Source organism: Festucalex cinctus, chromosome 3, assembly GCF_051991245.1.
Source record: "Festucalex cinctus isolate MCC-2025b chromosome 3, RoL_Fcin_1.0, whole genome shotgun sequence".
Classification (NCBI taxonomy): domain Eukaryota; kingdom Metazoa; phylum Chordata; class Actinopteri; order Syngnathiformes; family Syngnathidae; genus Festucalex; species Festucalex cinctus.
In genome coordinates, this window is record NC_135413.1 from 15,407,625 (window position 1) to 15,479,713 (window position 72,089).

Sequence of the window (72,089 nt, forward strand, 5' to 3'; positions counted from 1 at the left end):
ACAGGGACTTCATGCACCAACATGACAACGAAGCACCTCTCACCTGACGTGTCACAACTGGCTGCAAAACTCACTCACACTACAAAAAAAAAAAAAAAAGTGAAACAAACAGAGGATGTTTTTATTCTTTTCATGTTTTGTCTCTTTACGTGATGATTAATTTCCTCTGCATTTGCACCTGCACGTTATCATGCTTCCGTTTTGTGTCTCAGGGGCTGAAGTTTAGTCTACGTAGGAGGAGTGAGGGCCGCAAAGTGCTGATGCTAACTTCAAGGCTGCCACAACACACCACAAAACACTCCTCCTGGATTCATTATGAACACTCAGAAGAAACTGTTGTTCTTTCCAACAAGCGGTGACACGTTCTGTTTTGATGACTGTTGCTATTCAGGGGCATCCCAACGGGCTCTGTTACTATTTACAACAAATTGACGTCAGTTTGCTCGAATACATAACTTTTTTGATGTTAAAAATAATAATTAATGATTGGTATGCTCTAGATCGGAGATTTCCAAACCTTTTTCCATTGAGGGTGACATGCAGTAAAATAAAAGGAAGAGGGAGGCTACTTCACCAATTGTTTTGAGGAAACCAATAATATTACTAATGAATTCAATATAGTAAGTCAACATCTGCTATGAATTAAGTGAAAGAAAAAAAAACTCATTTTAGTGTTATCATTGCTAAAGTAAAAAGTTTTACTATTCATGTGACCTTTTCTTCTTCTCATTATTATTATTATTATTATTATTATTATTATTATTATTATTATTATTATTATTATTATTATTTAAACAATGTACCTGTAGGCCTACTGTAAAAATCATGTGAATATTACTTAAATAAATAAATAAATAAATAAATAAATACCAAATCAAGGTTTCAATGTTTTTTTGTAGTTGTTTAACAGTACTACCTAGGCCAGGGGTGGGCAATTCCAGTCCTCGAGGGCAAGAGTCCTGCAGGTTTTAGAGGCTTCCCTCCTTATTATATACGGGTGCGTGTTATATATATTTATATATATATATATATATATATATATATATATATATATATATATATATATATATATATATATATATATATATATATATATATATATATATATATATGTGTGTGTGTGTGTGTGTGTGTGTGTGTGTGTGTGTGTGTATAGACTGTTTTGCGGTTTGACAGCTGTCAAGCCAGCATTGTAATATTGATGTCTTGTCATTGAAGACTCAAATGCACCTCACTTTGTTCTATATTTATAGTAAGTAGTATATACTTCATGTCTCCTTTAACAAACACACGTGCATGGAATCCAACTGAGTCACCACCGGGTCCTCCTTTGGCAAGCAGCGGTTTCCACTGGAGCTCGCTGTGCAGCCCACGCTGAGTCGCTGAGCCCGGGCATGCCTTCACCACAAAGTTTCCTCAAAAAGGATACGCCTGCGCCAGGTGCGCACACCTTCAGGCATTACCAAAAGTCCCTCAAACAAATTGGAGAGGGAGGATCAACAGATGAGCGATACCACTTGTCGAATGAAAAAAATAAGAAGACGATTAAATGAGAGCTGGAGCTCGTCGAGGGGGTCTGGCTGGTTTGGAGTGGAGACTTGATGACCGCCAGATGCTTACAGCCTCTTTTTTTAAACAAACTCAAGGAGACGGGCGATGCACAGCAAACATGAGTCATGTGATGAAGTCAGTTATTGGGTCGAGTCATGTGAGGATAATAACACAGCAAAAGCAGAATGGCGTCATGTTGACTCAGTTATTACTTTGTATGTGGATCACTTTTTGAACTTCAACAAAACAAAGAATATTCTGCTTTTGTCTGGTCAAATAATAAAGCACTACCAACCTTTTTGTGTTATATGATTTGCTTGCCCCCCCCCCCCCTTTTTTTTTTTTATCTATTACAGTGTGCTTAAGAAGGAAAGGGCTTCTGACACGTTTGGGTGTGACTTTTAGTCGTCTGATAACCAGCAACACAACCTTACCTCATGAATCTACTACTCATGATCAGGAAAATGATTTGGCTAAACGTGTAGGAGTAGAGAAAGACTTGTTCATCTATCTCTAACAACAACATATAGTGAGAGGTAAAACAATTACAGTAAATTATTTTCTATTACGGTATAAAAAAAGAAAGAAAGAAAATGAGTGGGTAATGGGTAAATGGATGGAAGATAGAGTTGAGAATTTGCTATGATACGCTAACTTCTTTGCATCTATCAATGTATGTTTAAACAAATAAAGCAACAATGTTATGAATTGTCCCTAACTTATAAATTGTTACAACATGAGTTCTTGCCACACAGGTGACTGTTCCACCGGCAATTTGCTGATCTGGAGTGTTCTTCTGCCAAGTCACATAACCCCGGGTTTACACCGGTTGCGGTTGCGGTGCGGCTGCGGTGCGGTGCGTCTTGACTGCGTGCTCCGGACGCGTCAATTTTTTGGCCAATCCACACCGGCTCCGCACAGCTGCGGTCCGGCAGCTCCGTCGCCGACCACATCCCGCCGTGTCTCGCGTGACCGCGCGCGATCATGTGGCATTAAAAACAACGACAAACACACAGAAAGTCTGTGCTCAACAGAGAAGCAGAAAGAGAGGTGGACTTTTTTTATTTTGTGGCTTTCTACCTCCAATATAAACCTCTCCTCGTCCATGTTCGCTGGTGTCTAAACCGTGAATGAGCACCTCGCACGTTAACTCCAGGCCCGTCTACGCCCACATCACGTTTTGCTAGCATGCTTGCGAAATAGGAGCTGGCGAGTGTTTTATCTTGAAAGGTAACCGGAAATTTATTTTGAAACTGCGTCGGTCTTCCTGTCCCGCTCGATGTGTTTTGTGCTAGTTTGCCATTTGCCGGAGGCCTACCGCTGGGGCGTCAGGCAAAAATGGAAAATAGGTCTATCCTAACCCCGGGTTTTCACCGGATGCGGTTGCGGTGCGGTTGCGGTGCGGTCCGGCGACGCAAGCAATTAGATTCCATTCATTCCAATGGTGCAGTTTACACCGCTTGCGGGTGCGTTGCGTGTCGACTGCATCTCAGCTGCGGCGTGCCGCAGGCCTTCCGCAAGGATAGACCTATTTTCTATTTTTGCCGGACGCCGCAGCGGTAGGCCTCCGGCAAATGGCAAGCTAGCACAAAACACATCGAGCGGGACAGGAAGACCGACGCAGTTTCAAAATAAATTTCCGGTTACCTTTCAGAATAAAACATTCGCCAGCTCCTATTTCGCAAGCTTTTCAGCAAAACGTGACGTGGGCGTCGCCGGGCCATGTGCTCATTCACGGTTTAGACGCCAGCGAACATGGACGAGGAGAGGTTTATATTGGAGGTGGAAAACCACAAAATAATATATGACACGGCACATCCTTTTTATAAGGACAACCAAAAAAAGGATGCTGCATGGAATCTCATAGCAGAAGAAGAAGAAAAGGTTAAATCAAAAGAAGTCCACCTCTCTTTCTGCTTCTCTGTTGAGCACAGACTTTCTGTATGTTTGTCGTTGTGAAATGCCACATGATCGCGCGCGCGCGGTCCCGCGAGACACGTTGGGAAGTGGGCGGCGACGGAGCTGCCGGACCGCAGCTGTGCGGAGCCGGTGTGGATTGACAAAAAAATGGACCCGTCCAGAGCACGCAGTCAAGACGCACCGCACCGCAACCGCACCGCAACCGCATCCGGTGAAAACCCGGGGTAAGGCTCCTCAATTTTTATTTTATTTTTTTTATTTTTTTATTTTATTTTTTATTTTATTTTTAAACTCGTAGGATGATAGTGTTGATAAAAGTATTGATTTACTCCACCCACTTAAGGTCATATAATATTCGATATATAACAAATGTTTGTCATGTGCTGAAGGTTGGATCCCAAAGTGCAGACACAAATAAAGTTTTAACTATTTATTCACATCTAGAGGCGTAAACAAAGAGAAAAACAAACAAACTTGACTAGACGAGAAACAAATAGAGTTGCACAGAGGGACAGAAAGCAATAATCCGGCAAACACACACACTTCTAAGACCGCTACTACAGACAGTGAATCGATCTGATTGGTTGTGACTAAGCAAAGGATTAAAGATTGACAACACAAAGCTCCTGACATCACATAACATCACATAGCCTAAAACCAGTTGAAACTAGGTGCTGTTACATCAATTCAAAACAGACACTTGACCTCACGGTCATGAACTCAAACATAACCCTGGCGTAATCCAGAGTATCCCAGACATGACAATGTAACTTTCAGACATTATATGTGTGGCATATTAATATGACTTCTACCACCTTCAGTCAAGTTCACATATTCAAATTTGACCTTTTGCTTGAACAACTCACCTCAAAGAGTTGAACATACAAACATATGTTAACAATTGAAAACACGCATTGATGTGTGTACGTATTGCACACTTAAATTACAATAACGTGTCTGAAAGATTTTTTTACAATGTAGAGTGCAGAAGGTACAATAATCTTTTCTGGTAGTCGTTCATACGATCAGGGCTGGACAGGCCATCTGGCATACAGGGCATATGCCCGGTGGGCTGGCCTCTTTTGGGGACGATGCAGTGCTTTTTAATTATTATTTTTCTTACATTTTACCCTGAGAGATTGCCATAATTTAGAGGGAGCAGTCAGATAGCAAACTGAAACATCATCAATAAACATGAGTGGCAGAACTAAGTCAAAGTGTCAGGGCCAAATTTTTTGTTTGTTTGTTTGCTTTTGTGCCAGTCCAGCATGAATACGATAGAAAGTGTTTCAAAAAGTGTGAATACTGAAATACTGATGATATTTCTCAATAATGTTTTTTATTATCCAAATGTCATTATAATCAGGCATACATTTATAAGCTTTTCCACCAACAAGCCCAGGAACTTTGAGTTCTGGGTAAAGGGAGTTCTTGGTTGTAAAAGTTCAGCAAGTAATTTAGAATTGTGTTTCCACAGCGCCTTAGAGTTATCGGTAATTAATTCAAATGATTTTGATTGAGCCCAGCTAATGTAAAAACAACTCCCCCAAATTTGACCAATCAGCTGTGGCCATTGCAGCCCGCCCCCTCAAAGTTCCTGCCTGGCTCAGCAAGACCCTGCTGCTGAGATAGTACTTGGATGCCCCCTGGGGAATTTAATTACCCTGTAATTGTTGTTGGTGGAAAAACGCGAGAATTGAATTTTACCAAGGTAAACTGAAAAGTTCTCCAAAAGTTCAGGCGGTGGAAAAACGCCTAATATAATTGTCTTAAATTCTAGTGTTTTCAGCATTGATAGGCTGCACAAAGACATGATCGCACGGGTTTATCGTGTGTGGCTTCCATTTGGTCTTGAAATCATCTCAACAAGGTGTTTTTTCTGTAATTTTAGGATTCTCTTTTGACTGGTCAGAATGGAACATCATAGTACAATTCAGCAAAGAAATAGCAAGACTGAAAACTCCCCCAGAGAAAAAAAAAGAGGTTCTAGCTAAAGTTGTGTTCTTTTGACAGAACTAGCTGACATGTTTGGACAAATCCCCACAGTAGGATGAGAGTAGAGTTGTTAATTAACGTGTTGGGTGTGTGCGGTGCTTTGGTCCACCTTTAGAACTTCCTCTGGCCTCTGAGCCTCGAGCTCTCCGCCCACACAGACTGCACGCATACGCACAGCCTTGAATCAACCCACTGACAACTGCTGATGCATTCCCAAACCAACTGACGTCAAGTGGGAGGGCCCCAGGCCGGGGCCGGACTATAAAGGTGCTCCTCCACGACGTGGTTCATTCACAAATACCCAGCGTGGATTACTCAAGAGGCTCCTTCCTCGGGCTGCTCAAACCCAAGTTGACTTTTTTTTTTTTTTTTTATTCAGAACATTTTCCAAAAAATGAAAATGTCCGCGGCCGAGATCTCCCAGGTGCTCAAAGAGGGCGAGCTGGAGAAGAGAAGCGACAACCTTCTCCAATTCTGGAAGAGGAAGACGTGCGTCCTGACCCCCGACAGCCTCAACATGTACGCCGACACGCAAAAGCGCACCCGGGGCAAAGAGCTCAAATTGCAGAGCATCAAGAAGGTGGACTGCGTGGAGCGCACCGGCAAGTTCGTCTACTTCACCATCGTCACCACGGACGACAAGGAGATCGACTTCCGCTGCCCCGGCGAGGACAACTGCTGGAATGCGGTCATCACCATGGCCCTCATCGACTACCAGAACCGCAAGGCCATCCAGGACTTTAAGACGCGGCAGGACAACGAGAGCGCGTCTCCGGGCCAGCAGGAACGGCGCATGGCGAGGGCTCCCTGAGACCCCCCCACCAAAAGCCGCTCTCTCCTTTTCCTAATATGGTGAGTTCACGTGTTCGAAATAGTTCCCCAAACTCCAATAAAAGGCGCTTCAAATTCAAAACTGTCAATGAACAAAATACAACTATACTGAGACATTAAAGTCAAATACAAGATGAAACAAAAAGTAGATAAACTACAATAGAACTCTTCTTCCTCACAAAAAAAACAAAAACAAATATATAGGACATCCGTCACTATTAAACAAAACAAAAATTTGATTGAAGTAGTGTTTCTCAACTCTGCTCTTCTTGTTTCCCCTCAGGATGTGTACGTGTGTGGCCCACACAAGAAATAATCATTCAAGGACCAACCAAAAGGGAACGATGACGTCATCCGGTCCAGAAATGAAGGATTGCGGACTGAGCTGTCACAACGACTCTCGCATGTCTAGCAGAGATTTTCCAAACTCCACTCACATGGACTGACAAGTGAAGTTTGCTCTCATTGGAGGGGGGAAAAAACCAAACAAGAGATCTGTAAAAGAATGTTAATTTATTTGTTTCCAGGATATGGTGTATACTGGTAAACTGCACTTATTGTTTAAATTATTTGCTCGTTTCAAAGCGTGTTATGTGTTTATGTATTTATTGCAATAAATATGTGCATCTTTTTGGCATAATATGAAAACATTGTTTGTTATTGTTTATTTGAAAAAAAATGCTTCATATACCTTTTTAGTAGCGGTTGAGGCATTTTAGTGCAGATCTGGATAAAGGTGTAAATTCCTTTTTCTGCTACACACTACAGTATTTTTCATTTTTTAGATATATTTCTCATTGTTAAAAAAATAAATAAATCTGTACCAGTGGTAGGAAATAACAGAGTGCAATCACTTTGTGACTGGTATCTGTAATTTACTTGAGTATTTATTTTTAGGGTATTTTTTATTTTATTTTTATTTTTAAACTTTCTACATTTGAAGGCAGACACTGTATTTTCTACTGCTAAGTTAGAAAATAGGCTTATTTTAAACCTCAATATGATGGCCTAGTTAGTTTTTTTTTTTTTCTCTCTCTCTCTGTTGTTGTTGCCAAGTTATCAATATGGGGACTGTGCACAATTGAAAAAAACAAAGAAAGAAAGAAAACGAGAACATTATGTGCATTTAAGACTTGGTACATTTCTTCTTTTACTTAATTAAGAACAGGTGTTGTATTAGCATTTCTACTTTTACCGATCAATTAGTGTGAGTAATTTTGACACCTCGAACCAGACATAACATTGTGAATAAAGTCTCTAAGTGGCAAAACTGGATTCACATGTGTGAGGTGAATTTATGAACATTGAATTTCAACAAATGGAGTAGTCTCAGACTTCAAGTGAGCTCCAATTTCTATATTAGTTTCATTCTCCAGAGGTTTTTTTTTTTTTTCCCCCAGCCGACATGCAGTTTGAGGCTCTGCCCATATCTTATGACTTCAGAGGCAGTAACTGTATATACTTGACTGTGGGAACGTTCTCAGCAGTTACATTTCTCAGTAAATGCCAGACATGCTTCGTCAAAAGAGAAGGGTGGACCGGAAAGTCCCTTTCCGTTCCAGAGTCAGGTGGAATGTGGGACTTTATTGTCAGCGGGAGCCTTTCAAGCTTAGGTCATAGCTGATAAGCAGAGCCCTTCGGAACACACCTTAACTACTTCTAAGGTGTGGCGCATGGGCGTGTGATCTGGCACATTTATGGTGTTTCACAATGCGCCTCGCGTGATCCCAAATGTGTCGGGTGGTTTACCGTCAGTTGTTAGAGAATGTGTTGAATGATAAATATTTTTTCCTGTAACACTTCCTTGTTGGACTGATGTAATAATGAATGTAATTAGTAAACACTTGAGATTTCATCTCAGTTTCTTTATGAAGTAAAACACGTGAATTTAAATATACAAAAATGAATTATCAACACAACTGTTCTTGTTATAAACTAAAGCAAAAGTTGACTATGTTTACATGTGGTCAGTAACCCTTTCATAACCCAAATATTCAGGTTTTGTAAAGCCATGTAAACACCCGCCAAAACCCCACTCTGCTCACATTCAGGTTTGTAAAAATCAGAATAAAATAAGACACCTGGATTACTCATTTTCTTACCCAATACTTGGTTATATTAATACATATCTGGATACCGCAAGAAATCTTGGTCTTTTGAGTACAGTCAGGAACTACTACAGGAACAGTCTTATAGAGGTTGTAATCTGTTTCATGTTTGAACAGCATTAAAATAAAATATTAAGGCTTAATGTTCCGTTCATATAACATTCTTCCATGCTCAAGGTGTGAATCCTAACCCGAAGTCAGACGTTTTGTTGAATATTTTTCCATTAAAAATGGAAGTTTAAAAATCGATTCACACACACACACACAAAATATTTAAAAAAAAAAAACAAACATAAAAAGGCAATGATGATAAGACGTTGAATCGGTAAGACTACCGAATGAACAATTCTGAGCTCTTTAAAAATAAATAAATAAATAAATAAAAAAAAAACAAAAAACGATTCAGCCGCCTATTCAATCGATTCGAGAATCGCGCGATGTAGTATCGCGATATATTGCCGAATCTATTTTTTAACACCCCTAATATATATATATATATATATATATATATATATATATATATATATATATATATATATATATATATATATATATATATCTCTCGTATCATGTTCTTAAAAAGAGTGAGGCCAAGTAAATAGAGTAGAGTAGCGTGTCGGTAGAGCACACATGCGCCGAGGTCAGAGGTGAAAGAAGGTTAAAGCAGTAGGGAAGTGCATGTTGAGGTCGCAGTCCTTTATTCAGCTTTGAAGTGGGATCACGCAACAATGAAGGCGGATGGGCCTCCCTTCTAAAAATATGGTCTAACAAATTTCCACCACTTTAATCTCATGCACATCATGTGGCGGTGCCTAAGCCAACGGGCCCATGAGCTCATGTGGGCTGAAGTATTTGTTACTGTGGGAGAGCAGCTCATTCTTCTTTGTGAGCGCACAACGTTTAGCGCTACTCTGGGAGAACATTCCTGACTCAGCAGCAGGTCAGGAGTTGTAATTGTAATATGTGTAATGAACCCTGGACCCACGCGCGAGCAGACACACAGAACGTGTCTTCCGCTCGTAAGTGGTAACTATGCAAACATCCTCTCATGGAACACATCCCCATGTCGTACTTGCCGCATCACAGTGGCTGCATTGTTTCATACTGATGGAAAAGATAAGCACACTAAGACATGCAGGATACCTCATTCATAAATATTCTGTTTTCTAACATAATTTCGAGTCCTTCTGATCTGTCTCACATAATATATATATGTACATTTTTGTCGTATACCTGTATTTTTTTGAAAATACAAATAGGCCTACAGTGCCATTTAGACAAAAAGAGCCACCTCGACGAGCAGACTCCCATCACGGCATCATCACAAGAATTTGATTTCCACAAGTGTCATTTAACTGCAGCTAGCATTATCTCCATGAAAGCAAGTCACGAGCCATGGAAACATGTCTGCATCTGTAATCTCATTGCTAATACGGCTTCAATTTAAACATGCTTAAAAATGAGCGTAAAATATGCTAATTGCGTGAAACAGTACAAAGAGGTGATGGATCAGGTTCGTAGAGTCCCTGCATTTCAGTGTAATTTTTGTTTGTTTATTTGTTTTTGAAAAGAAAATAATTTTCTTGGAGATGTCTGGAAAAAAATTTCAATAAACTTTTTGAAATTAGCCTCTCAGTTATTTAATTTATGTCAACCTATATCTTTTATAGAAGAATTATTAGCTTTAACATGGAACCAGAAATTAAAAAATAAACTAATTTAAAGGATCATTGTGGAGTTGGTCACTTTTTTACTCGCAACTGCCACCTTTGGCCTGGAGTGTAACTGCAGCCTCTGTGTTAAGCTAGCACATGACGCCACTCTGCCCGTCCCCCACCAATGAAATTGTGGCGTGTTCGCCCCGATTTTCGAGGAGTATGTTACTGCAAGGCCTCCCATGCTGTCCAACTTTTCACAAATGTTCTTGTAGTGTTGACAGATACGCCATAGCTCTAACGTGGGTGTCACTCTGCTTACAGGAAGCCAACAAACAGACGGTCGCCCCCTCACTTCCTGTAAGAACATGAAAGATGACGCCAACAGGATGAAACACCGGCGACGTCATGTGTAAATATAAAAGCTCTCAAACCCAAACATCGCAGACCACCAGGATGTTTCCTCACCACCGACCTTCCAGAACTGTTTCATTCAAGAAGCGTTCACCGGCTTGTTTTACTGGAAACAACCTTCTTTGGTATTTTACAGCATGATACATCACTCAGGTGATCACATACCTGTGCCTATACGTCAGTCAGACAAACGCCCTGAAGCTATGGCTCAGGCAAGCGACGGTTTGATGAAGGGAAGATTTCAAATGAGGCGTAATGGAATGTTGGACAAAAGCATGTTTTGTTTTGTTTTTTAAATAATTCACTGTAATTCATCTCCTTCACTCAATTTAGCGTCATAGGATTCCCATATAAATATGTCCCAAAAGACTCTATTCTTTGCGTGTTATCATGACAACAATGTTTGTTTACGTTTTTAACAGACATTCATTTTTGCTTAGTGACTCACAGTCCACTCATCCACGTCACCGCCTATTCTCTGGCCCAGTGAGTAAAGTGAAGTTTGTGATACAAAGCCCTTCGGGCACCAAGACACAATAGACATACTTGAGATAACACTATAGGGATTAATTGTGTGACAACCCTGGTTGGGAATCACAAGATAGAAACTAAAATACCCTCAAATAATGACTACACATTATGCGTTTGTATTTTCCCTGAAATTGGCAATGTGCTTGTTGCTACTAAGGAAATGCTGGAAATAAACATCTTCGACAGAAACAAGCATTTACATGTCAAAGTATGGCAATATTGTCCTAAATATAGTTAGCAAGCCTGTTTTTCAAAGGGAATCTTGTGAATGTAGCACACACGCATACACACACATCCAGTGTTGGTCTAAGGGCAGCCTGCTGGGGATCATGTTGCCGGGCCTCAGCTGTCCACAGAGAAGCTTCAGGCTGAGACAGGAGACGTTGTCAGGAATGTCTGCAAGGCAGCGAGGAGGTGGACGTCTGAGGATGAGAACATGGAGGCGTCACAAAGATTTACACCAGATGGAAACTTCAGAGGAGGTCTTTAGTCCGACCGGATTTGAAATTGGAGTTAATACTTCGATATGTACTAAGCTACACATCAAAACTAAACACAACAAACTCCAGTAATTTGAGTATTGCTTAGACTCTTGCTAATCACATCATTACATATACAATAAAAATGTATTTAATTCATTAATTAATTTAGTGTTTTTTTTTTTACATTAATATACTCCTTATTACAACTATAAGTGCAATTTCTTTAAAAAAAAAAAAAAAAAAAAAAAAGTTTTAAAAGTGCCATTGGCTGGAATGCAGCCGACTCCCCTGCCAATCGAAGCGGCTCCCCTCACTCCTATTAAAATGAGCATAGTTGAAGTGACACAGTGCATGACACCGCAGAAGCAGAAATTGACTCGCTGGGGTCCGTGCATGAGACTGGCGCACTGCGTTTTTACAGGTAAACTGCAAGATCTGCGCTTATGGATGATACAGTTGGCCACGGCCCTCAACCGTGCATCGTTGTGTGTCATGCTTTGGGTTGGGTTTGGGTTGATTTTGTTACTTTTGTCATGGCTTAGGTTCAATTTTGATTTAGTTTGATTTTGTCCTCTGTTTCTTTAAGTTCAATTATGATTTGTGTTTTGCGTTGTTGTCCTTGTGTGCCCCCCTAGTTTTGTCAAGCATTGTCATGTCCACCTGTGTTTGCCTGCCCTTCCTCATGTGTCAACCAATCAGCATCCTCTGCCACGTGTCTTGTCCTGCTGTGTCAAATTGTCAATTAGTGTATTTGTGTATTTAGTAGCTTGTCTCCCTTATGTCCGCGTCGATTCATTGTTGTTTTCTCCCCGTTGTGCTGCCAGTTTTTTGCCTTGTTGTTTCCCCAATGTCTTGTTTTGCTTCCCTTTTGGATTTCACCTTTGTTTTGGTTTAATTAAATTCCCTTCTTACGTCACCTCTGCCTCCTCACCCCACTTCTCTGCATTTGGGTGCACAACCACACCTAAAACTTGACAGTGTGTGGTTATGTGGGTTTTCATTCCTAAAACAGATACAGAATGGTGCGATGATTAAAGACTAAATAAGCGAAGTGCGCATTAAGTTTGTGCATGCGCAAGGGAAAGAAACGAGGCTACCAACTACCCTATCAATTTGATTAGATTAGAGTGGTGACAATCTTTGCGTAACTGTACACTTTAAAGCTTTCAAGTCAACTTCCCCAATGTCAGTAAACCACATGCTATGCATGTTAATAAAAACAGCAACTTTTCTTTCAGAGCCGATTCCATTGGATCTAATTCATTTTCAATGACTGTTTGGTAGTTTCGCCTACCCACAATGTACCACGTCGCTACCCATAATGCACCTTGAATTTGAGATGCGCACTTCGCTTACAGTCCATAGGTGTGAGTGTGAATGGTTAATTGGTCACCGTTATATTGACTGGAGACCAGTTATTGGATGGATGGATGGATGGATGGATGGATGGATGGATGGATGGATGGATGGATGGATGGACAACCCATAACCCATCATTCACACTTCTGAGTTACCATAACATGGTGAAGTGGTTCATCTGCCTGTTGCTTCTCTCCAGCCAAGTAATAATACTAATAATAATTAGGGGTGTTAAAAAAAATCGATTCGGCGATATATTACGATACTACATCGCGCGATTCTCGAATCAATTCAATAATCGGTAGAATCGATTTTTTTTTTTTTAATTTTAGGATTCACACCTTGAGCATGGAAGAAAGTTATATGAACGGAACATTAAGCCTTAATATTTTATTTTAATGCTGTTCAAACATGAAACAGATTACAACCTCTATAAGACTGAAATTTCAGATAAATAAATAATACATTTTCATATAAATCTTACACTCTACAAGCTTACTGATTAGTATTTTCTAAATTTGAATGGAAAAAAATCGCAACAATCGACTTATAAATTCGTATCGGGATTAATCGTGATACGAATCGAATCGTCAGGTACTAGGCAATTCACACCCCTAATAATAATAATAATAATAATAATAATAATAATAATAATAATAATAATAATAATAATAATAAGTTGGTAGAGTTAACAGGGTACCATTTTGTTAGTACTCTAAATTGTGTGAATAGGTGCAAGTTTTTACGTGAGTCGATTCATTGACTGGGAACCAGTCCAGCGGACGATGATGATGATGAAAATGGACAATTGAACCAAAAATGAGAGCAAAACATGAGCATCCACCAGCATTGAGTTCAAGCATATCTTAAAAGAGGCGAGGGAGTTCCACAGAGTGACTGACTGATAGGAGTGCTGTTGGTTCTGAACGTTCGGAGCGGTTCACACAGTCAAAAGAGGCTCCAGAGAGACATTTGTCTTGCTTGCACCTGCCTGAGTGGGCGTGTAAACAAAAGACCAAGAACAGATGACAAAAACATGATATCTCCCTGTCTGAATGTCAAATAGGAGACACTCTTCCCAACTTCCTATTTAGTTTTTTCAACCATACGTCTTTTTGGACATTCCCTTCATTAAGTGTCCTGTTTCAGACATTTTTGAATTCAAGCCACAAGATGTACGGTAAGTATATGAATAAATGAATGAGTGAGTAATCTAAGAGTTGAGAGAATAAGGACAGGGCGAGTGAGCGCAAGGTGACTAATACTCATCAAGGTGTAGCTCAAAGCTCCAACATTGTGTAACCGACATGAAAGTGAAGGTGAAACAAATGCGTGTAATATAGCGCAATAACGCCCCCGCGTAAGGGTCATTATCAAAACCAGGGGAAATGAGTTCTCGGTGAGTTCCGCACCAGAGGAAAGCAAGTGAAAGAGAAAGCAAGAAGAATGAGTAAATTAAAGTCATGAGGGGGAAATCCACTACAGAGAAGAGAAGATTGCAAGGGGAAGAATCTGAAGTTAAAATGGTGCAGCAAATAGTCAAGCACAAACATACTGCACCCTCAGAAGGAATCTGTTCAATGTTTTCTTCTCGGAAATGGATTTACGTGAGCAAACAAAGACACTCATTATCAAACACTGCCTGCATTCCTACTTAAGTTGATTATTTGGTATTTTGAAGCAGGTAGCTTTTCACAGTTGGGAAAACAGTCAAGGGTCTGTATCAGGCGAAAAAGAAGCATTTTCTACTTCATGCAAACAAGTCATTTTGATTCAATTATAGGGATATTCGATACCACGTTTTCCTAGACCGATAACAGTACAAGTACTCAACTCTTGAGTGGTCACGATACCAATAACACTAGTACTTTTGACACAAAACAATAGCAGACCATTTTCAAGAAAGACCTATATTTTCCTTGAAATAGAATTAAATTATTGGCCGGATTGTAGAACGGTCACAAGAGGGCAGTATCGTTCGCTGTCACAAGTATAGATACCTTGAAATTAGGCGGTTATCAGCCCAATACGATATCTAAATGTGATACTCGCCCATCGCAATTACATTATAGCCAATTAAAGCTGAATCTCTACACATCAATCACATTGTTCTTTGTCCAAATATTTCTGGACAAAAAATTTAAAGCTTGATTCCCATGAATTACTTTTTAGCAAATCTTTACTCATGATTACTTCTTAGTTTCAAGTTATTTGATTGACCACTGCTGTATTCAACCATTAAATGAGGGCTGCCAAGTCAACAATTTTGCCTTAGTTTGTCGGAATGAAATCACAGTTGTAATTACTTAGTAAGACTTGCAATGCAACTCTAGCCATAAAATTCATCTTAGCGTTTCGGGATGATTTCCTAATTGTCCCACGTTGGTACAGCACTGAATGAATTGTGCAAGCACACCATCTTGACAGTATTATCCAAAACTTCCAATTTGAGACTTCTGATTTAGAGATCGACAGATAATCGGTCGGGCCGATAATCGGGGCCGATATTTGACATATTGGTACATATCGGTATCGGTCTGTTTTATTAATCTGACGGCCGATATGAGCGATCCATTTAAAACTCCGTCTTTTCGCTTCGAATGCAGCCCAGAGCGTCTCTGTCTGTTATGGAGTCCAACTCCAGCAATGTAACGCCCATAGCAGCATTTGATTGGTTAGCCGTGCAAGAGCCAGAACCAATCAGTAGTGTATGCCTGTATCACAGTAGCCGGTCACACACGCACCCACGTACACAACGCGACAGACACATGCTTCGAAGGTAAGTTAAAAGAGAAGAGACTCCGCCGATCGTTTCACCATGATAAGCTAAACACATTGAATTATGTTGTGTATTAAATGCACTATATGAATGGAGCTGCATTGCCTTGCATTGAATCCCCGCTAGCTAACAGTGGTGTGTTCAGCTTAGCATGTAGGCTAACACCCAGTAGCTAATTCGCTACTTGAACTACTCGGGGAGGGAATCACACACATTTTCACTTAATTAAGTAAATAATGTTTGTTAGAAAGGTTCCAAATATTAACAGTTGTCATTATTATATTGTCTAGTTCCATGTTAAGAGTAGAGTAACGTCATTATATTTACCTCTCGTGACGCACACATTGCATTCTGGGTCACGTCCATTACTTGTTGCATAGCGGTTATTATGCAGTGAGATGCCACAGTGACACTAAATAGCGTTTAGTTACTTTATATTGTGTTTATTTGTCGCACTGGTTTGCCATTGTGTGCCTTAAGCTTCGACGTCGATTTGATTGACAGCTCGTTGTGCACCTCGTTAAAGTCCGCTCCGTAACAAATTAAGTGTCTCAAACACCGTTTAACTACACGAACGTGTCCTCTTCCGTATGTTTGGCATTAGTAGAGAAGTGCACTAAAGTATAGTGTGCTTATTTGCTCGTTTTGTCTCTCTTTTCACGTCATGTCTGCCGTCATTTGGGACATTATCCTCTCAATGGATGCCACTAATATGTAACATCTACGGCCGTACACGGCTGCAATTAATGTTCAGTGATGTAATTTCGTTACGTGCATCATACTTTGAATAATGAGCTCATGTTTGGTGTGTTGTATAACTTTCTCGTGTGTTAGTAACTATTCATGTGGACAGCTAAGATAGTGCTTGTTAATGTGAATTAGCAATGTTGCAGCCCAGTTATTACTTAGACAAGTACATCTGTGCCATTAAGTGATACAGTACAGTACAGTAGTGAGAGAATAGTGTGCCCATATACACACACGTGTCTATAAGTGTAAAACACATTAAACAGCAGAAACTGGCAGCGGTCCACCGCAACAATGTCTGTTTAACCAAGTTATTCTTACTATTATTATAACCAAGTTATTTTACTCAACCCTTTTTCTGCGTTGATTGGGGCATCCTAAGTGGCAGTAAACTACATGATGAAGTGTCTTTTGACAGTTCTCTTGTAGAGAGGAGTAGCATGATATTGCTGTTCTCGATTTAAGATCCTCAGCTTATCAAAACTGTCTATATGGTAACAATAACAATAATCATAATAAGGTCTACAAGAACTGTATGGTGTTCAGGGATGAATAGTTTTTCTCATGGAATTTTTTTATTTATTTTTGCTGTAGTAATAAGTAATGCCACAGCTGATGCACATTTTGAATGACAGGGTTCCTCCTATTACTTCAAAATATAAAAATATAACATTTATAGAATAAAACTACAAGTATCCCAAATGCTATAAAAGGTAATGTCACATTGGCCCCCACATTTAACTCCCCCCGCCACCAACGTCTTATTGCAGATAGAAGGATGTAAGATGAAAAGTGTAGTGTGAGAATCCATTGTAAAGAACGGTTAGGGTTTGCATTATTCAAAAATTTGGTGCCAACATTTTAACTTTTACTGCAAATGAATATCGGCTTCAAATATCGGTTATCTGCCTCCTTGACTACCGATAATCGGAATCGGTATCGGCCCTGAAAAAAGCATATCGGTCGATCTCTATTCTGATTTTAGTGGGGGGAAAAAAATAAAATAAAATGTCTCACTTAATATGCATCTCTATGACATCTTGGTCTACTTTTCCTTGGGATACATACTGATAATTGGGCAAAATTTGAGAATTCTTTTCAAAGGCAGGAAAGTCAGATTCACAAATGTTTGTAAGATGATCCTGACCAATTATCACGTGCTATATGGGGTCTTTTAAAAATTATTTTCCAATCTGCTTCAGAAGGCCTGGGACAACAATTGTAAATGTTAAGCCTGTTACTACAACCACTTCCTAGTAAGTAGCCAAGCAAAGAAGTAGCTGCCCCACTATTTGCCTTTTTTTTTTTTTTTTCTCAAAAGTAAAAGGTCAGGATTCCAAAAAGTCTTTTCTCACACAAGCCATTGCCGTCGTACCAGATCCATGACATTGTTAGGCTACTTGGCTCCAGTCACGGTTCACCTCGGCATTGCGGCTTCAACCTGACTGCCAAATGTGTCCATCAATTACACCTGATTGTTCATGTAACCAAGGTGTGTGGCAGACAATATTTAAACAGGGTGTAGGCTTCACTTTATGTCTGCGTATTTTCACAATCACCCAAGAAGCAGCACGTCTGGTTAATGAATAGCTCGGATTGAATTATTCATTGAAGTGATTATAAATAGTTTGTGGGTGTAGTTACATCTGATCAGACTACTAATATAGTATTTGATGCCAGAGGTCAAACCTGGCACTACTTGACCCTATTGAAGCCCCACCACACTTTATAAATCTTACTAGAGGAAGGAAACAGGAAGCCTTGCAAAAGGAGGAAGTGTTTTTTTTGTTTTTTGTTTTTTTCATGGCTTAAGGGTCTTTCCCAAGACGAACAATGCTTTCCTCAGTTCAAATGCAACCCGAGTCATGACTGAGCAAAGTGGCAAACTTTTGGCAAATATTCAACCTTGTCTTGTGTGCAGAATTAATCTAATTAACCCTTTGATGCACAACATATTCACACCCCTTCTCATGCACAACTTGGTCGGGTCACTTTTGACCCATGTTGTGCATCAAAGGGTTAAACAGTATTGCCCTCACAACACATTTTATTAAGTTCAGCCATGAAATGTAATGGGTTAAAAAAATAAAAATTTAGTTGGTATAAATGATACTCTGGGTGTATAGAATAGCATAATGTGTAACTTACAGCACTATTGTGTATTTAACATTTTACACGCTACATATTAGGCAAAATATTTAAAGTCTATTAATTAAACAAAGGATATTTATAAAACTGAATTGATAATTACAGTGCATTTTGTTGTTGTTGTTGTTGTTGCCTATCTCATTTCTATTGACTTCAGCGATCCAAAAAGGTCAATCTTTATCATTTGTGTGGAACATATACTGGGATTGGTTGGCAACCAGTCCAGGGTGTCCCCCCTACTGCCCAGAGCCAGCTGAGATAGGCGCCAGCAGCCCCCGCGACCCTTGTGAGGAATAAGCGGTCAAGAAAATGGATGGATGGAACATATAGTTTTTAATGGTATTTCAAAAGAGAGAATAATTGAATATTTGTATACCGTGTGGCAATTTGGGGGAACCATGTACAATCCATGTCAAAAACAGAGCACAGGCCAAGAACTTTACATTAATTTTTTATTTTTTTTAATCAAATTTTCCCACATATGCAATTGAAATTATGTGAGGATATTCTGAAGCACTGCTTACTTGGGAATGCAATTTTGGCCCTTGTGTTCCAGACGGGAAGTCCCGATGATGTCATCTCCCAGGGATGTCATCTTTAACGCGCAAAACTACATGCAGACACACGGCAGGATGTCAAAAACATACAGCTGTCCTCAGCCAATGGCTAAAACATGAGCGCAAACGTCTAGTTTGTATCCCCACGAGGTTCAGTACATGTCCACAGCCGTTGAAGTGAAGAGCTGCATGACTTGTGGGAACCAGATTTCAAGGTGTACTTTTACACTGCAGTGAGGGAAGCGTGACGAGACAAGACTTCAGGCTTTAATATATTTTTGACTACTTTTGAAAATGCAATTTAGTGGGGTTTTCTATGAATAATATGCATCCCCAGCCTGTCTACAATCCAACCCATTTGTCCAGCTACATTTGTCGTGTGGAGGTTGTTTGCTTACAAGAGGTCAGATATGAAAAAGCAGACGGTGGTTGGATACTGAAGCGGTTGTGTATTGTTTTGCCAAAATACAATATGCGGTGGTTATTTTGCCGTGACTGGCAACTTGCCACCTAGTTGGCGTGACTTTGTGATGCTAACTGGCTTCTAAGTGGTCTTGACGAGACGCCGTTGCGACCGTGCAGTAGCCTAAATGTGCACATTTGTGTTATCCATAACCGTTTGTAAATCTCTACAAGCATTCATGGCAAATCAGAGACATACACGGACGGCAGAGTAATGCTCGCAGGAGTTGCTGGTTATGGCAAATTAACCACTGCCTAAACAATTGCAAGCTAACTCTACAACATATTCTCTGTAGTAACGTTATGGTACTTTTTTTTTATTACGGTAAAACGTTATGCTACTTTTCTACATATTAAAATAGTTCTCAAATGTGTAAAAGACATGTCTGTCTAGCTCAAATTGGTACGGTTGTACTAGACTGCTTGTGCTTGGCTGAGTCGTTTCCATTCACACCATTAGCCTGGCTACCTGAGTCGAAATCACAGCCCCTTCGAGTGAGAAACTTATGGCCTCGGCGCAGCGATTTACATAAATGTGACACGCCCTGAAAACAGTCTGTTTTGAACGGTTTTTTTTTTTTTTTTTTTTTTTTTAATATTGATTTAGAGAGAGCAAAAATGTTAGAGCCAAAGTCAATTTTGACGAATGCATGTCACAAACATGTCTTTAACACATTTGAGAACTAGTTTAGTATGTGGAAAAGTGGCATATAATGGGATTTGATATAATTTCTCAATTGAATCCAAAGGTAGAAAGAAAAAGGTGCCATCTGCTGGATCTGGCAAGGTACTGCTTCCCTTCCAAAGCCCAAAGTGGCCACAGGTCAGACGTCCTTTCACACAATGCAACACACATGAAGACAGAGGAGCTTTTCACAGAAATCTGAAACACAATCCGCTTTCTTCATTCAACGACTGGCGAGTGTCTGCTTTCCGGGCCTCCGGGGCAGGGGTTTTGGCCGAGGTGAGGGGAGAGATGTTTTCGAGGGGGGAGATGTGGATTGTTGGCTAATGAGTCACTGGAGCCTCCTTCAAAGCCTGCTGCGCAACCTCAACAACCCTCAGCCTCTCGCACCCGAGCAGGGAGGTCCGCAGGAATCTGGGCCTGCCTGGACGGAAGAGCTGAGTGGGCAGTCCACATAGGAGTGAGGCGCAAAGAGGTCAAGTTCTTGCTGCAAAGGACACGAACGTTGTGATAAAGGCCTCGATTGTAGAAAATTTAGAGGATGCTTGTCAAGTAGTGCTTGTCTATGCATTGTGCGCAATGCAGTTTATTATCTTTCCGCATGGAGCTGGATTATAAACTACAACAACAAAATAGATACAGTTTCATGAACTTCCCTTGATATTAATATACTAGACCAGAGCAGGAATGGTTCATCAATACTACTCGGGGGCCACATGGGACCACACACTACCGAACCAGATGTATGACAAAAATGTTATTTTACTGTAAATATGGTAAAAAATGTGCATATGTGCAAAATACATGTTCTTATTAAATTTCATTTTTGTCATATATTTTTTAATGCATTTTTTAAATATCCACAAATATTTTTATCAAGTGCAAAGGGCTTTCTAGCATAAAAAATACCATTCAAGATTCAAGAATGGCACAAATCTGCTGAAGAGGAAACCAACATTTGCAACACCAACAAGTGCACAAACGTAGATTATTTTTTTTTTCCCCACAAAAGTCAACTCACTCAAAATGTTATTTTGGAAGGTACTATGTTTGTCCATATACCATTTCAAATTCGCAAAAAAAAAAATTACAAGGCTTACTCACATTGTAGCAGCCTAGAGGGTAGTATACAACCTCGTGTAAGCACAACTTACCCCGGGTTTACACCGGTTGCGGTTGCGGTGCGGCTGCGGTGCGGTGCGTCTTGACTGCGTGCTCCGGACGGGTCAATTTTTTGGCCAATCCACACCGGCTCCGCACAGCTGCGGTCCGGCAGCTCCGCCTCCGACCACTTCCCGCCGTGTCTCGTGTGGCCGCGCGGTCATGTGGCATTAAAAACAACGACAAACACACAGAAAGTCTGTGCTCAACAGAGAAGCAGAAAGAGAGGTGGACTTTTTTTATTTTGTGGCTTTCTACCTCCAATATAAACCTCTCCTCGTCCATGTTCGCTGGTGTCTAAACCGTGAATGAGCACCTCGCACGTTAACTCCAGGCCCGTCTAAGCCCACATCACGTTTTGCTAGCATGCTTGCGAAATAGGAGCTGGCGAGTGTTTTATCTTGAAAATTAACCGGAAATTTATTTCGAAACTGCGTCGGTCTTCCTGTCCCGCTCGATGTGTTTTGTGCTACCTTGCCATTTGCCGGAGTCCTACCGCTGCGGCGTCCGGCAAAAATAGAAAATAGGTCTATCCTTGCGGAAGGGCTGCGGCACGCCGCAGCTGAGACGCAGTCGACACACAACGCACCCGCAAGCGGTGTAAACTGCACCACTCGAATGAATGGATTCTAATTGCTTGCGTCGCCGGAACGCACCGCAACCGCACCGCAACCGCACCGCAACCGCAACCAGTGTAAACCCGGGGTTAGACAATTGCTTGCCATCTAGTGGTAAATGGTGATACTACAACTACAGTCAAGCTCTGCATATTCACGGATCAGCACCCACAGATTCTTCTCCTTTTTTTTTTTTTTTTTTCGTTTCAGTATTTTTTTTCATATTTGAGATTCTGTGAAAATATTTTGGGCAGCACGGTGATCGAGTGGTTAGCACGTCCGCTTCCCAGTTCTGAGGTCTCCGGTTCGAGTCCAGGCTCGGACCTTCCTGGGTGGAGTTTGCATATTCTCCCCGTGCCTGCCTGGGTCTTCTCCGGGTACTCCGGTCTCCTCCCACATTCCAAAGACATGCATGGCAGGTTAATTGGGCGCTCCAAAATTGTCCCTAGGTGTGCTTGTGAGTGTGGATGTTTTTTGTCTCTGTGTGCCCTGCGATTGGCTGGCAACCAATCCAGGGTGTCCCCCGCCTACTGCCCAGAGCCAGCTGAGATAGGCGCCAGCACCCCCCGTGACCCTTGTGGGCAATAAGCGGTCAAGAAAATGGATGGATGGATGAAAATATCTTAAAGCATATCGTGTAAGAGTAGAGTAAATTATTTAATAATGGTGACAGTTTGAGCCTGGAACACGGGATATTTATGTTCTATTAATATTACAGTGGTACCTTGACTAATATCAAACATTTTTTCCCCATTAAAATGAATTGAAATGATATTAATCCATTCCAAAGAGCCAATTTATGCAAGATGCCTTTAATAAAGATAAAAATATAGCACTATTGTAAAAAGAACATCCATCCATCTATCTTTCAATTCAGTTTCCAATTAAACCCTATCAACAAACAGCTGCATGTCACATCACTGTGTGTTGATGCCAATAATGACCCTGTTAGCGTGTGCGACACGTGTAGGATTTCAAACACGCATACACCAGCTGAGACACTCGTTTCGTTACAGCTCTCAGCCTCTCACTATTTGCTGTACTGTACCCAGCTGCAGCGGCAGCAGCAGCTGCAACTGTTTACCGCCATTTAAGAGGGGACAGGAAGAAAGAGGACGAACGGCATCGTCGCACTCACACCACAACTTCGCCTTGCTGAGATGACAGAACGAGCTCTGGCGTGAACAGGAAGTGGGTAACCGCATCTAACAGGCCGCAAGTAAACAGGGTGAGGCAGCAAGATCAAACAAGTAGCACTCAAGCAGATGGCTTATCTAGCTTGAGTTACCATGTGACCACATGAGACCGCATACACAGGTCAAAGGTCACTTAGGCCATTGCACAGCCTATAAACACAATGCCCTTTGGATTTGTACTTAAAAACAAAAAAGCGTAGACGGTGGTGGGAAGTAACGAATTATGATTTATTTGCAATGACACAATATATAAAACTTTAAATCTAAAATACACAGATGAGATCACCTACAGCAAAGCCGAGTCCAGTGATTTCTTCTTTCTTGCCGGTGTGCCAATTTATCAAATTGGGTATTTTATATGCATTTGCATATTATTACATTTATAACACTTGGGGAACATAATTTTGTGTGGAGGCCTGGAAGCTGTTTTTAACAAATTTTTGAGTATGGAATTCAAAAACGATCTCAGTTCTTCTCTATCACATCAATTTTTTTAAGTATAAGATTACTGTTTTCTTTAAAAAATAAATGTGTAGGTGTGTATGAATGTACGTAAATAAAACACTAATAGGTAATAGTGATGAGTTCTGAAAACTGGCACAAAAAAAAAAAAAAAAAAATCCAAAAACCTAGCTTTCTGTTTACAGATATTGATAGTACTAACCTATTGGTAGCTGCAAACCTCTATCACTGTCTCAATTTTGATTGCACAAACAAGTTGCCACAAAGCTGTAGATGAGTCCAATCATAATCAAAATTCTTACTACAGTCTTGCTACAGATAATCAATTGAAATTTTCTTATCTGGAGGGTAAGCTGTGGAGAAAAACCTTGAAAAAAAATGACTGCAATTTTGGAATCAGCATGCCAATTTTAGTTTCAATTCGCATTTTAAAAAAAATGAAAAAAAGAGAAAAAGAGAGAAAAAAAATCCACCCCCCAACTAAATCTCATTGTAATTGACAGTAAAAATGTATTTTTACTTTTGTACATTTCAGAGTTTGTCATTTTTTAATTTTGCATAAGTGTAGAAGTTAAATCATTATCTTTCAAGAGAATCTTATATGTATTTATTTATTTATTTATGGTATTTCATACTGTAAGGGTGCGTCTTTTTTTTGTCACTTTTTTGTCACTTACTTTTCTATAACTATAATTGGAGCTATTTACAGAGAAACTAATCTATTTGTTGGTCATAAATCTGCTGCAGGCCAGTGTTTGTTTTGTAAAAGTTTGGCACAAGACAGCGAGTGGTCAAGTAGCTCACAATACAGTATGTTGATTTGGCAGGTATGTACGCAACTTGCTGCCATGACAACAAATGCAGTGACTTTATAAGTACAGCAGAGCTAAGAGAGATATTTTTTGTTTGCGTAACAGCTGGGTGGAAGACATTTATCAACATCAGTGCTTTAAGTGATCTTTATCACATCCTCTCACCACTTGAAGCTCCTCAGCCTCTGTCAACACAGGACCTCCACCACCACCGCCGTCGCCACGCATCCATTTTCTTAATAACCACACCAACCTCCCACAACTGACAAGAAGAGGCACCGCTCTATTCCCAAACAAATCAGTGCCCAACCCTAAAGGGAAACAAGTAAATGTCAATGATTCATCTTTCCGTTCAAGACAGACGAAGCTTTGGTGAGTCAACTTTGAACTTTGAAACTAAAAGGGGTGGCTGTCTTGGGCTCTGCGAGGATAGAACAATAAAAATGAATGAAGAAAGCGCAGTAGACTACTGATCATTTTAAATGATCCCGTTTTATACTAAGGTCAAACAAATATTCAAATTTGGAACTATTCATTAGCCTATTGCTAAATACATTGCAATACCACAGCAATTAACTTGTGTAAATATCACCCATCCATTTTCTTTAGGGTTTGTCTTTATTAGGCTCTCAGTTTATCTGGAGGCTGTGGAACCTATCCCAGCTGACTCATATTTTATTATACCAGAAATAGAGAGGTGGGATAGACCCTGGATTGGTCACTCAGCAGCCAAGGGTAGATACAGAAAAACAAACACCATTCATTCATACCCACATTCACCATTTTACACATAGGCTATGGGTGATTTTGAGCCTTCATTGAACCTACATGCATGTTTCCGGAATGTGGTAGGATCCAGAGAATATCTAAACTCCACACAGGACAAAGCTAAACACTAGGGATGTAACAATACAGGCAATATCGTGATATTAGAACTTCAACAATATCGTTGTCGTAATGTTCACAATATTTAAAAGCCAGGTTGATTTCAATTTGTGCAGTTCTAGCACCCTCTGGTGGCTAGTTTTTTAGTTTTTTTGTTTTTTAGTGCAGTTTAATTTTTATTAGGGATGTTTTGGCCCTTCTATGATTAACTCAATATGTGCTTGCATTAGCGAGTAAATGCCTCAATATGAACTGTTATTAGAGATTGTAGTTAGTTTATATGTATTGCTGTTATGTACAAAAGCGCAATATTGTCTTTTTTTATTTTTATTTTACAATATTGTGACTTTTTTTTTTGTATTGCCAACATCCCCTCAATATCGTGATAATTATCGTATCGTGACCTTCATATCGTATCGTGATGTTTGGATATCGTTACATCCCTACTAAATACGAGTCCAAAAATTTTTCAATTCTGGGACTAAACGCCACTGCCATTGCCAGTCAAACAACAATTTGTGTTTGTTTGTCTAAGCATTATGTGATTGTTAACTGGTTGCTTTCTATTCCAGGGAGGACGACAAGTCGACAACAGACTCATGATGGGCAAATGCTATTCTCTTATTGGTTGAGAACTAGCTTTCATTTAGATTTAAATGGGAAAACGAGCAGGGGAGACAGTAACACTTCTTTTCTTTTCTTTTTTTTGTGCTAATTAACAGCTAGCTGTTATTAGCATTTAGCTTCAGAGCTAGCGCTAATGCAATACATCAAATCACAATAGACATAATACACTATACAAAAAATATTTGTGATGAAAATTTTAACTTTCGTATCTGGAAAATCATTTGTTTGTTTGTTTGTTTGTTTGTTTGTTTGGCTCATATTTTTTCAACTCAGAGACATGAGACTTCACCAGTGAGTTCCATTTATGTGTTTATGGACTGTATAGATGACATCACCGCAACTAATTTCTGATTGGTCAAACTCAAGAGTTTTACAAGTTACAACTATCCCTTTGTTATAAGTTAGGAGCACATGTACCACACCTATACAAAGAACCACTGAAAATGGTAAGTGTAGTTTTTGGATGATCACATTTTAAAACAACATACAAGACAAAATGCCGCCCATTCCCCCTTTTTCTATAGCATACCACTTTATTAAGCTGAAGCTGGGCACATATAGACAAACACCAATCAAACAAACAATCACACACAATTTAGAGTATGGTACTCAACTAGCTAACATGCATGTTTTGGCATGTGAGAGAAAGCAGAGGTGGAACATGCAAACGTTACACAGGAGTGTTTGAGTCACAATTCAAACCCGGCACTCAACTGCCAGGCAGAAGTTAGTCGGCAACATATTTGTGGTAAGGATAAATGGTGTACAGACATGAGTTCAGTCAAGGTATGTTTTGAATAGTTCATAACCATTACAGGAGGCGTGTGCCCTCTTCAAGCTACCATCAAAGATTCTTTCGTCTACATGTAAAACAGGCTGCAGGAAAGTCTCCAGTCTCCCCTCCCTCTCATCCTGCTCCACTTCAGTGGAAGACAAGTCCCAACAAGTCCCAACAAGTCCTCTGTCTCGACAAAAAAGGTGAGCTGGCTTTTTTTCGGAATGGGCCTCCACAGGCTGGGTGTGAGCAAACCTGAGTCCAAAACAAATGCTGGAGCACAGCTCTGGGTAGGCTTGGTCACAGACAGACAGACCCGCATATTCCAAGGAGTGTAAAACAAAAGAGTTCTTGGCCCTAATAAAGCTCTTCCAGCACACAACAGTGAAAGAAAATAAATTGTTACACCTCTTGTATGGTATAATTGTGCTATTTTGCACACGGTTACATGGACCTACAGAGTTGTACTTTCAGTGAAACTGTATATGTAATACTTACATTTGGTAGTGGTCCAATAATTGTGTTGAGCAACATAGCATGTGCAGTACTTTATCTGATGTGTTTTTGTTGTATGTTCATATGCATGCGTCTCTGGCACAAATGATGAGAGGCACATTGCTTTGTTAAGTTCACATTCCATCTCCAAAGATGTCTTATATCCTCTCCTTTATTTGTTCTGACAGTTTGAAATGTACATTATGGCCACCTGTTATTTAAGGGGGAACAGCATAGAACACATTTTTACGGTGCGCTCATCAAACTAAAGCTCAAGAAGAAAAATATGTAATGGAAACTATTATTGCAAACCTTTTTTTCAGCATTAAAGACCCTCCATGTGATAGAAGATTTTATATTGTGTTTTATTCATAAGTAATAACCTGTTGACAATCACATCTGTTGAGTATCTGTCATGTAAGTAACTAACCATTACCTAACCTGAAGACACTGGAATGAATCCAGGTCAGGTAGTTACGGTATTTATTGTGTTTGTAATTGCATGATTCTCTAGCGCCGTCGCAAACAAACACGCATGGGAGAGGCAAGATATTTTAGGAACCATTAAAATACATCAAATCACAGACAATTAAAAAGGGAGGTCACTGGCACGTCAATTTTGAACAAGCACACATTCAACCCTCTTGCTATGTTGCAGATCAGATAGACCCGATTCAAACTTTCAAATTTAAAATATATGAAAAATGCCAAAACAAATAAAACAATGTCTTCTGCTAGCCTTACATTTGGTTTATTTAATGAATTCGTTTTGCAAACACCAAAATATACTAACACCAGCAGCAACAGGGCAAAAAGGGTCGTGTGAATTTTGCAATTTCTTTCTTAGCAATTACACATTACATCCCGCCACCCAAACCTAAAGCCAGGAAGAGAATGACCAAAGTGAGTGCAACTGGTATCTTCATTTAGTTATCTGCAAGGGACGGAAACCGGAGACAGCAAACTCCCACGAGTTGATACGCTCCACACACATAATACAGATGCAATAAAAACACCAAATGTATGTTTAAGTCATTTGACCACAGTCCACAGATATGAAAAAAATGCATATCAGGTTTATACTACTGATCCTAGAATCCCCATTCATGGACAGTATTAGCCAACGTCAATTTTTTCAATTTATTTGTTATGCAGACTTTGAATGGAAAAAGTAGCATCACCTAGTGGACAAATATAGGAAAGCCATTTCCATGAATTGAAGTGATTTTTTTTTTAAAATTATTATTAAGGGTTTTTCACCCACTCAGCTCAGGTTTCACTCCCAGCCCAGTAGAAAGGTCATCTTGGGCTAGGTATGAATTTAGAACAGGTATTTTTCATAGTTGAAATGCAGTCCCACAACTCCCCAAGAGAACTGCAGAGACGTTTTCCTCTGTCGTTTGACAAAACCATGAATAAGAGCATTTTGCGTCGATGAGCTCGTCTTTTGATGTCACACAGAGGAAAAAGCCCAGTAGAGTATTTTGAAACCTGCTTGGATGACAAAATCAAAAGCTTAACGTTCACAAATGCATAATGCATTGTGGGTAATTCTAATTATAATCAACAAATGAGCTATGACCAAATAAAAATATCAGTTAAACGTGGACTATCATACTTTTGAGGCACAGCATTTCAGTCAAACATGAATCAAGAAAAAAAAGGCAGTATCAGGGTTAAAAGTTTTTACTGTAGTGCTACAGTGTGCAACAAGTGTGAATGGAACAAATTGGGCATCGTGTGTTTTGAAGAGTTTTTGTTCAATGTAACAAAAATAAGTGGCATATACAATCCCAGAAAAGGGCGATTGAGTATAAAAACGGGAAAATAAAGAAAAGAACTTAAAAAGTACACAAAATCATTCAGAGTCGACTTTCATCGCTAAAATTTGCTCCCCTTGGGTACATCAGTTCTGGCACTGGACTGAAATGTTAGAAAATGTGTAAAAAAAAAAAAAAAAAAACACACACACAAAGTCAAAGTCACAGACATGGCTTTGCTTTTAGCATAACTCAATGGCTTTCTCACACACAAATACATACATGAGGACAGCACACAACTCTGGGAGCAAGATTGTCATCCCTGGTCTCGATGCTCTAAGAATGCTTTAGTTACTAACGGGGTAACGTCACACAATAAATACATTCTGAAATCTTTTTTGTATCGCAGTGATTAAAAGCACTGCAGACAAATATGTACATACCTTCGAAAAGAACATACAACAAATCGTGTTTTACATTTTCAAAATCATTTGAACATTGTGGACCAAGATGAACAACAAATGGCCATTTAACAAATGGGGAAGAAAATAACTACATTTGTCGGTAGCCAATTTACCATCGTTAGGAACTTGACATTAACTGTCAATCCACTTGAATTTGTTTTAGGCTATTTACATTTGTGTGTTGGCATGCTGCTAAAATAACCTGTTACAACTAGTTAACACAGACGCAACAGATCAAATCATAAAAATGTTGGTGATAATCTTTCGAAGTGATTGAAATGGTAACAAACAACAAAATGTCAAACTACAGAACTCTCAATATGTTATCTAATAGGCATACGTATTTTTTTCCATTGGCCAAAGTCATTTTGTTTTATGCTAACTCCATAAGCTGCATCCAGAGCTAGCCAAACGCAGTGTGACACAATCGTCCTTTCCGTTATGCCACAGCAGGCACACAAATATAAAGACACTTTGTATGGCTCTCACTCTTGACCCACATTTGCCTTCCTTCCTACAGTATGTGTCACTAGAAACACATACACACACTGCTCCCTGTAAACAAGAACTCTTTGTCCTTTCGGATTATAAATACTGTTTTGGTAAAATTATTCTCATTACAAGACGAGACAAGAGTGGATGAGTGAGCAAGTACAGTAAATACAAAACGCAGAATTGCACTGCTGGAAGATGTTCCTTCTTTCAATTGTATGTGACGTGTTTTTCCTACTTTTTTTTTTTTTTTGGCATCAGCGGTTAAGGCCCAAAATCTGGAGTGGAAGTTATAGGAAACATTGGCGTAGTGATCGACCTGCGCATATAGGGCCTAAAGTACATACAAACAACGCGCACAACACATTTACAGATAGACAGTATTGCAGGGCAAGTAGATAAAGACACTAAGGGGTGGTGGTCTGTGTTGATGTTCTGAGAAATTAATTCTTCATTGTACAACTCATCTTTTTTTATTGAAAGACCCTCTGTCATCCCTCGTTTTCCTGTCCAAAGTGCGTGGGTGCCGGTGCTCTTTCAGCTTGGCTACACTGGGGGAGGAGTCATTTCTCTCTGAAGACGTTTGACAGGTGTTGGTTGTGTTTATTGCTATAATGTTCATGCTAAGCCTGTCCCTAGAAAATAAAAAGAATGGGACTGAGTCCCTCACACAACACTCATCTGAGTTCTAGGCCCCTCCGGCTGATTAGTTTGTGCTTGTGGGAGGGGTCCAATGTCAGGTGGGTGCTGGATGGGGACCCGAGGATCTCAGGCGTAGACGTAGCGGAGGAGGAGATGTGAGAGGAGCACCAAACAGACGATCACGCAGTGCCGAGCCATCCAAGACACGCTGTCATCTGCTGCCCTCTGCTGAATCAGCTGGCGACTCAGAGCGCACAGGTTCCTACAACGACAGCCAAGGTGTGCTTTGAATGCCAACAAATTGGCAACTGCTTGTGTTGAGTATTTTGTTCAACGTTCCCCCAAGTCATTCACCACAATAAAGACAAGATTTTCCAACTGCAAACCGTTATACTAAAAGTTAGCTTAGCTTCTTCTATTTCTTTTTTTCTACTACTAACTTTCTTCATTTTTTTTAATTATTGTTAGTAGCCTGGATGCTATGTGGCACCACACTGACACATCGTGCAGACATCTGGCTTAAAAAGAGGAGAGGAGACTGAGTGGTCTTATCATCAGTGATTAGGGATGGGCGAGTACCGATACCAGGTATCGGTATCGGGCCGATACCAGCCTTTTTTCAAGTACTCGAGTACTCGTGATGCAGACGAGCACAAGCGACCGATGGCAGAGGGGGAAGACGTTAAGTGAGTCCTCCTTGCCTGTAACTGGCGCTAGCTTGCAGCAGTTTTTCACCAAAACTTCACCGGTTTGGAAATACTTAAAAATTGTGAATCTTAAACTAAAAGAGCATTTTTGTGTTTTATTTTGAGCGTTAAGACTATTGAAGAGTGACTGTGCTGTTTTTTTTTTTTTTTTTTTTTGTCAAAATTAAAGGAAATATATTTGTTTAAAAATATCTTTTAGTGATTTTTTTAATTTGTCAAAATGTACTACTGGTATCGGCAGTTGGTATCGGTATCGGTATCGGTGAATACTGAGGGTCTGAGTATCGGTCTGAAAAAAAGTGGTATCGAACATCCCTATTAGTGATAGACCAATATATTTATTTTCCCTAAGACCGATATCGATTATTAGTAGTGAAGGAGACAGATAACCAATATTCCAAGCAAATATTCATTTGCAGCAAAAGAGAAAATAGAGTCAAAATTGAGAGAGAGAGCAAGAGAGAGAGAGAGAAACTTTTTCTTTTAGTTTTAAACATAAAGAATTGACAGCTTTGTTTAAAAATTATAACAAAAAATGCAGGGAGCTTCCAGGGTCATCAGCATGTGTTAAGATAAATTAAAAACTAAGCAAATAAATACAGTAGTTCCCTAAAGTTTTCCACTGTAAATAAAGTTTCCTAAAATTTCAACAGATTTTTTTCAACAGAAAAGCTGGTATCTCACCGAGCGACAAATGCTTGCGAACGTAGCTATTAGCTAATTTGGAGTTTTCGTCAGGGTTTGTAAAAGGCTTCAAAAGATTTTCGCAGACGGTGGAAAAATTGTCTGAATATGTTCGAAATGTCGTTATGACAAGTAAAAACTGTCTGTGAATATCTTACAGATCCTGATGAAAACCGTACGTTCACAAGTATTCACCGCTCAGTAAGATACCAGCTTGAATCGGCCTTCAAGATATTTGTCAAAATGCCAAATATCGCAACAATAATCAGCCCGGCCGATAATTGGTCTATTTCTACTGGTTGATATGTTAAAATCATTAAGTGTGTACCCTGCCCTAGCAAAATCACTGTTGTGCGTCGCATCACCTCTGAATGTCTTGCTGTGTCTTCTGTATGGAAGTGAGGGAGGTCTGGAGGAGGGCCATGTCCTTGCTGCACCGTGCACAGTGGTTTGAGAACTCTGAAAACATGACGGTTACAAAATGATTAGGTTTAGGTACCGGTAGATACCCTACTGATGACAAAATCTTACAACACATCAAACAAAAAGAAAAGCTAATTTCTACTTCGATGAACATAGACAGGGCTGACTTCAACACTCAACTTGTCAGTGGGTGACATTGGTGAAAAAATGTATAATTAATTTACTTAACGATGAAGTAAAGAACATGAATTCAATTTACAATTGGTTCAGACCAACTGTAAATCTGTTGTTTAAATACATATGACAATGTCAGGAAAGTCCTAAAACGTCAACACACCCTCGTTATCAGAAGACTCGTGTGTTGGTTCTGGGGTGCTGCTGCTGCTCTCCGTGTTCTGGCTGCAACTGGACGGCTGACTGCTGGCTTTCCTGTGTGTCCCATTCACTTTAGCCTGCAAAAAAAAAAAAAAAAAAAAAAAGAGTTTTTTTTTTTTGGTTAGTTAAATGTAGTTACCCAAGTTACTTAATTTGAATAATTCAGCCAGTTGATGACTATGACTCCACTGTCTCATGTAGTACAAGTCAGTTTAACGTCCGGATATTTGAGTTGATATTCAAAAGCTCTAAAATTATGTTTACTTATCAAATCTGAACTGTTACAAAGGCGGGTGACTAACCTTGTGTTGCCTGGGCCAGCTGTCGCTGTAAGAGAGTCCATTGTGCCGTCTTTGCGTTTTCTCCAGCGTTTGAATCACTCCATCTCTCTCAAACTGAACTAGACAGCGCTCGGGCTCCCACGGCTCGGCTCTACAGCGAACACGATCGGACAGGTCATTTGTCACTACATATGTTCAACTAAAAATGCAGAGAGAGGACTGTGCTCGCTTTAAAATGTGTTCGTACTCCACATGCTTGTAGGTCCACTCTGAGGTCACTGGGTCCTGACAGAAAAGTCGCGGGGTCCAGGGTTTGTCTCCTCTCTCCCTGGACTCTTTGCGCTGTGCTTCTTCCAGCACAAACTTCTCCTGTGTGGCTTGCACCTGGTCACGCTCTCTGATTGCTTTGGTCACATGCTGCCACAACCTATAAGTGAGGAAACTCTCATCTCAACTCAACTCAACTCAACTCTATTGCTGACATTTTTCTTATCTAGCAAAAATGAGGTAATATAAAGAAGTAGTAACAATACATTTAAACTAGATTGCCAAGATCTTCATCAACACAATTGTGAGGAAAATGCCATTTCATTCTTCCGAGCTCCACGTTTACCTTTCAGACTCAAACTCTCCCTGCTGCTCAAAGTGGACCACATGTCTCTTGAGACGACTGCTACGGACATCTGGGGTTGGGTTCCACAACGTTGCCTGCTGCCCGGAGCGCTTCTCATGAATAAAAACCTCACTGTCCTGATTACAAAAAATATCAAATAATGTGTCATGAAAGGCAGGAAATGAATAAACAACAACGGAAAAAAAACCAAGATGAGCACCTCTTTGTTTTACTTTATCTTTATAGTCAGGGATGGGCAAGATTGCCTCCCATCTTAAGGTAATTTAAAAAAAAAAAAACAATATTTCACATGAAACCCTATTTTTCACTGAATGCTATTTTTCTTTCTTTTTTTTAGCTTTGTTTATGTGAAGACACTGATCAACAATAATTTAATACTGGGAGTTTAATTTCCCTGCTGTGCTAATTTTACAAGCCTCCAGACTACTTATGTGATCCTTCGGGGCAGCCTTTGTATTGACAAAATAACGATCAAGTATTGTTGTTGTTGTTATTAATCATCATCATCATTATTATTATTATTATTATTATTATTATTATTATTATTATTATATACCTTAAAAAATAAACAATTAACAAAAGTCAAATTACACAAATAAAAATAGCGAGCATATAGAGAAAACTAATGAGCTATTTGGACACTTCTGAAACTGCCCTGGAAAATATTGCTAGCTACTATTTAACTTTTTTTTTTTTTTTTTTCCCGCCAACTATTGTTATATTTCAAAATCTTCAAAACAATGCACAATTCTCATACCAAAGGATTAACCCCCCCACAATAAAATAGGAAAGAGAAAGGTTTTTGTACCCAATGGCCATCAACAGTGGCAGCAAGCTCATCCCCCACAAAGATCTTGCCACTGATTTGATTCACAGAGCAGGGACCTCCCAGGAAAGGCTGCAGTGAATAAAAGCAACATGGTTTTTTTGCCTTGAATGCAAGCTAATTTACCAGCAAATGCTGTCAGTTTACCTTTAACTTGAACTCCAGCTCAGTGAAACATTTGTTTTTCTCACACTCGATGGTAACTTTTCCACCCAGCTCTAGTGTCATTGTGCCATACAGGATACCTTTGGAGGACATGGACATGCATGTTAGAACTTCATCTAACAATGTGCAAAATGAAAACTTTTAAGCAATATCTGAATTTTTACAAGCAGTGTGTCATATTTTTCCCCAACTTATAACGCTCTAAATATTATATAAATAAGTGAAATAGCTAAGTGGACAGTTACCTTTGCAATGAGCATAAGGCATTGTGATGACATACTCCTCATCTCTGCTCAGAAAAAGCAGTCTCGCTTTGCCATCCAGAATAGCAGACAGAGAGTTACCTACACAACAGAAAAGTGGAGTAGAATTTAATTAGTGTTCAACATTGCCGCCGAAACTTCCTTTTATGAAAAATTTGGTCATTCCAAAATGTAAAATAGGTTCAATAATATTCCTGAATAGTTAATAAGTAAGACGACAATGTATTAAACAGTATCATCATGGGAAAAAATGTAAATAAAATCATGTAATCTTTGTGCTGTCAAACGATTATTTTATTTAAACTAATTGCACAGTTTTCCATAATTATTCGTGATTAATCACAATTTACTACTTTTTTCTTCAAAGCTTGTCACAGATATTACTTGAGTTATGTAGAATCTCGCAATTAGCGAATGTGTGAATGTGAGGCATTGAAAAGCCTTTTGGGCAACAAATGGGGTATAAAAAGCAGTCCAGTATTAATATAAAATCATTAAATAGAAAATATATTTAGAATCAAAGACTGTCTAATACATTTCTTTGATCCTTGTGCCACAAACAGCATACTTCATAAGGATGACATTTGAGGCCCCATGGAGGGAATGTGATCAGGTATTTTACTCTGACATGATATATCAAAGACGCACAACTAATATGCTATTTGATTTTGCCTTTGTAAAGTGCACAAATTACTTGATATTTGTTCAACAAGTGTGAAGCAAAACTGAAAGTAAAACTTTGACCATCTTCATGCTAAGTTTGGCTGCAGGTTATAGGCCAAAACAGGAATTAATTAACCGAGTTAATGTTTTAACGCTTTAAAGAATCATACAGTACAATGTTTTATTTTTTAACCATTCATAAAGAATCAAGTTATCAAAATACAAGAGGGAACATATGACTATCAAGCATTTAAATGGAAAAGAACACTGAAGTATAATAAATACCATAGAATTTGGACTTTGCCAAGATGCTTCCACTGATGGAAAAGCCATCCTTCCTATTGCAGACATAAAAGGCAGAAATGGGCGGATGATGCGAAATCTGGAAAAAGAAACATCGTGACAATGATGGAGAGTAAACACGGGGCTGTCAAGACTTCATCTGGCATGTATCAGTTTCAAAATTGTTACATTTGTGATTAGTGGGTCTGCATCATTTCATAATCCATCGTAGTTTCTGTTTGCCAGATTTATGTGTATGAGTCTTATGGTTTTCACCTGTTCAGCTATGTAGAAAGTGCAGCCTTCACTTTGGGGATGAGGCCAACAGCAACGAAAAGTTTCCCCCAATATTGGGTTGTAAGGCTTCTTTAGACCCTGGGAAATTTAAAGATGCAGATAAGAATATGTCAGTGAATCTTATTTTGTAAATGTGTACTAAGGAAATGATACAATTAACTTATGGGGACTGTACACATTATCAATAACTTTATTGGAATATATGCAGCCACAAACTCTTGAATTCCAAAATCTTAACATGAGTGAGCAATAGGTAATATTATATAGTCTAGAGCAAGGGTGTCAAACATAAGGCCCGCGGGCCGGATCAGGCCCGCAAAGGGGTTTAATCTGGCCCCTGAGATGATTTTGTAAAGTTAAAAAAAAAATAAAATTGTAATGTCGGACAAATTAATCAGCCAGCCACAATCAAAACATATAAAATGTGTAATTTCACAAGCAGTCCTCAGATGAGCGTACATGAGATGTACGGAGGAATCGTCCTGGATGTCATTATTTTGCACACAACTTAAAGTTACGATTCATTTCATTATTATTATTATTATTATTATTTTTTTATTCACAGACAAAGACCGACATAAACGTGTTAAATACGACACAAATTCAATTACTGGTAACACAAATAGATATGACAATGATTAGCATCCTTATAACGGCATTAACGGTGCCATGCAATGCATTCTGGGAACAATATATATGCAAAACAGGTCGATTTAACACGTCCAGAACGTATACCGGCAAAGTGTTGCCGCGTTCCATTTGCATTTGTGTTATTTTTCGGAACAATATGATTACAGTTGAGCTCCGTAATTTAGGGCTGGTCCAAAAATCTGCGTATAAAAGACGGTAATTGTTTTTAAATTAGATACCGTTATTTTACCGATGCGGCCCACTTGGGAATATATTTTCCTCCATGCATGCATCCTCTGAGCTAACATGAGTTTGACACCCCTGGTCTAGAGTCTTATACATAATAGGTGTTATTAGATCCTATAAAATCTTAACATGAGTGAGCAATAGGTATATTATATAGTCCTGAGTGCTATAAAAACAGATGAATGAAAATGTGAATGTTCAAATTTCAAATACGTATTAGCTTATCAAGTTTCTAATTAAAGTCATGAATTAAAAAAACAAAAAAAACAAAATAAACTTTCTTCCATCTTGTTTTCTTCAATTTCAATGCTTGCACCACTGAAGGTGTATCATGTGACTAACAGACAGAAAAGAAAATATGGAAAGTCTAAAATTACTTTTTGGCAGTAGAATGCCATAGCTATTCATGTAATAATTAAGAACTTTGCATGGTGGATGACTGGTTATCACATTTGCCTCACAGAGCAGAGGTCATGGGTTCAAATCTGTGTGGAGTTTGCATGGCATGTGGCTGCCTGCATGAGTTTTCTCTGGAAGCTCTGGTTTCCTCCCATATTCAAAGACATGGTAGCTTCATTGAAGATTCTAAATTGTCTGTAGGTGTTAATGTGATTAGTTGTTTTGTTTGCTATTTTTGCCATGTGACTGGCTGACGAGCAGTTCAAGGTGTACCCCGCCTCTACCCAAAGATAGCTGGGATAGGCTCCAGCACGGTAATCACATTTTTTTGTTTTTTTATATATAATTGTGTATGTCTCAAGTTTGCTTAACGTTCCCTGCCTAGTCTTACCAAAGAAAGCTGTTGGAATTTAGGGTTTCCCTGTACTAGAGACAATGGGGTAAATATAATTTGACCTAGAACATATCTTACCTTAGGCTTCTTGTAAAAGCCAGACAAGTACCATCTGACCACCTGCTTCATTCGACCATATGCACTGTCTTCCTGTGCAGCTCTAAGGGAAGTAGCAATCATTAAATAGTGTGAAAAAAATATGACAATCATATGTTACAGCTTTCCAGCAATACTGACTGTGAGAGAAGATCAGCATGGTAGTAGTAGTCCGATAGCTTGTCCAGGAAGGAGCGAGGCTCCAGGATGAATGTGGGCAGCACCACCTTTGAGAGGTCCATGCCAGGTCGAAGCTGCTTCAAAATACCCCAGATCAGACCCTTGTTTTCCTCGGAAACAGTCTCAACTTGTGATGCCTCTCCAGCCTGGGGCGCATAAATCATATGTAGACATAAGTAACAGCTGTAAGTTTGTGAACAAAATTGTAACACAAACAAAAAAGGACAACTAGTGTACATGTGATCTTACCTCAGCCATTTCTTCTGTACCCTGCTCAATGTAAACTGTCCCCTGAAGCATGGGAGACATCGCTTCATCTGATTGGTCCACGTCACTCTCCTCTGTCAACCTTCCTCCATTATCAATTGCAGAGGTGTCCCAGTCATCGTGACCGTCACGCTCTGATTTGTCGGAAAAGCCGTCATGGTCCATGTGGTGATTGCCCAGCAGCACAGACTCATTCAATCTTAGAGGAAGAGAGATGTAGTAACATCAATATGAAAGTTATCTATACAATGAGCTATTCAAACACTTTAACTACTTTCTAATACATTGGCGGACTACTTCATTGATCTGTTGGCCAAAAAAAAATCTCTCGTGAAGATTACAAAGCAAGTTGACGTTAAAGCATTATGCCCAAGTTGTGACATGCATTTTTAGAAATACGGAGATGAACTGGTTGTTACTTGTTTAATTCCATACTTGCTGGGTGCAGGGCAGGTACTCAAACATGCATTATTTCTATACAAAAAATAAAAAGTATCAATTCATCCATCCATCTACGTTCTTCCCCCTTCCCAGCCACCTCATTTAACTATTTTAGGGGATCCCAAGGCACTCCCTGATTGCACAGTACTGTACAGTGTGTCCCCTTTAAGTGAACGCATTTGAGATTCCTCTACTACACCCATACAGCCACTAGATGGCTCTGTTGGGCCTTTAACACGATGTGAAAGCATTGTTTTAAAGGCATTTATTAGTATTACAATAGGTACTTTTACCAATTAGCTACAATATACCTAACACATATAGTCAAGTGTTTCTAAAGGCCTAAAGAAAGGCGAAAAGTAAATCCAAGTGAATAGCCATTTTACAGCCCCCTCTTTGGATGTCAGTGCACCCGCTGTGTTGACAACCATGACACCTTTCAAAACAGGAACGCAAATGCTTGAATTCCGAGAGAAGAAGCATTCTTCCAACGACTATACTCTTGTCCAAATTTCAACAACAATGAACGGGGTTATTTACAAAATGTAAGGAAACAACAAATGAGGAACTCAAACACCCAAGTGGACAGACCAGAAAAATCACATTCCAGAACAAAGTAAAATCTGTAAATAATCAAATCTGGAATTAATCAATGCTAAAATGTTATGCAGCTGGGGCATCAATCATTCCCTGAAACCTAAAACATACTCAGTACACAAACAATCTCATTATATTTAAATAAATATAGGTTATTTGTTACCAGTAAATCCAGCTGTTTGTGCGAGCAGGTGTTGTCCTACTTAGTGTACAATTATGTGTTCAATCAAAAAGGCTAAAAAGATTACAGTCCTGTTTTATTAACTGCTACACACTAATGTGCTCGCTCATGTTTGCTGGATGGCAACACTGAATCGTTCTGCATTGCTCGCATTTTTCATGAATTTCCTGCTTTAGTCATGTGACCATGTTGGTTATTGCCATTGGTTGGAAGATGCTCGATGACTATCAATACAATGTGAAACCATAGAAAAGGGGGTGGAGAAACAAGCTGTCTTGAGGCACTCAAACAGCAGTTCAAAAAATGATTTGAAAGAGTATAATGAAAATGCCCATAAATGCAAACCACCACATTCTTATTGGCATGCTGATGTACATATTAAGCACAAAACAAGTTCATGTGATTCAGCTGCTGTGGAGTGTAAGTGATGGGCTGGAGTGCAGTACCTCCCAACCTTGATTGCACATTGGGAAAAAAAAATCTTATGGAACATCACCAAACAAAAACGTCACAAAAAGCATCTATACAGCGTTCCACCGCTATTCGCAGGAAATAAGAACTGAGCCATATTCAAGTAATTGAGAGTACCCTCTGCTCCCCAAAAAGGCTTTTCACTCCTTATACAGTCCACAAGATGGCAGCAAAATATCTGTTGTGTAAATGAAACTCTTCTCAACTACTATGAGTCACAAGAGTGAGCCGTGGCACAGTGGTTTTAGGTATCACTGCTGTTTAGTATGATGTAATTTCAGTCATTACTTACTGCAAAAGCTCCGTGTCTGCTAGCGTGGTAGACTGCAGAAGATGGAGGAAGTGGGAAGACTCAGAAGTTGTGCTGATATCTCCTTCTTTTCCTGACTTGGCCGTTAGCTTGTAGAGGCTGGAGCAACTCAGAGCAAGCTCCAGTGCATCCATCCAACATCGGCCTGAAGAGGCAAACAGATTACAAGTGTGTATATATACTACATTGAAGCAGGGCTCCAAGACTGCCCCTATATGGTGGCAATTTGTCCCTAAAATTTGAGAAAGTAAATTTCTCATCTACTCATGCATGTGCATTTTTTCTTAAGACATTCTCTGCTCCAAAATGTACCCCATTTATCAGCAATACAGTGAAAATGGATGGAAATGTGAATACTTACTTTGTTTGGCAAGTCAATTTATAGTTTGGGCCCCTAAAATTTCAGGTTAGGGGCCATTCTCCTCCTAAATGATAAATGGACTGCTTTTTATACAGTGCTACACCATATGGTCCCCAAAACGCTTTACAATGTCTCACATTCACACCCACATTCATACACCAGTGGTCGGCTGCTGCCATGCAGGGCACTGTAAGGTCCACTGGGAGCAAATTGGGATTCAGCGTCTTGCTCAACGATACTTCGACATAGTCACAAGGGCTGAGGATCAAACCCACAACCTCACAGTTGGGAGACAACCACTCTACCACTGAGCCATAGAACCCCTAGTCCTCATCAAAAAAAGTTAGTCTGGAGCCCTGTGAAGAAAAATTGACAAACATTCTCACCATCAGACTCCGAGGATGCTCTGAAGATCAGGTAGTTGCTTGGTAAAGGCTGTGTGATGGAGCCTACATTCTCTCCTTTGGGACCCTAAACATTCAATCAAACATTGTGTAATGTATCATGGGAATGAAACGCAGCAATCTTAAACAAAAAACATATATATATTATTTTATTCTTATGAAGAACATCCAATGAATGATAGAACTTCAGTTAACATTACTGATTGTTGATAGCGTTGTTGATGCTGATTCATGGTCCACTATGAAATTTATTTCAGTTCTACTCTCTATCGCTTCCCCTACTTTTCTTGCACAGAGTTTTATGTGGGGAGAGCAAAGATCCAGCAAAGCCTATTTAAAGCAAACCTAGCCATCAGCAATTGATGGCTGATCAATGGGGGCACCCAGATTACAAACATGGCTGACCTTGACAGCCCAAATGGACTTGTCCAGTGGATGGTAAAGCTTGAAGCAGAAGCCATCTTTCTTAGAGGGCCTCTCGATGAGCTTGCAGGCACTCAGCAGGACGGTGCCAACCCAGTGGTCAGTTTTGGGGGTCTTATAGATCAAAAGAACACCAGGTTTCAGGGCACACCACAGCTTGGTCCAACTCTTTAAAGAACCCCGGATCTGAAAAAGCACAAAGGCAATGTTGGGATGGATATTTTAAATATCACAACGCATATAAAAATAGGAACACAAGATAGAAATAGCAATATGAATACTGTTCCCTCTGCAGAGGTGGGTAGGGTAGCAAAAAAAGAAAAGAAAAAAAAAGAAAAAAATTTACTCAAGCAAGAGTAGCGTTACTTCGAAATGTTACTCAAGCAAAAGTAAAAATAAGTCATAAAAAAAAAAATCAATCTTAAGTACAAGTAAAAAAGTATTTGAAAATAAATGAATGAAAATAATATTCAAGTACGGAATAACTATTTGAACATAAAGTCTGATTTATTTAAAAAACAAACAAACAATGTCATCAGACAGAAAATTAGATATAATTATGTGCACATTTTGGTATCTCCAATTCATAAAATAAGAAAATAAATCACTTTTGAGCTCGAACAACAATGCAAGCAGACACGTTATCCGCCATTTATGCACTGTACAAAATATAAACATCACACTATTGTCTTTGCTCCATCATGAGCTGAACTCAAAAACATGATGCTGTTTTCTATGTACATAAAAAGGCTTTTCCAGTCAAATGTTCACAGATCTATCAAAATATGTGCACTTGACTTTGACAGAGTTAATCCTTCCACCTCAACGGCAAGGTATATCAAGATGCTGATTAGACAGTTTGATTAGTACACAGATAGGCCTTAGGCTGCCCATAAGTCCTGGAGTCCTAAAGACATTTGAGTTTGCCTACAAAAAAATTGGTGCCAGCCATTAATGATGCCATAGCAAAGCCTAATTGATACATCTTATATTGTGGGTTTTTTTCTCTAATAAAGTAATTTAGTGAAATTTCTAGTGAAGTTCAGATTCTACAGCTCACTGAAGAGATTGCTGACTACAAGAATACTGTCCATCCACACGTCTGAAATCATTCCCGCAGTTGCTTGATCTGTCTGCTCAAAGGATGACGATTGGTCAAAACAGCTTATAAATAACATCTATTTTTGTCTGTACGGTCTCAGTAACAAGCATGCATAGCATAGCTTCAACACCCTCACCTTGAGCCAATTTGACATAATGACAACACTTGGGTCCTTCAGCGCACTAAACAGTTCTTTGGCAGCTCGCTTCTTTTCTTGACGGTAATTCTGCTTTTGGACCTGTTGAAGAGGAAAATGACAGCTAAAACTAAGTATATAAATTAAGTACATCACTAAATGGAAGCATAATATCCAGTACAATTCATTCACAGCACTTTGAAAAACAAAATCAATGAATTTTATAATGTTAGTATAAAGCTAATACCTGACTAAAATAAACAGACAAGATAATTCTGTATGGTTCTTTTTTGAATTATGAATAGAATGAGAGCTTAATGAAATTGTAACAATTATATGACATGTCTGTACCTTAAGAGACTCCTTTCGAGCAAGTTTTTCTGTCGGTGAGGGACAGTCCTTTTCTAGACCATTAAACATCCTCGTCTCAGACTGGAGCAAACAAAAACAAAATAAAACAAAAAGTAAGATAGGTGGCTTTTACGTTACTTTTAGGTGGCAAGCAGAAAAAATATACCGGTGTGCTTCGGTTGCAAATGTAATATATTTCAATTAGCCACATAGTTTGAAAATTCCAGAAAACCTAATCGTACAAGGTTGTGGGAATACTGAAAATAACGAGATGAGATGACAAAGGCGCGTCATGTCAATTTGATCTCCACAACAAAACTCATAGGGGTATATTCACTAAGAATGCGCTGCGTCCGTTAATAGCGCGAAATATTGCATCACAACTACACCCGCAGTCTGCGCCCAGTTACCCACCTATTCACTCAGGATATTGCTCTAATCATATACCGGCGCAAACATGCCCACAAAACTGACAGCTGGGAGCAAATTTGCGTCTGATTTACCATATATGGCAATGGATTTGAGCCCTTGCGGGAAAGATGACATTATCAGAAAGCGAGGTTGGACCGAGATGGACAGAAGCGTTTTCCTCATTTAGCGCCATGAAGCTGTACAGAGCAGCGAGGATGACAACGATGTCATTAATTCATAACGTACAAATTATTGGTGCGATCATTTATTAAAAATATATTTTCTGAGTACGCATCTGGCAGGTGCACCATGCGTCTCCACATACCACCATGCACTGCTGTCATGATCACGGGATCGAGGGCGCGGCAGGTTTATACATTCTTTCCATAAACTTTATTTGCGTCACGCAAACTCCGTGTGGCTAGTTGCGCTGGCGTTAGTGAATTAGACGCTATATATCAATGAGTCTCATTGGGGTGGGCATATTTTGCGTCAAATGTATGCAAATTACCTCATTTACATACGCGCAAATAACAATCTGCAATCTGCAATCTGGTTGGCAGTGCACTTAGTGACGGATTTCCCCATCTGCGCTTTTAGTTTAGTGAATTAGGCGCTCTCGGATTGTTCAATTTTTTACCGGTTAGCGCAGCGCAAAGGCTATGCAAACCTTTAGTGAATATACCCCATAGTTTTCAAATCAGCCACCCCTTTTCAACCCTTTCATGGCTATCAAGACACTTCCTATGAACCCAGAAATTTTCTAACTCCCTCTCAAAATGTCTCTCCAGCACTAGATAAAGTACCAGCAAGGCTCTGGTATGACGTTTAACATGGGCGCGCTGGCATGCAAAGCAGGAGCAAGCTCACATCCTGACATCTCTCCTGAGAACAGGCCAGACGAACTTGGCCACCATCAACTTAGTGGAAACCTTTGCACCTAGATGAGAAAGGCCATGGATGGTGTCAAAAACCCATTGCCGCCAGCCGGCTGGCACCATGGGTTGGCCTGTGGAAACATCACAGAGGAGCGTGGCATTGGCGTTATCAAACATGATGTCCTCCAGATGCTGTCAAGTGAGGGCTGTATGGTAGTTTAATTTCGGCCATGGCAGCATAATCATGTCCCAAGGTAACAGCGCCCACGACCAACCAGGAGAGACAGTCTGCAATGGTAGTTGTCCTTGGCAGTGTCTGAAGTGAACTCAAAAATGGCAGAGCTGATGTTGCTGACAACCAGACCACATCTCTGAGGGCTTGGCCATGGCAAAGGTCAGTGGCTTGTGGACCATTAAGAGGAACCTGAAGTGTTGGGTGTCAAGGAAGAGGCCTAGGAGGTCCATTCCAGAAATGCTGTACTTCCTCTCATTGTCAAAGCTGCCTGCTGAAGAAGGCCAGTAGTTGCCAGGCCCCGCCCACCCACTGCTCCCTCTGACGCATCTGTTGTGAGGGTAACTTCGGTGGTTGTTAAGATAGGTGTGCCAGCAGAGCACCGGTGGCCAACGCAGTCTCGGCTGCCTCAAAAGCTTCATATATCCCCAAGGACCAGTTCACGTCATCCTTGTGGCCTTCACCCCAGAACAGCTGGAACAGCAGGTGGAAGTGTCAAGTGCTCCTGTACACCTGTGCTGGCAACCAGGATGTCACGTAAGTAGACAAACAAAAACAGCATGTCACACAGCACAGAATCCATAAGGGACTGAAACCCTTGAGGGCAAAAGACATCTGTAAGAATTTGAAAAGGGCAAAGGGTGTGATGGCCGGTGTGTCTGCAGCACATCTGGTGGGCGTACTGTACTAACTGGTACCTGATGGTACATGCGCAACAGGGTCAACCTTGGAAAAGATGGTGGTTCCTGCCAGGAGGGTGGAGGAATGCATGTATGTTATCGGTCGGGGGTCATGGCATTGATCAGGCGGCAGAAATCGCCACAAGGGCACCAACCACCGTCAGCCTTAGTCATTACGTGTAGGCGTGGCATTGGCCAATCCTAATTGATATGTGTGACAAATTCAAACAAACTGAGACAAATAGAAAACTAGTACAACAGCACAAGGGGGCAGCCTGAGGTCGAAAAGGTCTAAGTTACAATTAATTCGCCTGTGGTTCACACATGACCCTGATGAAAACAATTTCAATTTTTTCCACCACAGTAATAATGTGCTGCAAATTTACCCTAAACAATTGATCAGATGGTACTATTAACATGAAAAAAAAAAGTTGGGGAAGCTGTGACGGAATTGCCCAATCAGGATCTGTGTTCTTACCTTGCTGCCTGGTGACTGGGCAGGACTAAGTTCATTAGTCATCATGGAGCTATCGTGCCTGTCAGTCTCACTGCCTGGTTGGAACCAACAATAAACAGTCACACACAGACACATGAACTGAAGGAGCCAGTCAGCTGACAAAGCATGACAGAGCCAAACATGGCTAATAAACAGTGGCTCAGGCCTACTCATTTGTATGCAACTGCTGGCTTCTTACCTGAGCTGATGTTGTAGAGGTCGTTGTCTCCTCCATATGAAAGGTTTCTCGTGAGAGTGCGAGTGTCAATCTTGGGTGGGGAAGTGGCATTTGGACATAAAGACAACCTACGGTGGTACAAACTCTCCTCCTTCATCCTAACAATTAGCTCGACCCTCTCTGGAAAGGACAGATACAAATGGCACGACAGAGGAGAATATGAATAAAATATGTAGTTATTAAAATATTTTTGCATGCAAAAATTATTAGATTTTTTTTGTTAACTCTTCAACACGTGCTTATCTCTCAAACTCAACCCTCTGTTGCATCCGTCTGGCCCCTAAACCTTTGGTGTACCAAACAAAGACTTACTGCACAGTAACTTGACATTCTCACTACATGACACAAAGATTGGTAGGAACAAGCTGTTCAGACTGCCAGTCTGTGAATGAAGACAGAGTGTGTTCCAGACCACCACCCCAAATCCCCATTTTACCTTTTCTTTTTCCTTTCTGGCAGTGTATTGAAGTACAACACATACTGTACATAACAAATGCAGCTGTGCACTTCAAAACGCTTCACCACCTCCTTCCTCCATATTCTATGCTTCCTCTTCTTGACTCATTCCTTCACCGTCTTTTCTCTCTAATCTTACAATGTATCCTGTTATTTTCCTATATCCTGCTTTGTGCTATTTGTTTGAGTGAGAGGAATATGGGAAACTGAAAAGGTATGGTATGATTATTTTTTTCCCAAAATAGGAGATTTATTTGTCCTTGTAAGGAAGGTCGATAAATAGCATTTCATTGCTGCAGTGCATGAGTAGTTGAGGGTAGCCTGCTTGGAAAGCAAACAGAACTATCCAGGTGGTTAATGATATGGAGGGGAGGCCATGCAAAGCTGGTCATCACAGCTGCATGGGGAAGCACTATATTATGTATGTAATATGAATGGCATCTCTAAAGAAAGGAGCCGATCAAGGTTAGGTACTTAGGGGGGGGGGGGGGGGGGAGCCCTGCAATCAATGGATAATGTATGTGAGTAGTTATTATTGTAGAGATGAGCGAGGTAAACAATAAAACAAGGAGACAGCAAGTCATATCCTCATTACTCTCTACACAAAAGCTGACCGTTCACATAGCAAATAACCACTTTTCCTTTCTCATATTCCAACCTCTCCCTTAAAGGTATGGTGTCCGTATGGCATCCGGACAGACTGCAATTCAAACTGAGTGTGGTGTGTGAGGAGGTTGTATTCTGCAACCGCGAGACCACAAGATCACGGGGGGTTCATGCTGAAGAGCTGAATTCGCACAGTAACAACTGTGGAGAGCTACTGTACTTGTAAACAATAGCCATACTTGCCTTTCGTTCACGTTTTTTTTTTTTTTTTTTAGGATTCACACCTTGAGCATGGAAGAATGTTATATGAACGGAACATTAAGCCTTAATATTTTATTTTAATGCTGTTCAAACATGAAACAGATTACAACCTCTATAAGACTGAAATTTCAGATAAATAAATAATACATTTTCATATAAATCTTACACTCTACAAGCTTTCTGATTAGTATTTTCTAAATTTGAATGAAAAAAATCGCAACAATCGACTTATGAATTCGTATCGGGATTAATCGGTATCGAATCGAATCGTGACCTGTGAATCGTGATACGAATCGAATCGTCAGGTACTAGGCAATTCACACCCCTAGTATGTATGTTTTGTATTTAAATAGTTATTTTGTCATGTTTAAATTTATTTTGAGCTCGTTTTTTTTTTTTTGTTTAAATGTCCGATTCATGTCAAGCTATGTAGTTAGCTAGCTTCCCAAGACAACACACTTTTTATCATCATTTGATCCATTTCTGTTAACTCATTGAATACCAGCCATTTTCAATTTAAGCAACCACCTTCAATACCAGCCACCAGCCGTTTTACTAGATTTTGACTGATCTCGCAAGGCCCACAGAATAATGTATTCTATTGCTGTATAAACATAGAACATACCAAAAGAAAGATTACACTTTCTTCTGTCACAAGAAAAGAAGAAGTGTATTTCTATCTTTTTTCGTTCTTCAGTTATCTGTGTGAGAATATAGTTATGTTTTTTTAGAAATTCCAATTCCTGAGAAAAAAAATTTTAGAAAAAAAGAGCTTTTTGTAAAAAAAAAAAAAAAAACATTTCAAGCACAACTTGGACTTTAAGAGTAAGACTACTATTTTTTCTTTTGTGACAGCTGACTGATATGCTATGGCATGACTTAATGAGAGCAATTTACACCAGAAATTCCAAGAAAATGGTGAACTGAAACAGTTTTGTAAAGCGGAATGTTCCAAAATCCTCCTGACCGTTGTACAGGTCTGATCTGCAACTACAGGAAAAGTTTGCTTGTGTTATTGCTGCCAAAGAAGGCACAACCAGTTGTTAAAGTCAACATTTTAGATACACTATACTGTACTTCTTCCACTGGGCAATGGGAAGCTAACATGTTTTCAGTAAAAACTTTGAGCTATAAATGTTTGTTTGAAAACAGGTATAACTAAATCAATGTGTAAGGAACTACTATTAACAATTGGCTGCCTAAAAAAATAATACAAGTAGGTGCCATATTTCTCAAATAACAGACACCACTCCTGTAGACTTTATATGAGTAACATAAATATAGATGGTGCACTGTACAATTATCCTGTCAGAAGTCACCAAAATACACTCTCTTCTAAAGAGAGATGGCTGAAAAAGAAGCAGTACCTAGTCATTACACTTTCTAACCATATGCAAGATGAACAAGTTCGCTCAGCTAACCTCATCTCCATCTTTGACAAACCTCTCATATGTCTATCTATAGAAATTCATCCTTGCGCAGAACCAAACATTTCCTATCTTCTGATTCCAAAAGTTCTCAGTTCATTTCAAACTAATCTTCTTCAAGCCAGCTAGCTATATGCATCACAAAAAAAGCCCTGTTATTAGCACTCCTAAAAAATGGCTTATTTTTAAATGCAGAACTCATACACCATAGACTTGTACTTTAAGTAAAACAATGCAGTGACAAATGAGCTTTAGTCAGCAAATACCTTATAAGCATAAACTTAGAATACAAAATAGAAAGTCTAACCTTAACAGAAAGTAGCAGTAATTTCAATAGAAGCTAAATAAAAAACATTGCTATTTGAGCCGAGCTCATTCATTATTAAGGAATGATAATGGTGGGTCAAGTAGGGGAGTGCTCATCTTACCTTTCACCTGAGTTGCAGTCCACACCACATCCAGAGGCCTTTGTCAAAGCCGCCTGTCTTACCTGTAGGGATGCACAAATACAAAAAAGCCGTTACTTAGACACACAAAGTCCTAAGAGCATTACATCCTTGGTTCCTCCTTTGCTTCTTGCTAAGGTGGGTGGAGACTCAATCCTCCTGCCTCCAGGCTCAGTCTTACGAGGGTAAGTAAGTAAGTACATTTTATTTATATAGCACCTTTCACAGACAAAAAGGTCACAAAGTGCTTCACAGGTAAAATTGATCACAATAAAAACAATCAAATACAAAATACACAATGTAAAACAAAACAAGCCCATAATCAGCAGAATCAGAAAGCTTGGCAAAACAAATAAGAGTATGTCTCTTAAAAGCAGCAACAGAATCAAGCAAACATATAGACACCGGGAGATCATTCCAAAGCTTCGTAGCAACAGCCTGGAATGAACGATCACCATGGGCCTTAAATTGAGTACGTGGGACCATAAGCACTAAGCAGGTTTAGATCCAACGACCTCAACCTCCGAGGGGGCTTGTACGAGCACAACAAATCTCTGATATATGAGGGTGCTTGACCATACAACGCTCTAAAAGTGAGTACAAGAATTTTAAAATGTAATTGAAAAGACACTGGGAGTCAATGAAGAGCTTTAAGTATTGGAGCGATATGAACCCATCTATTGGCACCAGCCAGTAATCTTGCTACAGAATTTTGAAACTGTGGCAAACTTGCTATTGGGACAACTCTTTTTTTTTTTTTTTTTTTGTTTAGAAATAAATCATTACAGTAATCTAAACGAGATGCCACCAAGGCATGTATAATCAAATCGAGGTCCTCTTTGGATACACTTGTTCGTGGTTTAGAAATGTTTCTCAAATGGTAAAAACAATTTCTTGTCAATTGTTTGGAGTGATGTTCTTGACATTTTCTTGTCCAAGAAAACACCAAGATTTCTAAGGCTTGCTTTAACAAACAAACTCAAATCACACAAGTGCTGCTGTATCCCTGGAATGGCATAATCAGGGGCGATCACCAGCACTTCCGTTTTCTCTCCATTTAACTGCAGGGCATTTGCACCGAGGGTGTGTTTCTGGGACTATTTGCCAACTGTACACACACCACTGGTAGTCCACTACTAACTGTTGAGCTGCAAATAAAGAACTACCGTAATAACTGTTGACTCACCCAGTTTATTGAGGACAACAGTTCAACTGACAGCAACACTATTCAAAGTATGTTACCTCATTAGCAATGAACAGAACACAAATATGTACTTACCACATTTAAAGTTACACTAAACACACAGTTGTGTGGAGGTTGAGTTAGTCCACTGTTTCTCAATTCCGGTCCTCAAGCCCCCCTAGCCAGCCTGTTTTCCATGTCTCCCAATTGCAACGCAGGTGAGGATCGTTATCAGGCTTCTCCAGAGCTGGCTGATTAGCTGTCATTGGAATCAGCTGCATTGGGAATTGGGAGACATGGAAAACAGGCTGGCTAGGAGGGCCTGAGGACCGGAATTGAGAAACACTGAATTAGTCGAATGTTGCCTTTTTTCACTGAACCAAACAACGTAGGAGCGTAATGCGTACCAGTAGTCTGTAATCATATTCCCAAGCTGCTGATTTGTTGCTCTAACTAATGTTGTTGCCTTGTTAGTTCGAAGTAGCTGAACATTCTGTGCAACAGATAGTCTAATTGCATCTTGTTCTCAAATCAAGCCATAGGAACAAAATAAAAAGCATTCCATCTTTGTACGGCCTGTAAATGTGGCTTAAAACATTTTTAAGACTGTTTTGAAAAATTATGTGAAAGAAAAATCGCAATTAAGAGGTCACTTGTGCACAGGAAATCCTGATGAAACATTAATTCTCTTTGTTGTGGCTTATGTGGAAAAATACTCTTTTAATTTAGCTGAAAGTTAGTTTACAAGTTCTCCCTGTTCCTGTGTTTTTTTTGTTGTTTGTTTTTTAACGGGTTGTCTGGTTCCAAAAACATTCATGGTAGGTTGACTGAGCACTCTAAATTGTCAATAGTTTTGAATGAGTTTGAATGGTTTAAGGCAGGGAAAAAAAAAAGTCGACCAGGTCGGATAAGACCACCCTAAAATGTAGGTCAACTGAAAATGTTTGCCTCGAAGCTCTGCTGGAACCATATTTGTACCACCGTCCATGTTTCTATACGGACTGTTTTTTATTTTTTGGAGGCACATAGCATTATGCTCATTATGGCTAAGACAGGCAGCTCCAAACGTTTACTCATGGACTATATTGTTGAAGGATCATCTGCAAGTGACTTGTAAGACACTATTACAGTGTACATGTAGTACATGTTGATCTCATTTTAAAATAAAAGTATGAAGTTGCATCGATCTGGTATTTATGGGTCGGACTGTTTGTTTTCACTTACAAACTATCATAAAATTTTGTTATACGAACTGCAAGTCCGGACTAAGCAGAGACTCAGAGAAATGCGTTAATCGACTGCTAGGATGTGTGCTGTGCCCCAAATCCAATATAAACAAACTAAAACAGCACACCAATCTTTACACAACGCTGTTGCAAGTAGGGGCAATTCTAGGATCAATGATAATGGGCATCCAGTCAGATAGTCAGTAGCACCATGGCTTTACCATTAACACATTAGCGTGCCAAAAAATGTGCTTAATTGCTTAATTGCTCATGGCAGTTAAAAAGGGATGGTGTTACTGACTACTTGTTATGTTTTCTAGCTGGAAAAAATGCCAGCTAACCCCTACCTAACTGCATAAACAGTGACCTATGATTAATTCAGCATCAATGATTCCTGGTAATGATCTTTATACTGGGTAGTAGAAGGTAAGAATATACTCCTTAAAAATGAGCTAGACACACGTATGGTTGTAACTTGCAACTAGTAAACGCAAATGAATGACTATGTTCATTGTGTGACTTCAACCTGGGAGGCTGGGAGTTGTCTTATTCAACTTTGCTAACAGCATTTAAATTCACACTCAAATACACTCTTTCATAAGAATTCAACTAGTTTTTTTGTTTTGTTTTGGGTTTTTTTAAGATTTTTCAACTAGAAATCCTGTATACACTAGGACATTTCGATTACGTCACAATGGTTCAACACACTTATCTGGACTACAACCTGATTTTCTGTTGCCAAACCAAGTGCCGCGTAGGATGGGCTGCAGAGGTGACTCAGTGCATTCAAATGATATCAAATAACCTAAATAAAAAATGAAATGGGAATCGCGACTCCCTAAGCAAGAGCCTAAAAAAGCTTTAGGGACAAAGAGGAAAGAAAATGCAATGTGTAAAACGGAAGATGACCCAAGATGTGGTAAGATGTGCAACTTTAAATGAAGTACAGTGTTTCCTGAGAATCCTCACTATTTTGTGTTTCAGTTATTGCGGATTCACTGCATTGTAGATTTTCATTTGTGATCAAATTGTGACATTTGTAACCCGGTTTCTGGTTAAGGTAAACCGTTTAAAGATTAAAAAGAATAACCTCATGAGCTGCTCGTTATTTACTCTTATCTTTTTGCATGCTAAAAGCAAAATTTGTCAAGCGAAACAAGTGTGCTGTGTGAGTTGGCGGTATGCCAGCATGTGACATTTCTACTATTATTTCATCCAGCATTATATTTTTTGGGATGTGGCCTAATTCATTGTTACAATGGCGTAACATAAGCCGGTTTTAACATTTTAGTTTCACTTAAAATATTCAATGAAATCTACAACTAATGAATGCTTGAAAAATATTGTCTATCTGTGATGACAAGCAATGGTAGGTGGGAATCCATTATGTCTCAAAGCCACATTTTCTGTTGTTGACTCAGGTGAAAAATAGTGTTTTCATCCAACTGTTTCGAATTTGTTAAGCAAATTTACTGAAAATGCGCAAAACAGACGTGTGACTTATGCCCGTTCTTCTTTTGGGAATACTGACAAAAAGAGACCGGCAGTTCACGAAGTTCTCGATGCTGCCTCTTGTCTTTTTCACTATCCACGCGGTGTAATGGGCGCAACACACGGTAGGCGATGTCGCCCGCTCTCAATTCATTACCTATGTAACCAGGGCAATAATGCAAAAATCACCAGCCCTCCTCCCACTGGCCGACAGGCGTGCATGTGAAATTTTGCGCTCGTTCACGTTAGGGGTGTTAAAAAAAAATCGATTCGGCAATATATCGATACTACATCGCGCAATTCTCGAATCGATTCAATAGGCGGCTGAATCGATTTTTAAACTTCCATTTTTAATGGAAAAATATTCAACAAAACGTCTTACTTCGGGTTAGGGTTCACACCTTAAGCATAGAAGAATGTTATATTGATGGGACATTAAGCCTTAATATTTTATTTCAGTGCTGTTAAAACAAGAAACAGATTGCAACCTGTATAAGACTGAAGTTTCAGATAAATAAATAATACATTTTCATACAAATCTTGGACTGTACAAGTTTACTGATATTTTCTAAATGTGAATTTTAAAAAATCTCAACAATTGACTGATAAATTCGTAGCGGGATTAATCGGTATCGAATCGAATCATGACCTGTGAATCGTGATACAAATCGAATCGTCAGATACGAGGCAATTCACACCCCTAGTTCACGTAGACGTGCACGCAGAGGCCTGCGACGCAGTACTGCAAGTAGAAAGTTGAAAATTTTTCAACTTTTGTCTGTCACTGGGAGCTACAACCAATCATTGATAAGCCAATGAACGCAGGGCATGCTACATAGTGCGCTATCCAGAAAAATGGAGGAGCTAATTTTAACAGTGTCCAACACAACGATTTCCATGACAACAAAAAGGCAGCTGTATGGGAGCTTGCTGGTTCCCGCGTTTGGTCAGTTTTCTTTAGCGTTTCTCCATCCATCCATCCATTTTCTGAACTGCTTGCTCCTCACAAGGTTCGTGGGGGTGCTGGAGCCTATCTCAGCTGGCTATGGGCTGGCTATGGGCCGTAGGCGGGGTACATCCTGAGCCAGCTAATCGCAGTCTTTAGCATTTTTGTAACAGTTAATAATAGTAATGATTAGAGCTGAGTTCAAAATAACGATATATCGATACCGTTTCGATACGCCTTTTCATATCCCAATACCGATACATAAAACCATGTATCGATATATCGACCCCGCCCCCAACACACAGACACACACGCACACCCCCACACACAAATAAATGCTTCCGAGCCCGTGTCACTTACACGGAGGAAGCCAGTATCGATCATCTCCCCACCCACCCCCTCCCTTCAACCACCACTGGAACATTTGCACAAAAACAACAATGTGAATGTCGTGAGTGTCAGTGTTTTTGTCACTTTTTTTACACAGCCTGTACAGTGGTTTTAATTTATTTAAATAATTATTTATTGTTTTTATAAGGCCATGTTAAGTAAAACAGAGTATTAATGTAACTGCAATGGATTCAATTCGTATGTAAATATTCACATTTTTACTAATGCTAATACTAATTATTTAAATTGATTTACTATTACTTATCAGACGCACTCCTTTTGACAAAAAAGCAGATGGTGGTTGGATAATACTGAAGTGGTCACGTATTGTTTGGACAAGATCATCTGCGGCGCTTATTTAGTCGTGACCGGCAACTCGCCACCTAGTTGCCGCGACTTTGTGATGCTAACCGGCGCTAAGCTAATGTTTTATGCTGACTCAACTAATAAGTCTGCTTTCATCGATGACTACAGAAATGTGAACAAGTTCTCTAAACGATTAATCAGTTAACAAAAAAAATATTGATTTGGTCATCAATTAGTTGTTGATTATTCGTTAAACCTGTACTTATATGGGAATCGTGGGAATCGTTTTAATAATTCAAATTTGCAGGATTGTTAATTGTGTCAAATCTAGAAACACAGTTGTTTTCACTTTACAGGGATTTTAAGGTTCCCTTTGTATGCCTTAAGTGTATGTAGATATAGTAATGCTGGGGGGTGACAGAGTGCAAACAACACAAGTCCCAGCTGGTTTCAGAGCAGGGACAAGGGTGTAGAGGTTAGTGCTACAGTGTCTGCTTGAAAATGGCGTCTTTTAAGTATTTAGCACTGCACAGCATGGGAACTGGGACATCTGTTGTGCCTTGCTGCTCGAGCGAGCAGTGATTAAAACACAGCAGAAATCACCCACGGAACGTCACTCAAACAGCTCTTCGAATTCTCACTAGCCATCATTCTCCTCCATCACACTCTCTTCATTTATCATCCAACGGCCGAGCAAAGCCGGAGTTCTAGTTGATAGGCTTAGCGAGCAACACCATTAAATATCCCCGCCTGAGCAAGGTACAGCGTCACACGTCATAAGCAGACGTTCGCGTTAACAGACCAACACCAGGAGATGTCAATCATTATTAAAGCTATGATAGATTTTTTTTTTTTTAACTGGAGAATTTAGTGTTCATCAAAAGCACATTGGATGTTCAGTGTATATAAAGTAACAAGAGATGTAAGCTGAGTGGATTTTATTGATCGTTTGACCCACTTCCTTTGGCCTGTCAGAATTACTAATCGGAATGGCATTCTACTTTTGCAGGGTGCCATTACACGGTCATTCAATAACAGATTATTACACATCCACCAACAGTCATTAAACCTTTATCGCCTTTGATAAACTGGGTGGGTGAAATAGCAGATAATGTCATTAACGGAAACGGACCTATGTTGTCATGAGTCATGACGACCCATTTTTCAGTAATATGATCTCTACATCTACTTTTTGCTCAAGAAAATGAAACAAGCATTAATTTTCAATTATATCAACAGGATTTGGAGCAATCTGTAAATGAATTATTGTCCCTTTGTCATTGCCAAAATCGATATGCCCCCATGTCTTTGCGCACATGCCGGTAATAGAACTCAGAACTGGACACCAAATTTGCTGTGCAGCCGCTCTGGACAAAACTATACTATGAGGGGCAGTCAAAAAGTAACGAGCCCTGTTCAATTTATCTGACTTATAGTCCATTGGTTGTTGTTGTTTTTTTTTTTTGAAATCTCAACAGTTTTTAGTTAAAGTACTCATTTAAATAGAAATGGTTAAAAACATTAGTTGGAATGCATCCACTTCATGTCAGATTTTGGAAATGACGTTATCATTGGATGTCGGTTCCAAGCAGAAAGGAACCACCAATGAACATCTTCAAAAGATTGGAAAAAGTTTACAGGGATGCTGCAATTGGCTACAGCACTGTCAAAAATTGGGTCAGCGGGATGAAAGGTTAACACGAAGATCCAAGTTTAAGTGACCTCCGGGACAGACTAAGAAGTGGAAAGGCCATTTTCAATGGTTTATTGAAGGGTGACTGACGCCATTCCATAGATGCTCTTTTTGACGTAGACTCATAGTGATGAACCCAGGTCTCATCACCTGTCACTCTACGGCTGAAGCAAGTCAATACTGATGAAAGGTCCTTCAATGACGACGCCCATTTTATTGACGATTGCTGATTGACGGGAACCTTCGAAAAACTGACGAACTAATTGCCAGTATGGGATTTTCGTCAGTCAATATAATTGGCAATCCGTCAATTACGGACAGACGTCTCATTTTGCTGACGAATGACGGGGCACTGACAGATGCCCACTTCGAATGACCGAATCATTAACGGACGCTCATTTTGCTGAGCAATGAATAATGACGGATTGATGCTTACATTGCGGTGTGGATTGAAATATTGATGAATTGACGATGATGGGAGGGTGCCCTGACTGTTGACGATTGCCGAATGGCGGACGCTCAAAATTCATTGAGCGACCAGTGTCACCTCTGTTCAAAACAGGCTGGCTTATGGGTGTCCGTAAAGTTTGGTAAAAATTATATGAAGATTGACTCGACCCTGTGTCCAAATTCACAGGGCTGGGTCCTCCGAAGGTCGAGTTTGTCGCCACTGTCTGTCACTGCGCTACTGACAAGCAGCATTGACGACGCTCCATACATGTGTGTTGTCGAGTCGCGCCGAAAGTGGTGCCATGCAGCCGACAAATTCGGCCTTCTAAGGACCCAGCCTTGTGAATTTGGACGCAGGGCCAGAATGTATGTTGCCACAAATGCAACCGAACATTAAAATGTTTTTGGGGACCCACAATTAAGTAAATGGATGTATGCATGTTGCAGTTACAAGACATGTTAATTTATTTATTTAAAAAAAACAAAAACAAAAACAAAGCACCAGATCGATATGCAGCATCGTTAAGAGAAGCAATATCGATAAAATCGACTCTAGCACTGCTTCCAGGATTAACCGCTGAAGACTGTGCTGTCTCTATTCTGCGATTCATGATTACCTCAGGTGTGCGTTGGCTCCAGACACGAGGGATGGATGCCAAATGTTTGTGTACAAGTGATATGAGCAGCAATGGAAGGTGAACGTGTCACGACTGAGGACAGCGATCGCCTGCGATCTTCCCCCAGGTCCCAAAACGCGCTAACTTCATATGCCGGACATGTTGTAGTTGTTTTTGTTAATTAAGTTGTTGCTTATCTTATTTTGCATTCATTTTCTTTGATTTTCCTTCATAGGTCACATATAATTCATTATTATTTAAAAAATAAACACATTAAAATAATGTGTACACGAGAAGTCCGTGCTTGTGTGACATCGTTAAAGTCAAGGCTGTGTCCGAATGTGCATACTATTCCCCATATATAGTGTACTACTAAGGGGTCACACCATTTTGTAGTGGTATCCAAAATGGAAAAAAAAAAGTAGTGCACTCAAAATTACCCACATCCCACTTTGTAGTGTACATCGATGGACACTCTACCAGTTGATATAGACCACAACAATGCATTGCGAATGGTTATTCTCATTTCGCTGAGTCCCACATTTCTCTATGACGAGTTTCTTATCTATGTCAACACAGATGGGAGATGCAGAGCGAGCTGCGTTACACATTTAGTAAAGCATGTTTCTTTTTGTGAAGATTTCAAAGAGCCCACTTTTGATGGTGGGTGTCAAAATAATATGATCATATTGTGAGCATGGCGGATGTTACACAAATTCGAGTAAAGAAAGTCGACGTTGTTCCACAAAGACCCAAATACGGTGCCATACTTACTGTAATGACGCTGCACTTGATGTAAACAAGGAGTGGGACACCGCAGACAGACATTTGCCTCATGAGAATCAGTGAACACCCCCAATCAGCAAGTAACGCCTACACGTTTCACAATTTGAACGTCTCCTTGCCACTCTGTGATCTTTGGAATCACTCGTCATGGCACATCACTTGTTTTCTCACGTCACATCGCCGCATCATGAGCTCGAGTCGTGCATCATATTGAAGGATGACTATCCTAGTCATATTCATCCTTGATGTTTACCTCGAGGGATTGCTCTGTCACATGTACCTTTTTAGAGCTTCATATTTTCCATAATAAGCCCACATTGAGGCGCCATCAGTGAGGAGCGACGTACATTGCTTTCCAGGGGCTAGCACAGTTCACACCACATCACATTATCACTAGTGTTTATGGTTGCCTCTCACCAAGTGGCAGTGTATCAAACGAAACAAATAAACAAAAAACTGAACGAGACTCAGCTAACTCGCTAACGTGGCGAAGCCTGACTTGATGTCGCTAAAGCTAAGCTAGACAAGTTAGCCTGTGCCCTTCCTCACAACACATAAAAGCTGGCAAATTCCTCCAAACGTCGAACCGTTATGTACTTCGAGATAAACGTCACTGCAAAAGACAAAATCTCCTAATAATATTCGCCAGTCAGTGTAATCGTTGTTAGCAAGCACGCGGTAGAGAATAACACCATCGAACGAACGTTATTCCGAGAAATAACAAGTAACGTTAGCTAAAAATAGCAAGTTATCTCAACCGTCGTGATGAAGCACCAAATATGCAAACTTACTCGGGTGTCGATCGTGTTTCGGGGTTCATGCGGTCGCCTCCGAGCTCCCGTCCCAGTTCGGCGTCATATCCACAATGGACCGAGGGAACCGTGCAACAAGGTTGCACCGCGAGATTGGAGGAGTGTTCTGTTGTGGAGAAGTTGCTCCGTCTCAACATGGAGAGAGTGGAGGGACACTCCAGAGCTTGGAGGCGACTCACTTCCAGCCTGCTTGGACCGCCGCGCGACCCTTCGGATGCATGGGAGCATTGGCGCCCCCTGCGGCCCGACCAGGGCACAACATATGCAACATCTTTCTTCAGTTTGACGACAGTGTACTGTGCAGTACAGAACTGGGTAGATGATCACTGATCTGAATATATGCCTGGATAACGAATAAACCAAGATTCTTGAAGTCGCGAGGCCGCCATATTGCTCCTCTCAAGAAAAAGGGAGTTCTCAAAGCAACACATATCGTTCACTTATTTATTTATGTATTTATTTATTCATTCATTCATTCATTCATTCATTTGTAACTTGTTAAAAAAATAGTGACCACCCCGACCCCTCGCCTTATACCCACTGCCGACGCGAGATGGGAGGAGCAAGATGGCCGCCATGTGACTTCAACGGTAGGTGCTCAAAACGATTTATAATGCGTCACATTCACCCATTCACGCACACATCATGGTCGGCTCCAGCCATGCAAGGCGCTGCCAGGTCTTACTGGGAGCTTATGAGGTGTCAGTGTCAGTACTGTATGGAATTCATGTGTAATAGTAATAATCAAGAATGTAATAAATTAAATAAAAATAATAAAAACACAACATTTACTTCCATGTACAAAGTATGTATTTATTTTTTTGTAATGTTTAATTACATTAAATGAAAATTTGGACTAATTTATGTACATTTAGCTCAATCATAATTAAGAGTGATTTGGTGTAAATGTCCACTTCACAACCATTTTTGGCGACTGATTGGACTGATTAGAGCAAATGGCTACCAGTTTGATAGACTTGTGAAATAACAAATATGCTCAAATCAAGTTTAATCATGTTATTATTAACCCTTTGATGCACACCCGTCACCATGGGCGGGCCATAGGGGTCCGTGCCCGCCCACCAAGATGATTGTGCCCGCCCATTTGAGGCATGGATCTCTAAAATGGTTCTCCTTTTTTATCATTATATTTTTCCTTTTTTTTTATCTCTTTTTTTTTTTAAGAGCTCAGAATTGTTCATTCGGTAGTCTTACCGATTCAACGTCTTATCATCATTGCTCTTTTTTTTGTTTTTTTTGTGTGTATGTGTGCGTGCGTTTGCGTGTGTGCGTTTGCGTGTGTGCGTTTGCGTGCGTGCGCGTGCGTGTGCGTGCAAATACGTATAAATTTATACTCATTAATTCACCTAAAACCTTATAAATATCCCATTACCCTTCGCCTTAACCAGGTACTTCAGAATCTTGCCAGAGTCGTGAGGTTCAAATGGTCAGGAGACCAGAGAAAAGGTCAGAAAAAATAAAGAGAAAAGAAAGATAAATCAAAGTGAAATCCAGCACCGACCAAACACTTCCTGCCTTCCCCATGGTTACAAAATCAAAGTCTTACGCCAACCCCGGAAGCCTCTAAATTCCAGCAAATTAGCGAGATCTCAAGAGACCAGAGGAAAAACTAAAGAGAGGAAGGAGGGAAGGATCGATGAGGCAGAGTGAGATCCATAGAAGCCAGTACATCCAATCCATCAAAGTGAAATCCAGCACCAACCAAACCCCTCCTGCGTGGTTACAAAACCAGAGTCTTATGCCAACCCCAGAAACCTCAAACTTCCAATAAATTGAGATCTCAAGTGACCAGAGGAAAAACTAAAGAGAGGAAGGAGGGAAGGATAGATAAAGCAAAGTGAGATCCACAGACACCAGCACCCACTGATTCAAGGGGCTGTGGGAGGGAGAGGCAACTTCTGTTTGAGTTTCAGTAGATACTGGCGCGATGGATCTGGCATGCATAAGGACCACCACCAAAGAAAGAAGCCGTCAACCGCGGTCCAGCAAAGCGAGCGTCCCTTTTGACTAGATGTCAAAGTGCCTTTGAGCACGATTCTGAACTTCTCATTGCTTCTGATTCTGCACCATCAGTAGGTAAATGAGGAGACAGTCTTAAAGCGCTTTCAGTTTCTCAATGGAAAAAAAAAAAGTGCTACAGGGCCTATAAATGAAATTATTCAGAATAAAAAATATTTAATACGAATAGAAAAAAATGCAGTGAGAGAGATTTGGACATCTTTCAGAGGAAAAAATGTTGCAAAATAGCGTAAAGTTCACCAGTTAAAGTAAAAACAAGCATAAAATCGTATACATATGCATCATTTATTTTTGGGTGGGGCCACAGTGTTGGGGGTCTGAGTGGGAGCAGTGTGTTTTGCTCACATTATTTATAATGAGACATATAAACGAGCGCCCTCTGGTGACATTGACATCAGCAAGCAAGAGGTCCAGTGTAATAGGGTACATCTCTTTACACGTCACACAAATAATAAATGTGGGTCATTTAAAGTTTTGCATTGTACCAGCAAGCATCTCATAGCAAATAATAATAATTCTAGACTTTTTTTTTTTTTTTTTTTTTTTTTTTTTTTAATGCGTATGCATGACAACAGCATACTGGTAGGCAAGCCACCAATGTTTTCAAAGAAGGTATACTGGTCTTATTAAAAAATATCCATTTTATATGTAAATGAAAAAAAAATTAATAATAATAATAATATCGTTCACATCACATAGTTGTTTGGCAATGAGCAGGAAGTGACATGACACATAGAAAATGCCATTTAAAAAATGTGTGACTGCATAATACATAGGATCCAAACATGTCAAATGATAAAATAAAATAATAATAATAATAATAATAATAATAATAAAGCGCCTCTTTATTTACAAATGAGTAGAGGAGAAACATAAATGCATCCAGTGCATTTTTCACATCATCACATAAAATATACATTAATAACAAAACAAACAAAAATAAAAAAGTAACATAGGACGTGCAAAGCCATAATAAACTGTCATATAAGCCATAATAAACTATTATTCTGTTCTATTTGCATCGGTCAATAACGCTCAATTTGGATGTCACTAATTGACTTTAGCGCCATCTGCTGGTTTCAAACTACAGTGGGGGAGCATAACTCCACCAGTTCAATTGAAGACAATTTCTCTTTACACTTTACAAGTGTCAGTAATAATAAGTAATAATGCACATAAACCTGAGCAATCATATACAGTATAAGGCCAGCGTAATTACAGTAGACAGCGACACAATCCAAATATATTATAGGAAACTACCACACCAATTTAATATTTGGTTAACAATTTACATCATAAAACAATGCACGTTTTTTATTTAGAGAACTAAAATGTTTCCTAAACAAGAATGTGACGTTTTAGAAAAGCACTCCCTTCCTTCCTATACCACAGAAAAATTCAAAAGTAGAAGACCTGAGTGCTTCAGCTGGGCTTATGTATGGTGGTATCCGTGTTTATGATAACCTTTTCTGGGTTCCACATTCTCATAAATGGAGAGTGCCGCAGTGTTTTGGTAGATTAGATCCACATTTGTCCCAGTTCTTGACCGGATTATATCCATTGCACATTGGTTTAAAATCACATACTGGTCCTGCACAGACATGAAATCTACATGTTAACCACACTGAACATGTTTCACAAAGAACAATGAACCTCTATGTACAGTATGTATGTATGTATGTACCTCTGTCTGCACCATGAGTGGGCGGTGCATGCGCAGGTCATGGACGACGCCATATACATCCACCACATTTTCCCTTTCAATTTGGAAGATGAGACGATCAATGGCTATGAAGGTGCCAGTGCGACCCACCCCAGCACTGAAACAGAAAAAGACACGACAGGTGAACTTTTACAAAGCATGGAAGGGGCTGCCTCAATATTTTTACCCACACCAGACAAGCACTACATGAAATTTGGTCAGGAAGTTATTTATTCAGTTCAGCATGTTAGCTTAAAAAAAAAAAGTTTGATTTAATTGATGTTTAATTGAAGATTCAATGGTAGGATAACTGAAATTCACTGCTTTGGAATGATATGCAGAACAAACATAGTTTTAGTACCTTGATAATATTTACAAAGAGTTCTTGCACTTAAAGGAACAGTTCAGATTTTTTGACATGAATCTCTATTTCATCCTCACCTCCAGTGTGTGCGATCATCACTGACTTTACCCCTGACAGCGTTCTGACACGAGTTCTGGTCCGGTGTTGGTCGAGAGGACAGTAGTCCGGCAAGTTGTCTTTTCGAAGGTGGAAGCCGCGCGGATCAGCTGTCTGCAGCGCGTCGATCAGCTGTCTACAGGGCGATGCGCAGTGATATGAACGAACAGAAAAATAGTGCCCGGCGGTAATGGCGTCTGACTTTTTTCAGAAAGGAGTTTAGTGATGCAAATGTACCACTCTTTTGAATACTAATTGTTTTTAGAAGATAAACGCTTTATTTCCGTGACCCAAGTCAACTTGCCGGACTACTGTCCTCTCGACCAACACTGGACCAGAACCCGTGTCACAGAACGCTGTCAGGGCTAAGTCAGTGCTGATCACACACACTGGAGGTGTGGGTGAAATAGAGATTCATGGCAAAAAATCCGAACTGTTCCTTTAATGTTGGTTTCTTGTTCAGCAGTTTTGTGCCATCCTTGAAAGGTATTTTTTATGTTAAGCGAGCCCTTTGCACTAAATAAATAAATAAATAAATAGATAGATAAATAAATTATTAATAATAATAATAATAATAATAATAATAATAATAATCAGAATCAGAATCAGAATCAGAATCATAAATAGAATGTAATAATTTCGTTGTTTCCCTCAACCACTTTCTTGTTTGTTTAGGATAGCCGACGTATTTAAAAAAAATAAATAAATAAATAAAATGTTATAAAAAAATGAACACTGTAAACCCGAACATTCAAAATAATCAAATACATTAAGTATACACTAATTTTACAAAAACTAAAATTAACTTAATTTTTGAAGTCGGCAAAACCTTGCACGATTTTATGAGTGATTTGTACGATGATTTTTTGATTAAATTGAATTATAAAAATTTTGGGGTATGGATAACTTAAAGACATTAATTAGCTATAACCAGAGGTAGCAAATCCAGGTTCAGAAAGTAAAAACCCTGTCACCGTTTGGCTTTAGCCCCAGGTGCTAGGTAGCTAGCTCCCTAGCAGGTGAACGAGCACTAGAGGAGCTAGCTAGGGAGCTAGCTAGCTAGCACCTGGGGCTAAAGCCAAACGGTGACAAGGTTTTTACTTTCTGAACCTAGATTTGCCACCTCTGGCTTTAACTTAATAAAATGTAGTTATTTTGTGATAACATCTTGTTTCTATTGTTTCAGAAAAGGTAATGTTTACAAATAAAATTAATGTATATAATACATACTAAAAATAAAACTTATAGCAACCATAACTGTTTTTTTCCCCCCAAAATTAATCTTATTCATCCTCTTAGCAGGCGGCGTGGTTGCCGACTGGTTAGCACCTCTGTCTCCTAGTGCAGAGGTTGTGAGATCAAATCCGGGCTTCGACCTTCCTGGGTGGAGGTTAGCCTACATGTTCTCCATGTTCTTGCATAGGTTTTCTCCGGGTAAGTGTCGCTGGCTGTTTATTCTGACAAACCTGCAGTGGACCACAGTGGGGGAGTTGATGGAATATTGGTCCATGTGTTCTCTGACCAGATGTCTGAAGCTGATTAGAAGCTCAGTGGTTTCCGGCACCCCGTGGTCGGGCCAGGCTGTGAAGTGGAATTGGCGAACTGAACGAGTCTCTGCTGTTTTCACCTATATGCAAACATTTACATAGACGAGAAGTAACAGATATGACAAGTAACTTCAGTTCACCTTTTTTCCTAGAGTTCTTTCTTTGTTTGAGGGAAGTCATGCTTGTTCACTCACCAACATTACTGATTTCTATGTATCAAACATGTAAAATATTATATGTGCTCAAATAGTATATGTGCTCAAACAGTAAGAACTTGACTTCTAGGACAAAAGTGGGGTCACCAAAATTTGATTTCTCTAACCATCCATAGGATCATACTTGCAGCAATTTCAATACGAAAATTTGAGATTTGGAATAACCAATCAGGAAGACAAGTGACAGAATTATTGCCCAAGTTTCCCTTACATTTTTAATTTCGAAGTCCCTAATGGTCCAGTCATCAAGTGGTATTTCAGAGGTTGTTGTTACACGGATGTATTCAAAGTGCTTGGTGCTTGAATGCCAGTATTGCTCACATTTGATCTGTAGAGAGAAAACAATCACCATCAAAAACATTATTTTTATCTGAATCCAAGTTCTGTCTGAATGCATTTCCAATACATATCAATCACAATACAAACAAAAAGTCATATGGCTCCATCATACTGCATGGCCAAGAGGCCGAAGAGGACGACGAAGAAAAAGAAAAGAAAATTAAATGTACAGGCTAGATTACATGTTGTAATGCAAGTGTAGCATCCCGCATTCAAAAAGCTACAGCAAACAACAAACATGCCTGTCTTTGAGTACATTTTCACATCAATATTGTTGACAATAAGAAATAGGGGGAAAAAAATAATCAAATAATATATGCATTTACTAGTTTATGTGTGTGTACTCACCCTGCCCTGTTCATTACAGCGTGTGAGCATGACCAGGGTGTGCACATTCTTCTCCCATATCATCCTCCAAAAATCCTTGACAGTGCCGGGTAAAGGGCCCTGAGCTGCAATAAATTCCTTTTTGGAGTTGTAACCCTGCCAAAAAAATAAAAATAAAAATAAATTAATAATAATAAAAATAATAATAATACCCAGGGACCCTTGTGAGGAACAAGCGGTTCAGAAAATGGATGGACGGATAATAATAAAAAAAATAAAAATAAAATAAAAATAATAATAATAATAATAATAAAGGCATGCAAAAACATCAAATCTGTTCAGATTTCCTACAGACTCACAGCAAGCAATGAGAATGAAGGGGTGAAGACAAAGGGGTGTAAAATGATGATGTAATGACTTAGGCAGAGGGAGTCAGTACGCACCGGCATGTAGTTAGCATTGATGTAGTCATCATATGGAACTCCATGAATGATAGAAAGTTTCACTCGAGAAGAATCATCTAGGAAGTATGGGAAGTAGGAGCATTAAACTCGGGAATTACAGTATGATGAAATGAGTGTGCTGTGCAAGCGTTTTTAAAAACACAACTGCCATTACTGCAATTCACCTTCACATGACACGTGACAAATTCTGCTTTTGCAATAATAATATTTCCCAGTTTTGCCAACAAGTTTCATGTTGAAATAGTTTCAAAAATCACATTTACAATTGAATGCCCTTACAAGTTCATTATTAGTATTTATTTGAAAAAGTATTTGAACATAAAATTGGCAAAATGGGACCAATAGGCAAGTGTACATTAAACAACAGGATAAGACACTTTACACTTAACAAGGCACATTTACCAAACTTAGCAAAAGCTGCGAGAATAAGGCAGCTCATACAGTACTTCCTATTGGGTCTTTTATTTTGAAACCAATTCTCACCAAAGACAGCAATAGTAATCGTAGGAGTCTTTTACATCATGTTTTGTTGCCGGTAGTAACACTTGTGACTGTGTTGTGCCTCTCTAATGTGTTATTTTTTTTGTGCAGACAGAGTGTAATATAGTTAATGATTCTATTAGTGTTGTAAAGTTTTGATACTTTTGGTTTGGTTTTTATTGTGGCTTGGTGACACCCTTAGTAATAAAGGCAGTTAGTGCTGTACATAATATAATGGCCAATGAGTGAAGAATTTGTATTACAGTTGTATAACAGAGACTGTAATACAAATGATAAATGTCACGATTTGAACAATTCTCACCATATTGTGGGAAGATTGGCTCACGATACTGTCTAAAAACTCACAATATTTTTACGGAGATGTTGAAAAACATTTGCTGGTATGACTGGTTTATGGGAGTGATAACTGCTGCAGTGGTCAAAACATTAATTACATTAACTCATTAAAATTAAATTGCATTAATAAATTAACCACCAGAGGGTGCTAGACCTGCACAAATGGAAAATAACCTATTTTTTGTTTTTTTAACAGATGTGCTGCTTTTAATATCATGACATTATCGTAGCAATTTTAATATCTCAGTATTGTGATTACTCAGTCCGAGTCTGAGCACAAAGTATACTAGTTCATAGACAGACAGACACACAGACAGACAGACAGTAGTATTTTCGAGTTGGATCTACAGTATGTAGGCAACTCACAGGGAAGTACATTGTTGTAGCGATTCTTGCCCTTGTTCTCTTGAAGCTGGGCACATGCTTTTGACTGGGATGTACCAACCATCCTTAGGTCCTTCAAAGAAAGTAAAACCATAAGCCAAAGTTAGTATACATATTTTAATTTGTATGAATTTCAATGGCTCAGTTACTAAGAGGAGTTAGCGGTTTGGGGGAAAAAAAACAAAAAAACAAACACTTTATCATGGAGTATTTTTGTACCCAGCACGAGTCTAATGGAAAGCGCTGTCAAACTTTTCTGCTTGGCTCTCATGGGAGGCAGACAATTTTTTTGCTCTGCTCCTTTCCACTACCCCTCATGCTTCCTGCTGCCTTTATCTCATGTTGTCGTGTCTTAACTACTACCACAGCCTCCCGCTGCATTGTTTCCAAAATCCAGTCATGGATTTGGACAGCTGGTCTCTCGACACAACTGACATTTTCACGCAAGAAGAGAGAGTCGGCTTGCTCCGAGTAGACAGTTGCAACTGGTTACACCTTGGATTATTGGAACAAATGCAAGATGGTGTGCCTAATTATTCTGTCTATCAGGACGTGGAATTCTGATAAGAGGTATGCTGCTATTTAGAGTTAGCAGTTTCCCGATTTACTGTAAAAAAAAAAAAAAAAAATCATGTGGTGGGAGCAGCTCTAGAAGTGAACAAACTGCTGACCTTTCTGGTTGTTGTGGACGAGCAGTTGACACTCAAACTCAGGTGGCCAGTGAACTCTTGTGACACTGTAACGCTAAACAAATTCGACTAAATATTACCCTTTGAGAGGCTCCAAGCAAGAACTCAAGCTCAATTGATATTAAAGTCGGCCTGTTCCCAAAACAACTGTTATCTGGGTTAGGGTTAACTACCTATTTTTACTCATCAAAAAGTGAATTTGAGCATAAAAATTACCTGACAAGGTTAAGATTTTGAGCAAATGTTTCACCTCAAACTCCTCCGCAAAGCCACAATTGGAATCTGCCTTCTGTTTCTTGTAGTAAGCTTCATAGTCCTCCACGCTCACTGCTGCATTTCTGCTCAAAGGACAAGAGTACCGTAATGAGAACTGTTTGTCAAACCTTTCTGCTTAATTGAAGGTTCATGCTCACAATTTGGTTCTAAAAAGAAAACTAAAGTATCACTGACCAAACACTCATGGAAGACAAACAATTGAAATGTACATACATGATTGAAATGAACATTTTTACCTCAAAGAATGAATCTGGATGTCTGAGGATTCTTTTTTGGATAACCTACAACATGTAGACAAGAGTTGAAAGCTGGTCCGTATACACATAACACGCATCTTCACATGACCACATGAATGTGACAAACCTTTTCCAGTAAACAATGAAGCCAATGAGAATGATGAAGAGAATGCTGAAAATCCCCAGTGTTGCTCCGACAGCAATGCTGATGACAACTATGACATTGACAATGATTGGGACTCAATTAAAAAAGAAATAGAGCACACAATATGGGCATTTCATATTCATATTCACGATACCTGGGTCCTGTGGGAGCTTTACCATTTGATAGAACTTTGTGATTGCGACCTTTGACCCCATCTTAATTAGCTTGTCTTGCAGAATCACTTTAGTGAACAATACAATGGCATACCTGCGGGATAAAAGAAATGAAAGCAACACAACTAATGCTGCAAGATGTACTGAAAATAATAAATAAATATAATACTAAATATTGGATAATGATGGCAGTGGAAGTCATAATTAGGTCCAAAAACAACAACTCCTTGTGATTGGATTCTGCGCTTTGCGTCACATCTAAGATTTATTCCATCCATTCTATAGTGTTTTTCTGTGCCTATATTAGAGAGGCAGTTGTCATTGCTTAAATATTTATGTATGCTACATACATTTATTTCAAAGTGTTTATCTGCTACATGTAGCGGTTCTTGAAGTCTTACTGGTATCTTCGATTGCCACGTAGGGCTCCATTGGTGTAGCCCTCCCATTCCGAACCATCTCCAATGTCTACAGACAACATGTTCTCTTCACTGCGTGATTGAGCATTTCTCTTCTTGATGGTTGCCAGGTATACCGGAGACTGTTTGTCAATCCACTGTTGATATGTTTTCCCCAAGTAGTTTGTCAAATTAGCCGCATCAGATTCTGAAGATACATGCATAAAAGACTGATTATCATATTAACTCATTCAATCCCAAAAACGTGTAAAAACGTCTTTTAACACTTTGTCCTTCTCTCCCAAAAACGTGCTTACACGTTTTTTTTGTTTTGTGTTTTTTAATACAAGAGCCTACATAAGGATATGATGCAGCTTCTGACATGAAGAGGTGGCTTCAAGCAATGGCAGTTATTGCGGCCGGCAGGTGGCAGCAGAGTATAAAAGGGCCATGTTGCAGCAAGCTCTTTTTGTCAGTGTTTTTACCAGGAATGTGAATATGGACGAAACTTAGCTATATTCCAATGCTAATTGCTGCAAAACGGGAACAGATGAAAATACACTTTTTTTTTCATGATGAAAACAGAGTCGAATCTTTCTTTTGGTATGTTCCATGTTTTTATAACAATAGAACAGAATATTGTGTGGGCTTTGCAAAATCAGTCAAAATCCAACAAAACAGCTGTAAGCAATTTGCTGGGAGTGAATGAGTTAATAGTCTTGCAAAGCAAGCACTTTATTTAAAGGGAGGATGCCGAAATTACAATACTGTGGGGGGGTGAAATAAACAAACCTTTTATATTTTCTGTCACCAGCACACCAAAATGAGTAATTGGCCCATTTGTTTCAACCATCAGGCTGGAATTGATCTGAATAGTGAATCTGTTGTGTACTTTCTTGTTAACAGTAGCCAGTGTCTCATAATTTTCTGGAATTGGTGGGTCTGTCGACACATGACAGCAAAAATATTGATTATTGTCTTTAAAAAAGAAAGCTAAACTTAAAAAATGTCCAACCTGTGATGCCAGTCATGCAGTGCAGGGAGAGTGGAGTAGCAGGTTGCCCACAACTCAGTGTCTCCATCATTATGTTGTATGACGTATAGTGACTTAGGTTGGAGATGATTTTGCTGCAGCTTTGGTTACAGATGCTTGTCCCATTGATCATTTCCACATTATTTATAGTGATACGGAAATCATGAAATTTGCCTCTGGGTATAGTCCAAGACAAGATAATTTCTGCATTTGGATTGTCTGGACCTTCACATGTTGCATTTCTCACTGGGCTGGCATCTGGAGGAAGAATGTAAGATTAATTTAATTATTAAAACACTTACGCACAAGCTTATCTAAGCATTTACAACTTGCCCAGTTCGTACATTTTATAAATGTGGAATGCCTTGAAAAGAATGCTTCATTTGTAGCGGACATATAGTTGTGGGATGGGCAAAATAATTTGCGCCCATGTAGAATGTCCCAAATGCTAAACTGTTAATTCTGCTGCCACCATTGACTTTATTTGTTGTTTTAGCAAGTAGTCTGCTACAGTATGTTTCTCGTTTTCTTTTCTTTTCTTTTTGTTTTGTTTTGTTTAAATACTAACCAAGTCTGTTGAAATAGACAGAAATATGTCCATAAGGCAACTATGGTTATTGGAGTTTTGAGTTCATCAACACTCATTTACTCACATGTAAATTTATTTCAGCTTTCAAAAATAAAGCTCTCTAGAGAAAAACTATTGCTAAAATAAATTCAAGTTTATAGGTATAGATCCCTTGGTTGTTACAAGTTTGGGAATCAAAATGTTTGGAACCGGATTTGCCCAATAGTTGCGACTCTGCAACAATAGAAAAATGCATGTTTCAGGGTGATAACAGAACCACTGTTCTAAATTATTCATATCAGGCTATCAACAACGGTTTTAGGATCTCATTGTAAAATATGAAAGAAGTAATAGTCCTGTAAAATCCCGTCCTACATTGACCTCTACAATATTCTTACTAAACGCAATAAAAAACAGTAAACACTAGTGCACTGCATGCAAATCAGGATCTTGTGAACATACCTGTGCAGGTGGAAATCCTTCTGGGGGCACCCTGAGTTCCATCCCGAGTCTCAGACATGACAGAAAAGTTATACCTACTGCCAGGGATCAGGTTTTTGATAGTATGCATTGGTTGGTCAGTCACAAAACTGCCGCTGATTGGCCAATCTGTGCTTTGCCAGGTCAAATTGTAGCGATAGCTTTCCTTGTATTCATCAGGTTGAAACCATGTGACTGTGATGTTTTCCTCTTCTGCGGAAGTGTTGAGAAACTTCACATGCAAGGGTTCTAAGGGAGTTTGAGAGATGTAAGAGTTAACCCTGAAATCTGGCACATTTGTACATACACAGGGAGAAAGAAAGAAAGAAAGAAAGAAAGAAAGAAAGAAAGAAAGAAAGAAAGAAAGAAAGAAAGAAAGAAAGAAAGAAAGAAAGAAAGAAAGAAAAGATGCTTACTTGTGGTGACCAAATAGGCATGAATCACTTCGCTCCTAAAACCCAAGACCCCAATTGTTGCTATGGAAATGTTGTAGGAGGTCCCAGAGAGCAAGGAGTCAAAATTATGACTGGTGTTGGTGGTATTG

General features: G+C 39.5%; 3 protein-coding genes across 4 annotated transcripts in view; 1 reads left to right on the forward strand and 2 right to left on the reverse strand.

The window, feature by feature from the left end:
- Positions 1–5,775: 5,775 nt before the first annotated feature.
- On the forward strand, positions 5,776–7,572 carry phlda2 (pleckstrin homology-like domain, family A, member 2). The gene is made up of 2 exons (XM_077518020.1): positions 5,776–6,318; positions 6,581–7,572. Exon 1 carries the CDS (start codon positions 5,861–5,863, stop codon positions 6,275–6,277), a length of 417 nt encoding a protein of 138 aa, XP_077374146.1. The 5' UTR covers positions 5,776–5,860; the 3' UTR covers positions 6,278–6,318; positions 6,581–7,572.
- A 21,352-nt stretch (positions 7,573–28,924) lies between these two features.
- On the reverse strand, positions 28,925–59,482 carry osbpl5 (oxysterol binding protein-like 5). The gene is made up of 23 exons (XM_077516023.1): positions 59,212–59,482; positions 49,315–49,376; positions 46,098–46,256; positions 45,881–45,954; positions 43,202–43,282; positions 42,851–42,952; positions 41,595–41,798; positions 41,172–41,256; positions 40,407–40,569; positions 38,407–38,623; positions 38,119–38,303; positions 37,960–38,041; positions 36,192–36,290; positions 35,919–36,015; positions 34,953–35,051; positions 34,690–34,787; positions 34,525–34,614; positions 33,696–33,832; positions 33,330–33,509; positions 33,104–33,233; positions 32,764–32,878; positions 32,369–32,462; positions 28,925–30,874 (listed from the first exon to the last, which is right to left on the reverse strand). The coding sequence occupies exons 3-23, from the start codon at positions 46,231–46,233 to the stop codon at positions 30,739–30,741; spliced, it is 2,604 nt and encodes an 867-aa protein (XP_077372149.1). The 5' UTR covers positions 46,234–46,256; positions 49,315–49,376; positions 59,212–59,482; the 3' UTR covers positions 28,925–30,738.
- A 2,056-nt stretch (positions 59,483–61,538) lies between these two features.
- Positions 61,539–72,089, reverse strand: part of ptprjb.2 (protein tyrosine phosphatase receptor type Jb, tandem duplicate 2) — a 31,913-nt gene continuing 21,362 nt past the window's right edge. For both annotated transcript variants that reach the window (XM_077516024.1, XM_077516025.1), the window contains 16 exons: positions 71,962–72,089; positions 71,528–71,794; positions 70,480–70,755; positions 70,257–70,406; positions 69,468–69,672; positions 69,048–69,160; positions 68,876–68,963; positions 68,749–68,793; positions 68,487–68,574; positions 67,530–67,620; positions 66,306–66,382; positions 65,884–66,018; positions 65,408–65,524; positions 64,901–65,061; positions 62,957–63,092; positions 61,539–62,863 (listed from right to left, as the gene is read on the reverse strand). The exon at positions 71,962–72,089 is cut by the window's right edge and continues 142 nt beyond it. In XM_077516024.1, coding sequence (XP_077372150.1) covers positions 62,705–62,863; positions 62,957–63,092; positions 64,901–65,061; positions 65,408–65,524; positions 65,884–66,018; positions 66,306–66,382; positions 67,530–67,620; positions 68,487–68,574; positions 68,749–68,793; positions 68,876–68,963; positions 69,048–69,160; positions 69,468–69,672; positions 70,257–70,406; positions 70,480–70,755; positions 71,528–71,794; positions 71,962–72,089 — 2,236 coding nt within the window. In that variant the 3' untranslated portion in view covers positions 61,539–62,704. The remainder of the gene's footprint in view (positions 62,864–62,956; positions 63,093–64,900; positions 65,062–65,407; positions 65,525–65,883; positions 66,019–66,305; positions 66,383–67,529; positions 67,621–68,486; positions 68,575–68,748; positions 68,794–68,875; positions 68,964–69,047; positions 69,161–69,467; positions 69,673–70,256; positions 70,407–70,479; positions 70,756–71,527; positions 71,795–71,961) is intronic.

Coding starts and splice junctions, on each gene's coding strand:
- phlda2 (XM_077518020.1), top strand. CDS start 5,861: ATGAAAATGTCCGCGGCCGAGATCTCCCAGGTGCTCAAAGAGGGCGAG.
- osbpl5 (XM_077516023.1), bottom strand. CDS start 46,233: ATGAAGGAGGAGAGTTTGTACCACCGTAGGTTGTCTTTATGTCCAAAT. Junction 45,955..46,097: donor CCTCTACAACATCAGCTCAG/GTAAGAAGCCAG, acceptor GGTTCCAACCAG/GCAGTGAGACTGACAGGCAC. Junction 41,257..41,594: donor AGTCCATTTGGGCTGTCAAG/GTCAGCCATGTT, acceptor TTGAATGTTTAG/GGTCCCAAAGGAGAGAATGT.